Genomic DNA, 72,089 nt, shown 5'->3' on the forward strand with positions numbered 1-72,089 from the left:
TGACACTCTACAGGAGAGAGGATCCTGCACATAAGAGGTAACACTCTACAGGAGATAGGATCCTGCACATAAGAGCTGAAACGCTACAGGAGAGAGGACACTGCACATAAGAGCTGACACTCTACAGGAGAGAGGATCCTGCACAAAAGAGCTGACACTCTACAGGAGAGAGAGGACCCTGCACATAAGAGCTGACACTCTATAGGAGAGAGGACACTGCACATTAGAGCTGACACTCAACAGGAGAAAGGGCACAGCACATAAGAGCTGACACTCTACAGGAGAGAGGAGGCTGCACATAAGAGCTGACACTCTACAGGACACAGGATACTGCACATAAGATCTGACACACTACAGGAGAGAGGACACTGCACATAAGAGCTGACACTCTACAGGAGAGAGGACACTGCACTTAAGAGCTGACACTGTACAGGAGAGAGAGAACCCTGCACATAAGAGATGACACTCTACAGGAGAGAGGACACTGCACATAAGAGCTGACACTCTACAGGAGAGAGGATCCTGCACATAAGAGCTAACACTCTACAGGAGAGAGGATCCTGCACATGAGAGCTGACGCGCTACAGGAGAGAGGACACTGCACATAAGAGCTGACACTCTACAGGAGAGAGGATCCTGCACAAAAGAGCTGACACTCTACAGGAGAGAGAGGACCCTGCACATAAGAGCTGACACTCTACAGGAGAGAGGACACTGCACATTAGAGCTGACACTCTACAGGAGAAAGGGCACAGCACATAAGAGCTGACACTCTACAGGAGAAAGGACCCTGCACATAAGTGCTGACACTCTACAGGAGAGAGGACCCTGCACATAAGAGCTGACACTCTACATGAGAGAGGAAACAGCACATAAGAGCTGACACTCTACAGGAGAGAGGATCCTGCACGAAAGAGCTGACAATCTACAGGAGAGAGGACACTGCACATAAGAGCTGACACTCTACAGGAGAGAGAGGACACTGCACATAAGAACTAACACTCTACAGGAGAGAGGACACTGCACATAAGAGCTGACACTCCACAGGAGAGAGGATCCTGCACATAAGAGCTAATACTCTACAGGAGAGAGGATCCTGCACATAAGAGCTGACACTCTACAGGAGAGAGGACACTGCACATAAGAGCTGAAACTCTACAGGAGAGAGGATCCTGCACAAAAGAGCTGACACTCTACAGGAGAGAGAGGACCCTGCACATAAGAGCTGACACTCTACAGGAGAGAGGACACTGCACATTAGAGCTGACACTCTACAGGAGAAAGGGCACAGCACATAAGAGCTGACACTCTACAGGAGAAAGGACCCTGCACATAAGAGCTGACACTCTACAGGAGAGAGGACACTGCACATAAGAGCTGACACTCTACAGGAGAGAGAGGACCCTGCACATAAGAACTGACACTCTACAGGAGAGAGGACACTGCACATAAGAGCTGACACTCTACAGGAGAGAGGATCCTGCACATAAGAGCTAACACTCTACTGGAGAGAGGATCCTGCACATAAGAGCTGACACTCTACAGGAGAGAGGACACTGCACATTAGAGCTGACACTCTACAGGAGAAAGGGCACAGCACATAAGAGCTGACACTCTACAGGAGAAAGGACCCTGCACATAAGTGCTGACAATCTACAGGAGAGAGGACACTGCACATAAGAGCTGACACTCTACAGGAGATAGGATCCTACACATAAGAGCTGACACTCTACAGGAGAGAGGACACTGCACATAAGAGCTGACACTCTACAGGAGAGATGACACTGCACATAAGATCTGACACTCTAAAGGAGAGAGGACACTGCACACAAGAGCTGACACTCCACAGGAGAGAGGATCCTGCACAAAAGAGCTGACACTCTACAGGAGAGAGAGGACCCTGCACATAAGAGCTGACACTCTACAGGAGAGAGGACACTGCACATAGGAGCTGACACTCTACAGGAGAGAGGAGGCTGCACATAACAGCTTACACTCTACAGGAGAGAGGACCCTGCACATAAGAGCTGACACTCTACAGGAGAGAGGACACTGCACATAAGAGCTGAAACGCTAGAGGAGAGAGGACACATCACATAAGAGCTGACACTGTACAAGAGAGAGGACCCTGCACATAAGAGCTGACACTCTACAGGAGAAAGGACCCTGCACATAAGAGCTGACACTCTACAGTATAGAGGACCCTGCACATATGAGCTGACACTCTACAGGAGAGAGGACCCTGCACATAAGAGCTGACACTCTACAGGAGAGAGGACTCTGCACATAAGAGTTGACACTCTACAGGAAAGAGGACCCTGCACATAAGAGCTGACACAATACAGGAGAGATGACACTGCACATAAGAGCTGACACTCTATAGGAGAGAGGATCCTGCACTTAAGAGCTGACACTCTACAGGAGAGAGGATACAGAACATAAGAGCTGACACTCTACAGGAGAGAGGACCTTGCACATAAGAGCTGACACTCTACAGGAGAGAGGACCCTGCACATAATAGCTGACACTCTACAGGAGAGAGAGGACCCTGCACATAAGAGCTGACACTCTACAGGAGAGAGGGCACAGCACATAAGAGCTGACACTCTACAGGAGAATGGACCCTGCACATAAGAGCTGACACTCTACAGGAGAGAGGACCCTGCACATAAGAGCTGACACTCTACAGGAGAGAGGACCCTGCACATAAGAGCTGACACTCTACAGGAGAGAGGACACTTCACATAAGAGCTGACACTCTACAGGAGAGAGGATCCTGCACGTAAGAGCTGACACTCTACAGGAGAGAGGACCCTGCACATAAGAGCTGACACTCTACAGGAGAAAGGATACTGCACATAAGAGCTGACACTCTACAGGAGAGAGGATCCTGCACGTAAGAGCTGACACTCTACAGGAGAGAGGACACTGCACATAAGAGCTGACACTCTACAGGAGATAGGATCCTACACATAAGAGCTGACACTCTAGATTAGAGAGGACACTGCACATAAGAGCTGACACTCTACAGGAGAGAGGACACTGCACATAAGACCTGACACTCTACAGGAGAGAGGACACTGCACATAAGAGCTGACACTCTACAGGAGAGAGGACCCTGCACATAAGAACTGACACTCTACAGAAGAGAGGACATTGCACATAAGAGCTGACACTCTACAGGAGAGAGGATCCTGCACGTAAGAGCTGACACTCTACAGGAGAGAGGACACTGCACATAGAGCTGACACTCTACAGGAGATAGGATCCTACACATAAGAGCTGACACTCTACAGGAGAGAGGACACTGCACATAAGAACTGACACTCTACAGGATAGAGGACACTGCACAAAAGAGCTGAAACTCTACAGGAGAGAGGACACAGCACATAAGAGCTGACACTCTACAGGAGAGGGGATCCTGCACGTAAGACCTGACATTCTACAGGAGAGAGGACCCTGCACATAAGAGCTGACACTCTACAGGAGAGAGGACACAGCACATAAGAGCTGACACTCTACAGGAGAGAGGACCCTGCACATAAGAGCTGACACTCTACAGGAGAGAGGACACTGCACATAAGAGCTGACACTCTACAGGAGAGAGGACACTGCACATAAGATCTGACACTCTACAGGAGAGAGGACACTGCACATAAGAGCTGACACTCTACAGGAGAGAGAACCCTGCACATAAGAGCTGACACTCTACAGAAGAGAGGACACTGCAAACAAGAGCTGACACTCTACAGGAGAGAGGACCCTGCACATAAGAGCTGACACTCTACAGGAGAGAGGACACAGCACATAAGAGCTGACACTCTAGAGGAGAGAGGACACAGCACATAAGAGCTGACACTGTACAAGAGAGAGGACCTTGCACATAAGAGCTGACACTCTACAGGAGAAAGGACCCTGCACATAAGAGCTGACATTCTACAGTAGAGAGGACCCTGCACATAAGAGCTGACACTCTACAGGAGAGAGGACCCTGCACATAAGAGCTGACACTCTACAGGAGAGATGACACAGCACATAAGAGCTGACACTCTATAGGAGTGAGGACTCTGCACATAAGAGCTGACACTCTACAGGAGAGAGGACCCTGCACATAAGAGCTGACACAATACTGGAGAGATGACACTGCACATAAGAGATGACACTCTATAGGAGAGGGGACCCTGCACATAAGAGCTGACACTCTACAGGAGAGAGGATCCTGCACATAAGAGCTGACACTCTACAGGAGAGAGGACACTGCACATAAGAGCTGACACTCTACAGGAGATAGGATCCTACACATAAGAGCTGACACTCTACAGGAGAGAGGACACTGCACATAAGAGCTGACACTCTACAGGAGAGATGACACTGCACATAAGATCTGACACTCTACAGGAGAGAGGACACTGCACATAAGAGCTGACACTCTACTGGAGAGAGGATCCTGCACACAAGAGCTGACACTCCACAGGAGAGAGGATCCTGCACAAAAGAGCTGACACTCTACAGGATAGAGAGGACCCTGCACATAAGAGCTGACACTCTACAGGAGAGAGGACACTGCACATAGGAGCTGACACTCTACAGGAGAGAGGAGGCTGCACATAACAGCTTACACTCTACAGGAGAGAGAACCTTGCACATAAGAGCTGACACTCTACAGGAGAGAGGACACTGCACATAAGAGCTGACACTCTACTGTAGAGAGAGGACCCTGCACATAAGAGCTGACACTCTACAGGAGAGAGAGGACCCTGCACATAAGAGCTGACACTCTACAGGAGAGAGGAAACTGCACATAAGAGCTGACACTCTACAGGAGAGAGGATCCTGCACATAAGAGCTGACACTCTACAGGAGAGAGGATCCTGCACATAAGAGCTGACACTCTACAGGAGAGAGGACACTGCACATAAGAGCTGACACTCTACAGGAGAGAGGATCCTGCACAAAAGAGCTGACACTCTACAGGAGAGAGAGGACCCTGCACATAAGAGCTGACACTCTACAGGAGACAGGATACTGCACATAAGAGCTGACACTCTACAGGAGAGAGGATCATGCACAAAAGAGCTGACACTCTACAGGAGAGAGGACACAGCACATAAGAGCTGACACTCTACAGGAGAGAGGACCCTGCACATAAGAGCTGACACTCTACAGGATAGGGGACCCTGCACATAAGAGCTGACACTCTACAGGAGAGAGGACCCTGCACATAAGAGCTGACACTCTACACTAGAGAGAGAGGACCTTTCACTTAAGAGCTGACACTCTACAGGAGAGGGGACCCTGCACATAAGAGCTGACACTCTACAGGAGAGAGGACCCTGCACAAAAGAGCTGACACTCTACAGGAGAGAGGACCCTGCACATAAGAGCTGACACTCTACAGGAGAGAGGACCCTGCACATAAGAGCTGACATTCTACAGGAGAGGGGACCCTGCACATAAGAGCTGACACTCTACAGGAGAGAGGAGGCGGCACATAAGAGCTGGCACTCTACACGAGAGAGGACACTGCACATAAAAGCTGACAATCTACACGAGAGAGAGGACCCTGCAAAAAAGGCCTGACACTCTACTGGAGAAAGAGAACTCTGCAAAGAAGAGCTGACACTGTACAGGAGAGGGGACCCTGCACATAAGAGCTGACACTCTACAGGAGAGAGGACCCTGCACATAAGAGCCGACACTCTACAGGAGAGAGGACCTTGCACATAAGAGCTGACAATCTACAGGAGAGGAGACCCTGCACATAAGAGCTGACACTCTACAGGACAGAGGACCCTGCACAAAAGAGCTGACACTCTTCAGGAGAGAGGACCTTGCAGATAAGAGCTGACACTCTACAGGAGAGGGGACCCTGCACATAAGAGCTGACACTCTACAGGAGAGAGGACCCTGCACATTAGAGCTGACACTCTACAGGAGAGAGGAGGCTGCACATAAGAGCTGACACTCTACAGGAGAGAGGACACTGCACATAGGAGCTGACACTCTAGAGGAGATAGGAGGCTGCACATAACAGCTTAAACTCTACAGGAGAGAGGACCCTGCACTTAAGAGCTGACACTCTACAGGAGAGAGGAGGCTGCACATAAGAGCTGAAACTCTACAGGACACAGGATACTGCACATAAGATCTGACACACTACAGGAGAGAGGACACTGCACATAAGAGCTGACACTCTACAGGAGAGAGGACACTGCACATAAGAGCTGACACTCTACAGGAGAGAGAGAACCCTGCACATAAGAGCTGACACTCTACAGGAGAGAGGACACTGCACATAAGAGCTGACACTCTACAGGAGAGAGGATCCTGCACATAAGAGCTAACACTCTACAGTAGAGAGGATCCTGCACATAAGAGCTGACACGCCACAGGAGAGAGGACACTGCACATAAGAGCTGACACTCTACAGGAGAGAGGATCCTGCACAAAAGAGCTGACACTCTACAGGAGAGAGAGGACCCTGCACATAAGAGCTGACAGTCTACAGGAGAGAGGACACTGCACATTAGAGCTGACACTCTACAGGAGAAAGGGCACAGCACATAAGAGCTGACACTCTACAGGAGAAAGGACCCTGCACATAAGAGCTGACACTCTACAGGAGAGAGGACCCTGCACATAAGTGCTGACACTCTACAGGAGAGAGGACCCTGCACATAAGAGCTAACACTCTACAGGAGAGAGGAAACAGCACATAAGAGCTGACACTCTACAGGAGAGAGGATCCTGCACGAAAGAGCTGACACTCTACAGGAGAGAGGACACTGCACATAAGAGCTGACACTCTACAGGAGAGAGAGGACCCTGCACAAAAGAACTGACACTCTACAGGAGAGAGGACACTGCCCATAAGAGCTGACACTCTACAGGAGAGAGGATCCTGCACATAAGAGCTAACACTCTACAGGAGAGAGGATCCTGCACATAAGAGCTGACACTCTACAGGAGAGAGGACACTGCACATAAGAGCTGAAACTCTACAGGAGAGAGGATCCTGCACAAAAGAGCTGACACTCTACAGGAGAGAGAGGACCCTGCACATAAGAGCTGACACTCTACAGGAGAGAGGACACTGCACATTAGAGCTGACACTCTACAGGAGAAAGGGCACAGCACATAAGAGCTGACACTCTACAGGAGAAAGGACCCTGCACATAAGAGCTGACACTATACAGGAGAGAGGACCCTGCACATAAGTGCTGACACTCTACAGGAGAGAGGACCCTAAACATAAGAGCTGACACTCTACAGGAGAGAGGAAACAGCACATAAGAGCTGACACTCTACAGGAGAGAGGATCCTGCACGTAAGAGCTGACATTCTACAGGAGAGAGGACCCTGCACATAAGAGCTGACACTCTACAGGAGAGAGGACACTGCACATTAGAGCTGACACTCTACAAGAGAGAGGACACTGCACATAAGAGCTGACACTCTACAGGAGAAAGGACCCTGCACATAAGAGCTGACACTCTACAGGAGAGAGGACCCTGCAAAATAAGTGCTGACACTCTACAGGAGAGAGGACCCTGCACATAAGAGCTGACACTCTACAGGAGAGAGGAAACAGCACATAAGAGCTGACACTCTACAGGAGAGAGGATCCTGCACATAAGAGCTGACACTCTACAGGAGAGAGGACACTGCACAAAAGAGCTGACACTCTACAGGAGATAGGATCCTACACATAAGAGCTGACACTCTACAGGAGAGAGGACACTGCACATAAGAGCTGACACTCTACAGGAGAGATGACACTGCACATAAGATCTGACACTCTACAGGAGAGAGGACACTGCACATAAGAGCTGACACTCTACAGGAGAGAGGATCCTGCACACAAGAGCTGACACTCCAAAGGAGAGAGGATCCTGCTCAAAAGAGCTGACACTCTACAGGAGAGAGAGGACCCTGCACATAAGAGCTGACACTCTACAGGAGAGAGGACACTGCACATAGGAGCTGACTCTCTACAGGAGAGAAGAGGCTGCACATAACAGCTTACACTCTACAGGAGAGAGGACCCTGCACATAAGAGCTGACACTCTACAGGAGAGAGGACACTGCACATAAGAGCTGACACTCTACAGGAGAGAGAGGACCCTGCACGTAAGAGCTGACACTCTACAGGAGAGAGGAAACTGCTCATAAGAGCTGACTCTCTACAGGAGAGAGGATCCTGCACATAAGAGCTGACACTCTACAGGAGAGAGGATCCTTCACATAAGAGCTGACACTCTACTGGAGAGAAGACACTGCACATAAGAGCTGACACTCTACAGGAGAGAGGATCCTGCACAAAAGAGCTGAAACCTTCCAGGAGATAGGATACTGCACATAAGAGCTGACACCTTCCAGGAGATAGGATACTGCACATAAGATCTGACACTCTACAGGAGAAAGGACACTGCACATAAGAGCTGACACTCTACAGGAGAGAGGACACTGCACATAAGAGCTGACACTCTACAGGAGAGAGGATCCTGCACATAAGAGCTGACACTCTACAGGAGAGAGGATACTGCACATAAGATCTGACACTCTACAGGAGAGAGGACACTGCACATAAGAGCTGACACTCTACAAGAGAGAGGACACTGCACATAAGAGCTGACACTCTACAGGAGAGAGGATCCTGCACATAAGAGCTTACACTCAACAGGAGAGAGGATCCTGCACATAAGAGCTGACACTCTACAGGAGAGATTACAATGCACATACTAGCTGACACTCTACAGGAGAGAGGATCCTGCACAAAAGAACTGACACTCTACAGGAGATAGAGGACCCTGCACATAAGAGCTGACACTCTACAGGAGAGAGGACACAGCACATAAGAGCTGACACTCTAGAGGAGAGAGGACACAGCACATAAGAGCTGACACTCTACAGTAGAGATGACCCTGCACATAAAAGCTGACACTCTACAGGAGAGAGGATCCTGCAAAAAATATCTGACACTCTACAGGAGAGAGAGGACCCTGCACATAAGAGCTGACACTCTACAGGAGAGAGGACCCTGCACATAAGAGCTGAAACGCTAGAGGAGAGAGGACACAGCACATAAGAGCTGACACTGTACAAGAGAGAGGACCCTGCACATAAGAGCTGACACTCTACAGGAGAGAGGTCACAGCACATAAGAGCTGACACTCTACAGGAGAAAGGACCCTGCACATAAGAGCTGACATTCTACAGTAGAGAGGACCCTGCACATAAGAGCTGACACTCTACAGGAGAGAGGACACAGCACATAAGAGCTGACACTCTATAGGAGTGAGGACTCTGCACATAAGAGCTGACACTCTACAGGAGAGAGGACCCTGCACATAAGAGCTGACACAATACTGGAGAGATGACACTGCACATAAGAGCTGACACTCTATAGGAGAGGGGACCCTGCACATAAGAGCTGACACTCTACAGGAGAGAGGATCCTGCACATAAGAGCTGACACTCTACAGGAGAGAGGACAATGCACAAAAGAGCTGACACTCTACAGGAGATTGGATCCTACACATAAGAGCTGACACTCTACAGGAGAGAGGACACTGCACATAAGAGCTGACACTCTACAGGAGAGAGGACACTGCACATAAGAGCTGACACTCTACAGGAGAGAGGATCCTGCACACAAGAGCTGACACTCCACAGGAGAGAGGATCCTGCTCAAAAGAGCTGACACTCTACAGGAGAGAGAGGACCCTGCACATAAGAGCTGACACTCTTCATGAGAGAGGACACTGCACATAGGAGCTGACACTCTACAGGAGAGAGGAGGCTGCACATAACAGCTTACACTCTGCAGGAGAGAGGACCCTGCACATAAGAGCTGACACTCTGCAGGAGAGAGGACACTGCACATAAGAGCTGACACTCTAAAGGAGAGAGAGGACCCTGCACATAAGAGCTGACACTCTACAGGAGAGAGGAAACTGCTCATAAGAGCTGACACTCTACAGGAGAGAGGATCCTGCACATAACAGCTGACACTCTACAGGAGAGAGGACACTGCACATAAGAGCTGACACTCTACAGGAGAGAGGATCCTGCACAAAAGAGCTGACACTCTACAGGAGAGAGTGGACCCTGCACATAAGAGCTGACACTCTACAGGAGAGAGGCCACTGCACATAAGAGCTGACACTGTACAGGAGAGAGGATCCTGCACATAAGAGCTGACACTCTACAGGAGAGAGGACACTGCACATAAGAGCTGACACTCTACAGGAGAGAGGACACTGCACATTAGAGCTGACACTCTACAGGAGAAAGTGCACAGCACATAAGAGCTGACACTCTACAGGAGAGAGGACCCTGTACATAAGAGCTGACACTCTACAGGATAGAGGAAACAGCACATAAGAGCTGACACTCTACAGGAGAGAGGATCCTGCACGTAAGAGCTGACATTCTACAGGAGAGAGGACCCTGCACATAACAGCTGACACTCTACAGGAGAGAGGACCCTGCACATAAGAGCTGACACTCTAGAGGAGAGAGGACACTGCACATAAGAGCTGACACTCTACAGGAGAGAGGACACTGCACATAAGAGCTGACACTCTACAGGAGATAGGATCCTGCACATAAGAGCTGACACTCTACAGGAGAGAGGAAACTGCACATAATAGCTGACACTCTACAGTAGAGAGGATCCTGCACAAAAGAACTGACACTCTACAGGAGATAGAGGACCCTTCACATAAGAGCTGACACTCTACAGGAGAGAGGACACTGCAAATAAGAGCTGACACTCTACAGTAGAGAGAACCCTGCACATAAGAGCTGACACTCTACAGGAGAGAGGACCCTGCACATAAGAGCTGACACTCTACAGGAGAAAGGACTCTGCACATAAGAGCTGACACTCTACAGGAGAGATGACACTGCACATAAAAGCTGACACTCTATAGGAGAGAGGATCCTGCACTTAAGAGCTGACACTCTACAGGAGAGAGGACACAGAACATAAGAGCTGACACTCTACAGGAGAGAGGACCCTGCACATAAGAGCTGACACTCTACAGGAGAGACGATCCTGCACATAAGAGCTGACACTCTACAGGAGAGAGAGGACCCTGCACATATGAGCTGACACTCTACAGGAGAGAGGACACTGCACATAAGAGCAGACACTCTACAGGAGAGAGGACACAGCACATAAGAGCTGACACTACACAAGAGAGAGGACCCTGCACATAAGAGCTGACACTCTACAGGAGAGAGGGCACAGCACATAAGAGCTGACACTCTACAGGAGAATGGACCATGCACATAAGAGCTGACACTCTACAGGAGAGAGGACACAGCACATAAGAGCTGACACTCTACAGGAGAGAGAACCCTGCACATAAGAGCTGACACTCTACAGGAGAGAGGACACAGCACATAAGAGCTGACACTCTACAGGAGAAAGGACTCTGCACATAAGAGCTGACACTCTACAGGAGAGAGGACACTGCAAATAAGAGCTGACACTCTACAGTAGAGAGAACCCTGCACATAAGAGCTGACACTCTACAGGAGAGAGGACCCTGCACATAAGAGCTGACACTCTACAGGAGAAAGGACTCTGCACATAAGAGCTGACACAATACAGGAGAGATGACACTGCACATAAGAGCTGACACTCTATAGGAGAGAGGATCCTGCACTTAAGAGCTGACACTCTACAGGAGAGAGGACACAGAACATAAGAGCTGACACTCTACAGGAGAGAGGACCCTGCACATAAGAGCTGACACTCTACAGGAGAGACGATCCTGCACATAAGAGCTGACACTCTACAGGAGAGAGAGGACCCTGCACATATGAGCTGACACTCTACAGGAGAGAGGACACTGCACATAAGAGCAGACACTCTACAGGAGAGAGGACACAGCACATAAGAGCTGACACTACACAAGAGAGAGGACCCTGCACATAAGAGCTGACACTCTACAGGAGAGAGGGCACAGCACATAAGAGCTGACACTCTACAGGAGAATGGACCCTGCACATAAGAGCTGACACTCTACAGGAGAGAGGACCCTGCACATAAGAGCTGACACTCTACAGGAGAGAGGACCCTGCACATAAGAGCTGACACTCTACAGGAGAGAGGACACAGCACATAAGAGCTGACACTCTACAGGAGAGAGTACCCTGCACATAAGAGCTGACACTCTACAGAAGAGAGGACACTGCACATAAGAGATGACACTCTACAGGAGAGAGGACCCTGCACATAAGAGCTGACACTCTACAGGAGAGAGGGCACAGCACATAAGAGCTGACACTCTACTGGAGAATGGACCCTGCACATAAGAGCTGACACTCTACAGGAGAGAGGACCCTGCACATAAGAGCTGACACTCTACAGGAGAGAGGACCCTGCACATAAGAGCTGACACTCTACAGGAGAGAGGACACAGCACATAAGAGCTGACACTCTACAGGAGAGAGGACCCTGCACATAAGAGCTGACACTCTACAGAAGAGAGGACACTGCACATAAGAGCTGACACTCTACAGGAGAGAGGACCCTGCACATAAGAGCTGACACTCTACAGGTGAGAGGACACAGCACAAAAGAGCTGACACTCTACAGGAGAGAGGATCCTGCACGTAAGAGCTGACACTCTACAGGAGAGAGGACACTGCACATAAGAGCTGACACTCTACAGGAGATAGGATCCTACACATAAGAGCTGACACACTATAGGAGAGAGGACACTGCACATAAGAGCTGACACTCTACAGGAGAGAGGACCCTGCACATAAGAGCTGACACTCTACAGAAGAGAGGACACTGCACATAAGAGCTGACACTCTACAGGAGAGAGGACCCTGCACATAAGAGCTGACACTCTACAGGAGAGAGGATACTGCACATAAGATCTGACACTCTACAGGAGAGAGGACACTGCACATAAGAGCTGACACTCTACAAGAGAGAGGACACTGCACATAAGAGCTGACACTCTACAGGAGAGAGGATCCTGCACATAAGAGCTGACACTCTACAGGAGAGAGGACCCTGCACATAAGAGCTGACACTCTACAGAAGAGAGGACGCTGCACATAAGAGCTGACACTCTACAGGAGAGAGGACCCTGCACATAAGAGCTGACACTCTACAGGAGAGAGGACACAGCACATAAGAGCTGACACTCTACAGGAGAGACGATCCTGCACATAAGAGCTGACACTCTACAGGAGAGAGGACCCTGCACATAAGAGCTGACACTCTACAGGAGAGACGATCCTGCACATAAGAGCTGAAACTCTACAGGAGAGAGAGGACCCTGCACATATGAGCTGACACTCTACAGGAGAGAGGACACTGCACATAAGAGCAGACACTCTACAGGAGAGAGGACACAGCACATAAGAGCTGACACTACACAAGAGAGAGGACCCAGCACATAAGAGCTGACACTCTACAGGAGAGAGGGCACAGCACATAAGAGCTGACACTCTACAGGAGAATGGACCCTGCACATAAGAGCTGACACTCTACAGGAGAGAGGACCCTGCACATAAGAGCTGACACTCTACAGGAGAGAGGACACAGCACATAAGAGCTGACACTCTACAGGAGAGAGGACCCTGCACATAAGAGCTGACACTCTACAGAAGAGAGGACACTGCACATAAGAGCTGACACTCTACAGGAGAGAGGACCCTGCACATAAGAGCTGACACTCTACAGGAGAGATGTCACAGCACATAAGAGCTGACACTCTACAGGAGAATGGACCCTGCACATAAGAGCTGACACTCTACAGGAGAGAGGACCCTGCACATAAGAGCTGACACTCTACAGGAGAGAGGACCCTGCACATAAGAGCTGACACTCTACAGGAGAGAGGACACAGCACATAAGAGCTGACACTCTACAGGAGAGAGGACCCTGCACATAAGAGCTGACACTCTACAGAAGAGAGGACACTGCACATAAGAGCTGACATTCAACAGGAGAGAGGACCCTGCACATAAGAGCTGACACTCTACAGGAGAGAGGACACAGCACATAAGAGCTGACACTCTACAGGAGAGAGGACCCTGCACATAAGAGCTGACACTCTACAGGAGAGAGGACCCTGCACATAAGAGCTGACACTCTACAGGTGAGAGGACACAGCACAAAAGAGCTGACACTCTACAGGAGAGAGGATCCTGCACGTAAGAGCTGACACTCTACAGGAGAGAGGACACTGCACATAAGAGCTGACACTCTACAGGAGATAGGATCCTACACATAAGAGCTGACACACTACAGGAGAGAGGACACTGCACATAAGAGCTGACACTCTACAGGAGAGAGGACCCTGCACATAAGAGCTGACACTCTACAGAAGAGAGGACACTGCACATAAGAGCTGACACTCTACAGGAGAGAGGACCCTGCACATAAGAGCTGACACTCTACAGGAGAGAGGACACAGCACAAAAGATCTGACACTCTACAGGAGAGAGGACACTGCACATAAGAGCTGACACTCTACAGGAGAGAGGACCCTGCACATAAGAGCTGACGCTCTACAGAAGAGAGGACGCTGCACATAAGAGCTGACACTCTACAGGAGAGAGGACCCTGCACATAAGAGCTGACACTCTACAGGAGAGAGGACACAGCACATAAGAGCTGACACTGTACAGGAGAAAGGACCCTGCACATAAGAGCTGACATTCTACAGTAGAGAGGACCCTGCACATAAGAGCTGACACTCTACAGGAGAGAGGACCCTGCACATAACAGCTGACACTCTACAGGAGAAAGGACCCTGCACATAAGAGCTGACATTCTACAGTAGAGAGGACCCTGCACATAAGAGCTGACACTCTACAGGAGAGAGGACCCTGCACATAAGAGCTGACACTCTACAGGAGAGAGGACACAGCACATAAGAGCTGACACTCTATAGGAGTGAGGACACTGCACATAAGAGCTGACACTCTATAGGAGAGAGGACCCTGCACATAAGAGCTGACACAATACTGGAGAGATGACACTGCACATAAGAGCTGACACTCTACAGGAGACAGGATACTGCACATAAGAGCTGACACTCTACAGGAGAGAGGATCCTGCACAAAAGAGCTGACACTCTACAGGAGAGAGGACCCTGCACATAAGAGCTGACACTCTACAGGAGAGGGGACCCTGCACATAAGAGCTGACACTCTACAGGAGAGAGGACCCTGCACATAAGAGCTGACACTCTACAGGAGCGAGGACCTTGCACATAGGAGCTGACACTCTACAGGAGAGAGGAGGCTGCACATAACAGCTTACACTCTACAGGAGAGAGGACCCTGCACATAAGAGCTGACACTCTACAGGAGAGAGGACACTGCACATAAGAGCTGACACTCTACAGGAGAGAGAGGACCCTGCACATAAGAGCTGACACTCTACAGGAGAGAGGAAACTGCACATAAGAGCTGACACTCTACAGGAGAGAGGATCCTGCACATAAGAGCTGACACTCTACAGGAGAGAGGATCCTGCACATAAGAGCTGACACTCTACAGGAGAGAGACGACCCTGCACATAAGAGCTGACACTCTACAGAAGACAGGATACTGCACATAAGAGCTGACACTCTACAGGAGAGAGGATCCTGCACAAAAGAGCTGACACTCTACAGGAGAGAGGACACAGCACATAAGAGCTGACACTCTACAGGAGAGAGGACCCTGCACATAAGAGCTGACACTCTACACTAGAGAGAGAGGACCTTGCACATAAGAGCTGACACTCTACAGAAGAGGGGACCCTGCACATAAGAGCTGACACTCTACAGGAGAGAGGACCCTGCACAAAAGAGCTGACACTCTACAGGAGAGGGGACCCTGCACATAAGAGCTGACACTCTACAGGAGAGAGGACCCTGCACATAAGAGCTGACACTCTACACTAGAGAGAGAGGACCTTGCACATAAGAGCTGACACTCTACAGAAGAGGGGACCCTGCACATAAGAGCTGACACTCTACAGGAGAGAGGACCCTGCACAAAAGAGCTGACACTCTATAGGAGAGAGGACCCTGCACATAAGAGCTGACACTCTACAGGAGAGAGGACCCTGCATATAAGAGCTGACACTCTACAGGAGAGGAGACCCTGCATTTAAGAGCTGACACTCTACAGGAGAGAGGAGGTGGCACATAAGAGCTTGCACTCTACAGGAGAGAGGACACTGCACATAAAAGCTGACACTCTACAGGAGAGAGGGGACCCTGCAAAAAAGACCTGACACTCTACAGGAGAAAGAGGACTCTGCAAAGAAGAGCTGACACTGTACAGGAGAGGGGACCCTGCACATAAGAGCTGACACTCTACAGGAGAGAGGACCCTGCACATAAGAGCTGACACTCTACAGGAGAGTGGACCCTGCACGTAAGAGCTGACACTCTACAGGAGAGAGGATCCTGCACATAAGAGCTGACACTCTACAGGAGAGAGGATCCTGCACATAAGAGCTGACACTCTACAGGAGAGAGACGACCCTGCACATAAGAGCTGACACTCTACAGAAGACAGGATACTGCACATAAGAGCTGACACTCTACAGGAGAGAGGATCCTGCACAAAAGAGCTGACACTCTACAGGAGAGAGGACACAGCACATAATAGCTGACACTCTACAGGAGAGAGGACCCTGCACATAAGAGCTGACACTCTACAGGAGAGGGGACCCTGCACATAAGAGCTGACACTCTACAGGAGAGAGGACCCTGCACATAAGAGCTGACACTCTACACTAGAGAGAGAGGACCTTGCACATAAGAGCTGACACTCTACAGGAGAGAGGACCCTGCACAAAAGAGCTGACACTCTATAGGAGAGAGGACCCTGCACATAAGAGCTGACACTCTACAGGAGAGAGGACCCTGCATATAAGAGCTGACACTCTACAGGAGAGGGGACCCTGCATTTAAGAGCTGACACTCTACAGGAGAGAGGAGGCGGCACATAAGAGCTGGCACTCTACAGGAGAGAGGACACTGCACATAAAAGCTGACACTCTACAGGAGAGAGAGGACCCTGCAAAAAAGACCTGACACTCTACAGGAGAAAGAGGACTCTGCAAAGAAGAGCTGACACTGTACAGGAGAGGGGACCCTGCACATAAGAGCTGACACTCTACAGGAGAGAGGACCCTGCACATAAGAGCTGACACTCTACAGGAGAGTGAACCCTGCACGTAAGAGCTGACACTCTACAGGAGAGTGGACCCTGCACATAAGAGCTGACACTCTACAGGAGAGAGGACCATGCACGTAAGAGCTGACACTCTACAGGAGAGAGGACCCTGCACATAAGAGCTGACACTCTACAGGAGAGAGGACACAGCACATAAGAGCTGACACTCTACAGGAGAGAGGACCCTGCACATAAGAGCTGACACTCTACAGGAGAGCGGACCCTGCACATAAGAGCTGACACTCTACAGGAGAGAGGACCCTGCAAATAAGAGCTGACACTCTACAGGAGAGAGGACCCTGCAAATAAGAGCTGACACTCTACAGGAGAGAGGACCCTGCACATAAGAGCTGCCGTTACAATACAGAGGACTCTATGTGACACCCCAGAGTCCGGTTGTCACAGTGACATTGCCTCCCTCTAATGGGTAAAGTCAGGCCTGGAGGCAGGAGGGTGGCCCCCATGCCAGGTCACAGATTACATGACAATTCCAGCTGCAGGTCAGAAAGGGGAGTTGCCTTATAAATTCTGGCCAGCAGATGGGGTTAGTGAGTCAGCACGTATTTTGCTGAGAGAAGGCATAGGGGGTTGTCATGGAAACGAGAGCAGCTGAGCAGATAACAAGACAGTTAAGCCTGAGGTAAAAGATCTTTCTGGAAGATCCAGTCAGAGACGAGGAGCTGATCTGTGAGGAGGGGAAGGACAAGGAGCTGATACAAGAGGCTCCGGGGAAGCTAGAAAATGCTTATAGCAGACCCGAGAGCGAAGTGCTACTAGAGAGAAAGGGACGCCAGAGTCCTGGGTGGGCAGGAGCTGTAGGTCCTGTCCGCCAAATCTGGAAGTACAGGGGACTGCAAGTTCCTGACTGACATTAAACACCTGAGTGCACGGCAGCGGATCAGGAGCCCGGGGCTGATGGTGAAAAGGGCAGTACTCGGGGAATAGGATCACGCTGACTGCCGTACAGGTTAGAGAAGCCATCACGTAGTAGAGGGTCGCAGCTTACTTACAAACAGCAGAGACCCGCATACAAAGCGCAGAAGGAAGGTTCCAAACCCCCACCTGGCAGGGTGGATCCCCTGAATGCTTCCAGGTGAGCCGGATTACAATCCAACACCTGTATGTGGTCCTCCGGATTGCAACCGCTTGCAAGTAAAAGGTAAAGAAACTGCACCTCTCTGTGTCCTTCTCTTATTTCTCTGCACCCCAACGTTCACCGCCATCTGAACTATTAATCAACTCTTAACAGCCCTGAGACCATTGCTCCACCCATGGAGAGCCATTTCCACCTCAGCTGCGTCACACCAACAGTCTCAGGGGAACAACACCGCAGCGCTGGTCACCTCTGACCAGAACACCACGGGTGGCCTCACACTTAAATACCACACAACTTTCCCCTATTTTATTACTGGACGCCTCAGGGCCACGGACCAGGTCACCTCCGCCGTGACATTCCCCATTGAAGTCGACGAGCCCGGTACCGAGTACCCCGGCCCTGGGACTCTGCACATTAGCGTCGGCCTCACTGGTGGATTTCTAGTCTGTGTTGTAATATTTTATTTCCGTGGCACACAAATATAAAACGTATGACTTGGTCAAGTATCTAAATCTTTAGCAGTGACCCTAAAATCTTCCATCTAGAGTAGGGAGTCCCACAGGAGCTTCAGGTGTCTGTCAACCTTGAACTACTTTCCCAGTAGAGCCATCTTACAGCCATCATTACTGATAGAGTCATGGAGGTCAGATAAGGTATAGCTGTGGCTCGGATCCACCATGGAGGGTGATAAATACTCTTCGAAATGAAAAATGGCCATCAAATATGTTGAATTTGTTCCAAATTTTATGTGTTTTGCCATGTTTGTATAAGGTATTTTTCTTTTACCCCGACAGATAAGTTACGGCAGCATGACCTCTTTATTTAGCGCAAGCGATCAGTTCCCAACGTTCTACCAGGCGGCAGCCAATGAGTTATCTGAAATTGATGCTATTGTACAACTGGTAAAATATTTTCATTGGAAATGGGTTGGAATTCTTGTATCTGATGATGACACGGGACGAATCGCCGGTGAGACATTTAAAATGGAAATTTTACGATCCGGTGGTTGTGTGGCTTTCTTCATTGTCTTTAAGGAGAATCCCTCCGGCTCATTAAAATCTGCTACAGAAATGGTTGAGACAATCGATAAAAGCTCAGCGAACGTGACCATTGCGTTCTTAAGTATAAACTATGCAGACACATTTGTCCATAAATTTGCCCTTCCAAGGCTGAGACCTAAAATGTGGATTATGTCTTCCTTCTTCTCCCGGGTGTCAGAATTACAACGTCTTGGCATAAGGACAACATTTAATGGAAGTTTGTCGCTTGCTGGTCATCAAGGAGATATCCCGAGGTTCAGGGATTATTTGTACAGCGTAAAGCCCATAAAATTCCCAGATGATGACCTTCTGAGGAAAATCTGGGAAATGCTTATTATGTGCACCTACTCCAACACTACAAGTGACGTAATCCCCAAATGCATGGGCAATGAATCTCTGAATGAAGAGGTTTTATCGCGACTTGATGTTTTTGTGTTCCGGACATCTTACGTAGTTTATACTTCTATATTTATCATCGCAAATTCCCTGCAAAACATGTATGTCACCGGCAAATCCAGAAATCCAAAGACCTATTTCCAACATTGGCGGGTATGTTGACTCAGGGGTTTTATTGCATCGTTAGAGGGGTGTTCCCATCTGTAACATTAATGGTGTATAATATATGAGGGTGGTGGGGCAGGCATCTGTCTCAAGAATGAGACATCAATATGGCTGTTGTCAGTGGAGAGCTGGAAGCACAAGTGCCGCTGTCTTCATTTATTTCTGGAGGAGCTCCGATAATTATTGACAATGGCACTGCCACTTTCTCCGTAACTTTCAGAGCTCTCATAGAAATTAATGGTGAAATCTCTGAATTTTGGTCCACCTCCCCTGAAAAATCATCACATATCTTCACCCTGAAATTAAATTAGACTGCATAGCAGACCTCTTGCCTTCCTTTACGTTGCTGCTGCCTCCATTTCCTTGCTGTTTTGGCAACTTCTCTTCCATTCCACAATGACCACCACAATGGCATGGAGGGTTCTATGCAAAGAATACATCACGCTACCCCTGCTCTTTTTCTACTTGGTTGGCCCAGCACCGATAACGTCAGTAGGACAGGGGAGATGTGATTCAGACTGTCTGCATTGTTCCATATGCCATTGCAGCTGCCATTTTGGACAGTCGGGGGTTAAGAGCTAAGCATTATATTTTGTCTTTACTTTTATACAATCTAAATCTCAATAAACCAAGTTGCTGTAGTTTGGGTTGACGTTGCCTGATAGCACTCAAGTTTCTGAGAATGCTCAATCCTAACAGCCAGCACGCACACAGGTGAATCCTTTTTTGCTTTGATCCTTCCAGAGTCGCCTTGTGTGTTGTTGTGGCTCATCGGATAGAAAAACTGCATCTGACTACATACATTTTTGGGAGTGAGAGAAACTAATCTTTCCGTATTAACACATAAGCATGAAATGAATCAGTCTATTGTGGCAAACGCAAGAAAAATGCAAAATTATGACTAGTATTACTCTTATCTCCCAAGTTATTTATTAGTAACTAGATTATGGCCCGATGCTATCGCATCGGGAGGATGCGATAGCATCACACCTCTTGCCATGTTAACCCTCAACACACACACTCCTCAACACACACTCCTCTCACCTTTCACCATCTCCACTCACTCTTTCACTCCACATACGACCCCTTCTCTCACTCCGTCTCTCATACTCACGCCGTCATCGCCGCTGCTCCACGATCCCCGACATCTTCTTCCGCCGGCGCCATCCTGGATCCAGACGTTGTCCACGCCGGTGACATGTTCTTGCGGCGACGCCATCTTGAGTATCGTGAAATCCCGCGATAGTCAAGATAGCGTCGGCGAAATCTCGCGAGTTTTCGCCGACGCCATTTTGGATCCCGACGTCGTCCTCGCCGGCGACATGTTCTTGCGGCAACGCCATCTTGACTATCGCGGGATTTCACCGATCCAAAATGGCGTCGCCGCAAGAACATGTCGCCGGCGTGGACGACATCGGGATCCAAAATGGCGTCGGCGTAATCTCGCGAGATTTCGCCGACGCCATCTTTTTGGATCCCGAGTCGTCCACGCCAGCGACATGTTCTTGCGGCGACGCCATCTTGAATCTCGCGGGATTTCACGAAATCCAAGATGGCGTCGCCGCAAGAACATGTCGGCGGCCTGGAGAACGTCTGGATCCAGGATCGCGGCGGCGGAGGAAGATGTCGGGGCAGCGACGATGACGGTGTGAGTATGAGAAACGGAGTGAGAGAAAGGAACGTATGTGGAGTGAAAGAGTGAGTGGACGTGAGTGGAGGTGAAAGGTGAGAGGAGTGTGTGTTGAGGCGGTGTGGTGTGTTGAGGGTTAACATGTGCGTGTGTGTGGTGACGTCACCGGTTACAACTGGACGGAAGTTGTTACAACCGGAAGCTGCTTAGGGCATTTATTATTATAGATGATGAGGAAGAAGCCGTCTGTTGTTGGCGGTGATGGCGTGTAGAGGCTTCTTCAGCCAATGTAATAGATTTAGAGTTAGGGGATTCGTGTGTGAGACGACGGCGTTTATAAGCCTTAATCTTGTCAAGTCGATGCTGTTTTTCCTCAGGAGTCTCATTAGCACGGTGTTGTTTTTGTCGTAGTGCTAAAGCTGCTTTCCTTTCACTGGCATTGGCATACTGTGCATCGGTATTGAATGGTGGTATTGATAGGGCAGAAACAGATTGCTGATTAGTTATGTCAGTGAACGGCATATGGGATGAAGTGTAGCAGTAAATTGTTCCACATGCTGATGTGGAAGCATCCTGTTGTGAGTCTAATAATAATGATGAGGAAGAGGCCGTCTGTTGTCGGCGGTGACGGAGTGCAGAGGCTTCTTCAGCCAATCTTATGGATTTAGAGTTAGGGGATTCGTGTGTGAGGCGACGGCGTTTATAAGCCTTAATCTTCTCAAGGCGATGGTGTTTTTCCTCAGGAGTCTCATTAGCACGGCGTTGTTTTTGTCGTAGTGCTAAAGCTGCTTTCCTTTCACTGGCATTGGCATACTTTTTGTTATGACTCATGTTGGCACAGGTAAAGGAGTCTATTTGGCAGTTATCTGGCAGTGAATAAGGCGTCCTGGAGTATTGTAGAGTAAACAGATACTAATTGACCCTGTAATTGCCCAGCAGTAGTTATGAAGTGGTAGTGGCAAATTGGCCCTGTAGTTAGACACCGGCAGAGGAGCAAGGCAGCAGTAGTTATGGCGGTAGAGGCAAATTGGCCCTGTAATTAGACACCGGCAGAGGAGCAAGGCAGCAGTAGTTATGGCAGTAGAGGCAAATGGGCCCTGTAATTAGACACCGGCAGAGGAGCAAGGCAGCAGTAGTTATGGCGGTAGAGGCAAATTGGCCCTGTAATTAGACACAGGCAGTGAACAGTCAGAGGAGCAAGGCAGCAGTACTTATGGCGGTAGAGGCAAATTGGCCCTGTAATTAGACACCGGCAGAGGAGCAAGACAGCAGTAGTTATGGCGGTATAGGCAAATTGGAACTGTAATTAGACACCAGCAGAGGAGCAATGCAGCAGTAGTTATGGCGGTATAGGCAAATTGGCCCTGTAATTAGACACCGGCAGAGGAGCAAGGCAGCAGTAGTTATGGCGGTAGAGGCAAATTGGCCCTGTAATTAGACACCGGCAGAGGAGCAAGGCAGCAGTAGTTACGGCGGTAGAGGCAAATTGGCCCTGTAATTAGACACCGGCAGAGGAGCAAGGCAGCAGTAGTTATGGCGGTAGAGGCAAATTGGCCCTGTAATTAGACACAGGCAGTGAACAGTCAGAGGAGCAAGGCAGGAGTACTTATGGCGGTAGAGGCAAATTGGCCCTGTAATTAGACACCGGCAGAGGAGCAAGGTAGCAGTAGTTATGGCGGTATAGGCAAATTGGCCCTGTAATTAGACACCAGCAGAGGAGCAATGCAGCAGTAGTTATGGCGATAGAGGCAAATTAGCCCTGTAATTAGACACCGGCAGAGGAGCAAGGCAGCAGTAGTTATGGCGGTATAGGCAAATTGGCCCTGTAATTAGACACCAGCAGAGGAGCAATGCAGCAGTAGTTATGGCGGTAGAGGCAAATTGGCCCTGTAATTAGACACCGGCAGAGGAGCAAGGCAGCAGTAGCTATGGCGGTAGAGGCAAATTAGCCCTGTAATTAGACACCGGCAGAGGAGCAAGGCAGCAGTAGTTATGGCGGTAGAGGCAAATTAGCCCTGAAATTAGACACCGGCAGAGGAGCAATGCAGCAGTAGTTATGGCGGTATAGGCAAATTGGCCCTGTAATTAGACACCGGCAGAGGCGCAAGGCAGCAGTAGTTATGGTGGTATAGGCAAATTGGCCCTGTAATTAGACACCGGCAGAGGAGCAATGCAGCAGTAGTTATGGCGGTAGAGGCAAATTGGCCCTGTAATTAGACACCGGCAGAGGAGCAAGGCAGAAGTAGTTATGGCGGTAGAGGCAAATTGGCCCTGTAATTAGACACCAGCAGAGGAGCAAGGCAGCAGTAGTTATGGCGGTATAGGCAAATTGGCCCTGTAATTAGACACCGGCAGAGGAGCAAGGCAGCAGTAGTTATGGGGGTATAGGCAAATTGGCCCTGTAATTAGACACCGGCAGAGGAGCAAGGCAGCAGTAGTTATGGCGGTAGAGGCAAATTGGCCCTGTAATTAGACACCGGCAGAGGAGCAAGGCAGCAGTAGTTATGGCGGTATAGGCAAATTAGCCCTGTAATTAGACACCGGCAGAGGAGCAAGGCAGCAGTAGTTATGGCGGTAGAGGCAAATTAGCCTTGTAATTAGACACCGGCAGAGTAGCAAGGTAGCAATAGTTATGGCTAGAGTTGAGCGAAACGGGTCGAAAAAATTCAAAAGTCGCCGACTTTGGGCAAAGTCGGGTTTCATGAAACGAAACCCGACCCTAGGATGAGGTTGGCCACGAGGTCGGCGACTTACGCGCCAAAGTCGCGTTTCTAAAGTTTGTTTTGCGCTCTTTTTCAGCCAATCAGGATCCACGGACACTGTGGGCAACGTGATGACATAGGCACGGGTCACCACCATCTTTCAGAAGGGCATGCAAGTGATTGGCTTGCTTTGGTGGGCGTCACAGGGGGTATAAAAGGGCGTGCACGCCGACCGCCATCTTACTTCTGCCGATCTTAGCATAGGGAGAGGTTGCTGCTGATTCTGTAGGGAGAGCGTTAGGCAGGGAAGAAGACCAAAAAACTGCTTCTGCTGCTAGCGATTTGGCCTGCACAACACACCAGTCACTGTGTGTGCAGTGCAAGGGGAGGCTATATAGTGGTGTATCAGTGGTGTTGGTTGTTGGGCTGCCTTCTAAGGCTTCCTGACAGGCTGGCATTGCTGTTTACCCACTGCTCCGCAAACTGCTTTTTTAAAAGCAATCCAATCTCCCTTATCCTCTAGACACTTTGGTCACAGCTGTGCCATCGAGCTTGTCACATAGCGCTCAGATATTCATTGGGCCTCACACAATCCAAAAGTGTCCAGTGTCCAAAAGTGTGTGCAGAGATTCAAACTCTCACTTATCCTCTAGTCACTTAGGTCACAGCTGTGCCATCGAGCCTGTCACATAGCGCTCAGATATTCATTGGGCCTCACACAATCCAAAAGTGTCCAGTGTCCAAAAGTGTGTGCAGAGATTCAAACTCTCACTTATCCTCTAGTCACTTAGGTCACAGCTGTGCCATCGAGCCTGTCACATAGCGCTCAGATATTCATTGGGCCTCACACAATCCAAAAGTGTCCAGTGTCCAAAAGTGTGTGCAGAGATTCAAACTCTCACTTATCCTCTAGTCACTTAGGTCACAGCTGTGCCATCGAGCCTGTCACATAGCGCTCAGATATTCATTGGGCCTCACACAATCCAAAAGTGTCCAGTGTCCAAAAGTGTGTGCAGAAATTCAAAATCTCCCCTGTCCTATAGACACCTTGTTTTACATACTATATAGTTTGTTGGATTTTGTCTACATTTCTACCAAAAATGAGGAAGGCTGGTGGAAGAGGCCGTGGAATTGGGCGGGGGTTGGCAGCTGGTAATGATGGTGTTGGTGGTGGATCTGATGGTAGTGGCAAGAGCAAAATAGGACCGAATGCAGGAGGTGTTGAGCCTGCGTCATCGTCTGGCTACATAAGGCCTCGAACGCTTAGTTTTCTAGGAGTTGGCAAACCGCTTTTAAAGCCAGAGCATCAGGAAAAAGTTTTGTCTTACATTGCTAACTCAGCCTCCAGCTCTATCGCCTCCTCTTCTTCAGTTGTAAAAAGTAAAAGCACTGAGTCGTCATTGGAGGCTCATGTTCATGAACCACACCTTTCCTTGTGTCCTTCACCCCAACCAAGATTGAAGGATAACGCAGGCCATACTACTGATTACTCCATGGAGCTGTTTTCACATACCATGCCTGGATTATCAAGTGAAATGGTGAATTACCCAGGCCAAGTTGAATCTGACATGGAGTGCACTGATGCACAGCCGCTGATGGATGATTCTGCTGGTACATTCACTCAGAGCACTACATTGTCCTCGCAGTGTACAGAGCCAGATTCTGACCCTGATGAGACTCAGGTGCCCCTTCCCGCACACTATACCACCATACACGGTGACACAGAGGAAGGTGCACATGACATAGAAGAGGAGGTGATGGATGACCCAGTTGTTGACCCAGATTGGCATCCATTGGGGGAAGAGGGTGCTGCTTCCAATAGCTCAGATGAGGAGCATCCACAGCAGACATCGACATCGCAACAGCTGTTATCTGGCAGGCCCGGAGCACTCCAAAGACAGGTTCCAAACATCAAAAGAGTTGCTGGACAGCTTGTCCAGAGTGTCAAAAGATCACAGCGTGCTAGGCCGCAAAATGTCTGCCAAAGTAGGAAGAGTGCAGTGTGGCACTTTTTTGAACAAAATCCTCATGATCAGGCCAAGGTTATCTGTAAGAAGTGCGCAAAGACCTTTAGCCGAGGGAAAAATCTGAAAAATTTGAATACCAGTTGCATGCGGAGACATTTAACCAGCATGCACTTGCAAGCGTGGACACAACACCAAACCTCAAGTGCCACATGTGCAACTGATCACAACGAAGGTAGTCAGCAGCGCTACATTGTTTCCCCCACTGTAAGCCCACCGGTTAGCACAGCAGCAAATGTTGAGGTGTCGTTGCAAGGCCACAGCAGTCAGGGAATCCCATTGTTATATCAACGAAAGACTGATTCTAGGCCATCAGAAAGAACACCAACTCCATCACCATCATCAACCCTCTCTCAGTCCGCCCTGTCCACCGCTACTTCCACCATATGCAGCTCTCAAGTCCAGCTCACCCTCCCAGACACTATGAGTAGGTCAAGAAAGTACTCAGTCTCTCATCCACGTACACTGGGTTTGAACGCCCACATTGCCAAACTAATCTCGTTTGAGATGATGCCCTTTCGGTTGGTGGAAAGCACAGCTTTCCGCGAACTCATGGCCTATGCAGTACCACGCTATGACCTACCCAGTCGCCACTTCTTCTCTCGCAAAGCCATCCCAGCCCTCCACCATCATGTGAAAGACCGCATTGTCCATGCACTCAAGCAGTCAGTGAGCGGAAAGGTGCACCTCACAACTGATGCATGGTCCAGTCGGCATGGCCAGGGCCGTTACGTGTCCATCACTGCGCACTGGGTTAATGTGGTGGATGCAGGGTCCACAGGGGACAGCGGTGGTGGGACAGTGCTGCCTAGCCCACGGTATAGGAAACAGTTGGCTGTAGGCATTCCACCCTCCTCCTCCTCCTCCTCCAGAAGCGAAAGCTCGTCCACAGAGCGCAGTCGTACGAGCACTCCATCTGCAGCTGCCACTGTTGCACACAATGTGTCCCTCTATCGAGCAGCTAGTGGAAAGCGTCAGCAGGCTGTGTTGCAGATGATGTGCTTGGGCGACAGACATACCGCCGAGGTGCTGGCCGAGTACTTGAAGCGACAAACTGAGTCATGGCTGGGCAGTGTACATCTTGAGGCAGGCAAGGTAGTTAGTGATAACGGCCGTAATTTTGTGGCAGCCATAGCCCTTTCAAAACTCAGCCACATTCCTTGCTTGGCTCACACCTTGAACCTGGTGGTGCAGTGCTTCCTCAAAAATTATCTGGAGTTAACAGCCCTGCTCCAGAAGGTGCGAAGACTGTGCGCGCACATCCGCCGGTCGCCTGTACACTCCGTTCGTATGCAGAAGCTGCAGCGATTGCTCCACCTTCCCAACCACCGCCTCATTATCGACATTGCAACAAGGTGGAACTCCACCCTGCACATGGTGGAGCGGCTGTGCGAGCAGAGGCAGGCCATAATGCATTTGTGGGAGGATACACGGCCAGGCACTTTGAGAGCAGACATGGAGTTGACAGGTATGCAGTGGTCGAAGCTGAAAGACCTCTGTAAAGTCCTTCAGTGTTTTGAGGAATGCACACGGCTGGTAAGCGCAGACGACGCCATCCTAAGCATGAGCATCCCACTTATGCGTCTGCTCATGCAAACTTTGATGCACCTTAAGGAGCAGGCGTCTGCAGCCAATGTTGATGAGGAGGAAGAGGAGGAGGGAATCCTTGATGACATTCAGCCATTGTCTGCTCAGGGACCTCTCCTGGACGAGGTGGAGGAAGAAGAGGAGGAGGAGGATGATGATGGGGATGATTACTTAGGGGAGGAGGATGCATCTCGTGGGGCAAGTGAAAATGTTGGCGTGGCAAGGTCTGGTACAGGGTTTGTGCGTGACTGGAGGGATGTGGATTTGCCAGAAAGTGCTCCACCAACCAGCACTCGCAGTGCATCATTGACACCGGGAACATTGGCCCACATGTCAGATTATGCCTTGCGGATCCTAAAAAGGGACCCCTGCATTGCCAAAATGATGAACGATGACGACTACTGGTTGGCCAGCATCCTGGATCCACGCTATAAAGGCAAATTACAAAACATCATGCCACAGGAGAACCTTGAAATAATATTGGCTAATAAACAAGCAACTCTGGTAAATCGGTTGCTTGAGGCATTCCCAGCACACATCAGCGATGATGGTTCTCACACGAGCCGTACGGGCCGGGGGCAGCTTGGCAGAGGTGTTCGTGGTGCACACAGCAGAAGTGGCGTTGGAGACAGGGGTTTCATGACAATGTTGTGGACTGATTTTTCAAATACCGCTCACACAACTGGTAATACTGCATCGATGGAAAGTGACAGGAGACAGCAGTTGTCAACCATGGTTACAAACTACTTTTCCTCCCATATCGATGTTCTCCCACACAGGTCATTCCCCTTTGACTATTGGGCCGCTAAACTGGACACCTGGCCTGAATTGGCACAATATGCCTTACAGGAGCTCGTTTGCCCAGCTGCAAGTGTGCTATCGGAAAGAGTCTTCAGTGCAGCTGGATCAATCCTGACAGAAAAAAGGACCCGTTTGTCAACCCAAAATGTGGATGATCTAACCTTCATTAAAATGAACCACGCATGGGTTTCCAAGGATTTTGTCCCACCTTCCCCTGATGACAAATAGGGTGACAGAAAAATGGCTTGCTTTGGTCCACCTCTTCCTGGGACTTGACCTATTTCGCCTTTTGCATCAGCTGAATGTCCAACATCAACATATGCCACTTTCTAAAACTCCCTAACTGTGCTGCCTCCCCCCCATGGCCGGGGTCACCACCTAGCGCAAGACACCGTGCGAGTGCCGTTGCCCTGGACAGGTGGGTAGGCCGACTCTTGGGCGCGAGCACTGGCACAGGGTCCCTCATAGTGCAATCAAGTGTCTCTGACGGTGGTGGTGCACACCCGCCGTCAGACACACCGCTGTACTATGAGGGGCCCAGTGCCAGTACCGACGCCCACGAGTGGGCCCCCCTTGCTTGGGCAGGGCCCCAGCATTTGCAATCTTTACTTCTCCCTGCTCCTCCGCTGTGTAATCTGGGCCGTCAAATCCATACTGTGCCTGACACCGTCTGAGCCTGCCTCCTGAGACATATATTTTGAATGTGTACGCTATCCATACATGTTATCCGGGGATACGGTACCCTTTCTAACCTTTGTGCAATCATGTGCAATCCATACTGGGCCTGACACCGTCTGAGCCTGCCTCCTGAGACATATATTTTGAATGTGTACGCTATCCAAACATGTTATCCGGGGATACGGTACCCTTTCTAACCTTTGTGCAATCACATGCAATCCATACTGGGCCTAACACCGTCTGAGCCTGCCTCCTGAGACATATATTTTGAATGTGTACGCTATCCATACATGTTATCCGGGGATACGGTACCCTTTCTAACCTTTGTGCAATCACGTGCAATCCATACTGGGCCTGACACCGACTGAGCCTGCCTCCTGAGACATATATTTTGAATGTGTACGCTATCCATACATGTTATCCGGGGATACGGTACCCTTTCTAACCTTTGTGCAATCACGTGCAATCCATACTGGGCCTGACACCGTCTGAGCCTGCCTCCTGAGACATATATTTTGAATGTGTACACTATCCATACATGTTATCCGGGGATACGGTACCCTTTCTAACCTTTGTGCAATCACGTGCAATCCATACTGGGCCTAACACCGTCTGAGCCTGCCTCCTGAGACATATATTTTGAATGTGTACGCTATCCATACATGTTATCCGGGGATACGGTACCCTTTCTAACCTTTGTGCAATCACGTGCAATCCATACTGGGCCTAACACCGTCTGAGCCTGCCTCCTGAGACATATATTTTGAATGTGTACGCTATCCATACATGTTATCCGGGGATACGGTACCCTTTCTAACCTTTGTGCAATCACGTGCAATCCATACTGGGCCTGACACCGTCTGAGCCTGCCTCCTGAGACATATATTTTGAATGTGTACGCTATCCATACATGTTATCCGTGGATACGGTACCCTTTCTAACCTTTGTGCAATCACATGCAATCCATACTGGGCCTAACACCGTTTGAGCCTGCCTCCTGAGACATATATTTTGAATGTGTACGCTATCCATACATGTTATCCGGGGATACGGTACCCTTTCTAACCTTTGTGCAATCACGTGCAATCCATACTGGGCCAGACACCGTCTGAGCCTGCCTCCTGAGACATATATTTTGAATGTGTACGCTATCCATACATGTTATCCGGGGATACGGTACCCTTTCTAACCTTTGTGCAATCACGTGCAATCCATACTGGGCCTGACACCGTCTGAGCCTGCCTCCTGAGACATATATTTTGAATGTGTACGCTATCCATACATGTTATCCGGGGATACGGTACCCTTTCTAACCTTTGTGCAATCACGTGCAATCCATACTGGGCCTGACACCGTCTGAGCCTGCCTCCTGAGACATATATTTTGAATGTGTACACTATCCATACATGTTATCTGGGGATACGGTACCCTTTCTCACCTTTGTGCAATCACGTGCAATCCATACTGGGCCTAACACCATCTGAGAATGATAGATGGGGCCCACCATACACTGGAACATTCCAAAGGTGGACATCAGACACTGGAGCAGCATTTACAGGGCCCATTATACACTAGAGCATTAGAAATGGGGCCCATTATGTTTGGAGCATTATTTGGGCCCATAAGACAGTGGAGCTTCATCCATGGGGACCAACATATACTGTAGCATTATGTGGAGCTCATCATATACTGTTTCAAACATTATATGGGACCAATGATTCTGTATGGAGAAATAGATGGGCCTCGTCATGAGATGTAAAAAGTGAAGTATTTTTCATTGTACTATACCGCTATTTCTCTGCCGTATCGGAGCATGATGAGTTGTGGTATGTGTTAAAGGGGCGCTCTTTCGCCCAGGGCACATGAAAACCTGCAGCCAGCCCTCCCCCCCCACAACTTTAGCCAAATAACCCCCATTTTTCAGTGCGTAACTTGTATTATGAAGTTAATTAAGGTTGACAAGCTTAAGTAAGAAGAATTGATGCTTTTGGCATTCAAATGGGCACTGTGGGTGTGTTTCCTGTCCTCCTCTCACTGCCGACTTTTATTCCCCATCGACTTACATTGGGTTTCGTGTTTCGGGACGACCCCGACTTTTCCAAAAGCCGGGTCTAGCAAGATCGTCCGATTATAGGGAAAAGTCGGGGTCACGAAACGAAACGCGACCCTAAAAAACCAAAAGTCGCTCAACTCTAGTTATGGCAGTATAGGCAAATTGGCCCTGTAATTAGACACCGGCAGAGGAGCAAGGCAGCAGTAGTTATGGCGGTATAGGCAAATTAGCCCTGTAATTAGACACCGGCAGATGATTGGAATACAATTGACAATACACATGATTGGGATACAAGACTAGAAGGATACAACTTATTTGCAAGAAACAGACTTGATAAACGAGGAGGAGGTGTCGCATTGTATGTTAGAAACGTGTATATCTGCACAGAGATTGAAGCTTCAGAGACTGGGAGTTCTGTGGAAACTGTTTGGGTAAGAATACAAGGACAGAACAATGGAAAGGACACCATTGTAGGCATTTACTACAGGCCACCTGTGCAAGCTGAAGATATGGATGAACTCTTTATGCATCAAATGGCCAAGTTCTCCAAAAAATATGACATAGTTGTCATGGGAGATTTCAACTATCCAGACATTTGTTGGGAATCTCTCTCAGGCAAAACTAACAGGTCAAGGAAATTCTTATCCTCTCTTGCTGACAACTTTATCTTCCAAAAGGTAAAGGAGAAAACAAGGGGAACTGCTACCTTGGATCTAATCCTTATAAACAGGGAGGAAATGGTTGAGGAGGTAAAAGTGGCTGGGACCCTAGGAGGTAGCGACCATGCTATTTTAGAATTTTGGATAACTAGAGGCGTAAGACCTGTGAAGACTCAGACGTCAAGGTTAGATTTCAGAAAGGCAGATTTTAAGGGATTCAGAAAGAGAATTGGAGGGATCCAATGGCTGGATATCCTTAAAGACAAAAATGTCCAGGAAGGATGGGAAATCTTGAAAAATGAAATTCTCAAAGCACAGTTGTTAACAATTCCGAAAAGAGGGAAGAATAGGAAGCATTTAAGGAAACCAGGATGGATGAACACAGAACTTAAGCACATGCTAAAAAGGAAGAAAAAAATGTTTATAAAATGGAAAGAGGGAGGCATATCTAAAGAAGAATATAATGCTGTCTGCAGAACCTGCAGGGCACAAATCAGAATATCTAAAGCTGAAAATGAATTGAGGCTTGCAAGAGATGTCAAAAGCAATAATAAAGGATTTTGGGGATATGTCAAAAGTAAAAGAAAAGTCAAAGATGCTATAGGATTTTTACAGGATGAAAATGATGAAATGGTAAGACAGGATGTTGAGAAGGCTGAACTTTTAAATTCCTATTTTGCATCTGTTTTCTCTCAGAAAGGAAATGTAACATCAACTGTTATTCACTGTCCTATTAAGGGAATAGAAGAATCCAGGATATCTATAAACAGAAAGATAGTGAGGAAACACTTAGCTAACCTAAATGAATTCAAGTCTCCAGGTCCAGATGAATTACACCCCAGAGTACTGAAGGAGATAGCAGAAGAAATTTTTGAACCCCTCTCCATAATCTTTGAAAATTCTTGGAGAACAGGAGAAGTGCCAGAAGACTGGAGAAGAGCAAATGTTGTTCCTATCTTCAAAAAGGGGAAGAAGGTGGACCCAGGCAACTATAGGCCGGTGAGTCTGACTTCTATACCAGGAAAGATCTTTGAACAAATTATTAAACAACATGTATGTCAATACCTGGATAAGAATGAAGTGATTAAACAGAGTCAGCATGGGTTTGTAACTAATAAGTCATGTCAGACTAATTTAATTTCCTTCTATGACGGTATTACTGATTGGGTGGATCAAGGAAATGCTGTAGATAGAGTATATCTTGACTTCAGCAAAGCATTTGACAAAGTCTCTCATACAATCCTTATTGAAAAAATGACTAAGTATGGAATGGACAAGGCAACTGTTAGGTGGATTCATAACTGGCTTAGTGATCGGACCCAAAGAGTGGTCGTAAATGGCTGCACATCCAGTTGGAAGAATGTCTCAAGTGGGGTACCACAGGGCTCTGTCCTGGGCCCTGTATTGTTCAACATCTTTATCAACGATTTAGATGAAGGAATTGAGGGTAAACTGATAAAATTTGCTGATGACACAAAGCTAGGAGGGATAGCTAATACTAGAGAAGAGAGAGAGAGGATTCAAAAAGATTTAAATAAACTGGAGAAGTGGGCAGCAACTAACAGAATGGTTTTTAACAGGGAGAAATGCAAAGTACTACATCTGGGCAATAAAAATGAAAAAAGCATATATAGAATGGGAGGAATAGGGCTAAGTGACAGCACATGTGAAAAAGACTTGGGTATACTAATAGATCACAGACTGAATATGAGTCAACAGTGTGATGCAGCAGCAAAAAAGGCAAATGCAATTCTAGGATGTATTAACAGAAGCATACAGTCTAGATCACGTGAGGAGCAAGGCAGCAGTAGTTATGGCGGTAGAGGCAAATTGGCCCTGTAATTAGACACCGGCAGAGGAGCAATGCAGCAGTAGTTATGGCGGTAGAGGCAAATTGGCCCTGTAATTAGACACCGGCAGAGGAGCAAGGCAGCAGTAGTTATGGCGGTGGAGGCAAATTAGCCCTGTAATTAGACACCGGCAGAGGAGCAAGGCAGCAGTAGTTATGGCGGTAGAGGCAAATTAGCCCTGTAATTAGACACCGGCAGAGGAGCAAGGCAGCAGTAGTTATGGCGGTAGAGGCAAATTAGCCCTGTAATTAGACACCGGCAGAGGAGCAATGCAGCAGTAGTTATGGCGGTATAGGCAATTTGGCCCTGTAATTAGACACCGGCAGAGGAGCAAGGCAGCAGTAGTTATGGCGGTATAGGCAAATTGGCCCTGTAATTAGACACCGGCAGAGGAGCAATGCAGCAGTAGTTATGGCGGTAGAGGCAAATTGGCCCTGTAATTAGACACCGGCAGAGGAGCAAGGCAGCAGTAGTTATGGCGGTATAGGCAAATTAGCCCTGTAATTAGACACCGGCAGATGATTGGAATACAATTGACAATACACATGATTGGAATACAAGACTAGAAGGATACAACTTATTTGCAAGAAACAGACTTGATAAACGAGGAGGAGGTGTCACATTGTATGTTAGAAACGCGTATATCTGCACAGAGATTGAAGCTTCAGAGACTGGGAGTTCTGTGGAAACTGTTTGGGTAAGAATACAAGGACAGAACAATGGAAAGGACACCATTGTAGGCATTTACTACAGGCCACCTGTGCAAGCTGAAGATATGGATGAACTCTTTATGCATCAAATGGCCAAGTTCTCCAAAAAATATGACATAGTTGTCATGGGAGATTTCAACTATCCAGACATTTGTTGGGAATCTCTCTCAGGCAAAACTAACAGGTCAAGGAAATTCTTATCCTCTCTTGCTGACAACTTTATCTTCCAAAAGGTAAAGGAGAAAACAAGGGGAACTGCTACCTTGGATCTAATCCTTATAAACAGGGAGGAAATGGTTGAGGAGGTAAAAGTGGCTGGGACCCTAGGAGGTAGCGACCATGCTATTTTAGAATTTTGGATAACTAGTGGCGGAAGACCTGTGAAGACTCAGACGTCAAGGTTAGATTTCAGAAAGGCAGATTTTAAGGGATTCAGAAAGAGAATTGGAGGGATCCAATGGCTGGATATCCTTAAAGACAAAAATGTCCAGGAAGGATGGGAAATCTTGAAAAATGAAATTCTCAAAGCACAGTTGTTAACAATTCCGAAAAGAGGGAAGAATAGGAAGCATTTAAGGAAACCAGGATGGATGAACACAGAACTTAAGCACATGCTAAAAAGGAAGAAAAAAATGTTTATAAAATGGAAAGAGGGAGGCATATCTAAAGAAGAATATAATGCTGTCTGCAGAACCTGCAGGGCACAAATCAGAATATCTAAAGCTGAAAATGAATTGAGGCTTGCAAGAGATGTCAAAAGCAATAATAAAGGATTTTGGGGATATGTCAAAAGTAAAAGAAAAGTCAAAGATGCTATAGGATTTTTACAGGATGAAAATGATGAAATGGTAAGACAGGATGTTGAGAAGGCTGAACTTTTAAATTCCTATTTTGCATCTGTTTTCTCTCAGAAAGGAAATGTAACATCAACTGTTATTCACTGTCCTATTAAGGGAATAGAAGAATCCAGGATATCTATAAACAGAAAGATAGTGAGGAAACACTTAGCTAACCTAAATGAATTCAAGTCTCCAGGTCCAGATGAATTACACCCCAGAGTACTGAAGGAGATAGCAGAAGAAATTTTTGAACCCCTCTCCATAATCTTTGAAAATTCTTGGAGAACAGGAGAAGTGCCAGAAGACTGGAGAAGAGCAAATGTTGTTCCTATCTTCAAAAAGGGGAAGAAGGTGGACCCAGGCAACTATAGGCCGGTGAGTCTGACTTCTATACCAGGAAAGATCTTTGAACAAATTATTAAACAACATGTATGTCAATACCTGGATAAGAATGAAGTGATTAAACAGAGTCAGCATGGGTTTGTAACTAATAAGTCATGTCAGACTAATTTAATTTCCTTCTATGACGGTATTACTGATTGGGTGGATCAAGGAAATGCTGTAGATAGAGTATATCTTGACTTCAGCAAAGCATTTTACAAAGTCTCTCATACAATCCTTATTGAAAAAATGACTAAGTATGGAATGGACAAGGCAACTGTTAGGTGGATTCATAACTGGCTTAGTGATCGGACCCAAAGAGTGGTCGTAAATGGCTGCACATCCAGTTGGAAGAATGTCTCAAGTGGGGTACCACAGGGCTCTGTCCTGGGCCCTGTATTGTTCAACATCTTTATCAACGATTTAGATGAAGGAATTGAGGGTAAACTGATAAAATTTGCTGATGACACAAAGCTAGGAGGGATAGCTAATACTAGAGAAGAGAGAGAGAGGATTCAAAAAGATTTAAATAAACTGGAGAAGTGGGCAGCAACTAACAGAATGGTTTTTAACAGGGAGAAATGCAAAGTACTACATCTGGGCAATAAAAATGAAAAAAGCATATATAGAATGGGAGGAATAGGGCTAAGTGACAGCACATGTGAAAAAGACTTGGGTATACTAATAGATCACAGACTGAATATGAGTCAACAGTGTGATGCAGCAGCAAAAAAGGCAAATGCAATTCTAGGATGTATTAACAGAAGCATACAGTCTAGATCACGTGAGGAGCAAGGCAGCAGTAGTTATGGCGGTAGAGGCAAATTGGCCCTGTAATTAGACACCGGCAGAGGAGCAATGCAGCAGTAGTTATGGCGGTAGAGGCAAATTGGCCCTGTAATTAGACACCGGCAGAGGAGCAAGGCAGCAGTAGTTATGGCGGTAGAGGCAAATTAGCCCTGTAATTAGACACCGGCAGAGGAGCAAGGCAGCAGTAGTTATGGCGGTAGAGGCAAATTAGCCCTGTAATTAGACACCGGCAGAGGAGCAAGGCAGCAGTAGTTATGGCGGTAGAGGCAAATTAGCCCTGTAATTAGACACCGGCAGAGGAGCAATGCAGCAGTAGTTATGGCGGTATAGGCAATTTGGCCCTGTAATTAGACACCGGCAGAGGAGCAAGGCAGCAGTAGTTATGGCGGTATAGGCAAATTGGCCCTGTAATTAGACACCGGCAGAGGAGCAATGCAGCAGTAGTTATGGCGGTAGAGGCAAATTGGCCCTGTAATTAGACACCGGCAGAGGAGCAAGGCAGCAGTAGTTATGGCGGTAGAGGCAAATTAGCCCTGTAATTAGACACCGGCAGAGGAGCAAGGCAGCAGTAGTTATGGCGGTAGAGGCAAATTAGCCCTGTAATTAGACACCAGCAGAGGAGCAATGCAGCAGTAGTTATGGCGGTATAGGCAAATTGGCACTGTAATTAGACACCGGCAGAGGCGCAAGGCAGCAGTAGTTATGGCGGTATAGGCAAATTGACCCTGTAATTAGACACCGGCAGAGGAGCAATGCAGCAGTAGTTATGGCGGTATAGGCAAATGGGCCCTGTAATTAGACACCGGCAGAGGAGCAAGGCAGCAGTAGTTATGGCGGTAGAGGCAAATTGGCCCTGTAATTAGACACCGGCAGAGGAGCAAGGCAGCAGTAGTTATGGCGGTATAGGCAAATTGGCCCTGTAATTAGACACCGGCAGAGGAGCAAGGCAGCAGTAGTTATGGCGGTAGAGGCAAATTGGCCCTGTAATTAGACACCGGCAGAGGAGCAATGCAGCAGTAGTTATGGCGGTATAGGCAAATTGGCCCTGTAATTAGACACCGGCAGAGGAGCAATGCAGCAGTAGTTATGGCGGTAGAGGCAAATTAGCCCTGTAATTAGACACCGGCAGAGTAGCAAGGTAGCAATAGTTATGGCAGTATAGGCAAATTGGCCCTGTAATTAGACACCGGCAGTAAACAGGCATAGGACCAAGGCAGCAGTAGTTATGGTGGTACAGGCAATGCCAAGCGTCCGCACAGCAAGTCGGCGTGAGGTAAATGACACAATTTCACGAATGCAAGATGGCGTCGGCGAAATCTCGCTAGATTTCGCCGACGTCGTTAAGGCTGTGTGCACACGCTGCGGATTAGGTCCGGATTCATCCGCGCGGATTTTGTAAAATCCGCAGGTGAAAGCGCAGGTCAAAAGACCTGCGGTTTTACCTGCGGATTGCTCTGCGGTTTTGCCCTGCGGTTTTTCATCTCCTCAATAGAGGAGATGGCAAACCGCAGGAGAATCCGCAGAAAGAATTGACATGTCAATTCTTTCTGCGGATTGAAAACCGCAGATAATCCGCGCGGAAAATTCCGCACCGTCTGCACTGCGGTTTTTGATTCCCATAGGGAATCATGGTACTGTACACCGCAGAAAAAACTGCTGCGGGTCCGCAGCGGCCAAAACCGCTGCGGAACCGCAGCAAAATCCGCAGCGTGTGCACACAGCCTCACACCTCTTGCCATGTTAACCCTCAACACATCACACCGCCTCAACACACACTCCTCTCACCTTTCACCTCCACTCATGTCCACTCACTCTTTCACTCCACATACGTTCCTTTCTCTCACTCCGTTTCTCATACTCACACCGTCATCGTCGCTACCCCGACATTTTCCTCCGCCACCGCGATCCAGGATCCAGACGTTCTCCAGGCCGCCGACATGTTCTTGCGGGACGCCATCTTGGATTTCGTGAAGTCCCACGATATTCAAGATGGCGTCGCCGCAACAACATGTCGCTGGCATGGGCGACATAGGGATCCAAAGTGGCGTTGGCGTAATCTCGCGAGATTTCGCCGACGCCATCTTTTTGGATCCCGATGTCGGCAGCCTGGAGAACGTCTGGATCCTGGATCGCGGCGGCGGAGGAAGATGTCGGGGCAGCGACGATGACGGTGTGAGTATGAGAAACGGAGTGAGAGAAAGGAACGTATGTGGAGTGAAAGAGTGAGTGGACATGAGTGGAGGTGAAAGGTGAGAGGAGTGTGTGTTGAGGCGGTGTGGTGTGTTGAGGGTTAACGTGCGTGTGTGTGTGGTGACGTCACCGGTTACAACTGGACGGAAGTTGTTACAACCGGAAGCTGGTTAGGGCATTTATTATTATAGATGACCCTGGTCTACGTGACTGATGGGTGAGCGTGCACTGTGACATGCTCTGCTCGGTATCTTCTGGTAGCAGTTCTTCCTCCTTCTGATGTACTATGATGCACTGCACAAATGTTCATGCAATACAGAATGGTGTCCATATAACCGCACCATTATGTTGACAAAAAACATTTCCAGAATTCCAGAATTACAAAACAATGTTGTATAGTGCCTACGTAAAGACAAACAGCTACATGCATGCCTGCAGTTGCATGCTAATTTTGGCACCCTCTTCCAAACAAATTTTTGCCATACCAGGGTACACCACACTTGTTCGACACCGACAATGCTAGCCTTGATCATATGTTACATATTTAAATATTGTAAGGAGTTGCTTCACTTAGATGTTGCACAGGTAGACTCAGGAACGCCTCTTCAGGTAAATTACATGGCTCCCCAAACCATCATTGATTGTGGAAACTTCACACTAGACGTCAAGCATCTTGGATTGTGGCCTCTCCACTCTTCCTCCAGACACTGGGACCTTGATTTCTAAGGTCTAGTGTGAAGTCTCCACCATCAGTGATGGTTTGGGGAGCCATGTCATCTGTTGGTGTAGGTCCACTGTGTTTTATCAAGATCAAAGTCAGCGCAGCCGTCTACCAGGACATTTTAGAGCTCTTCATGCTTCCCTCTGCCGACAAGCTTTATGGAGAGGGAAATGTCATTCTCCAGCAGGACTTTAGCCTGCCTACACTGCCAAAAGTACCAATACCTGGTGTACAAACAACAGTATCACTGTGCCTGATTGGCAGCAAACTCGCCTGACCTTAACCCCATAGAGAATCTATGGAGTATTGTCAAGAGGAAGATGAGAGACACCAGACCCAACAATGGAGATGAGCTGAAAGCTGCTATCAAAGCGACCTGGGCTTCCATAACCCCTCAGCAGTGCCACAGGCTGATCGACTCCATGCCACGCCGCATTGATGCAGTAATTGATGCAAAAGGAGCCCTGACCAAGTATTGAGTGCATTTACTGATCATACATTTCAGTAGGCCAACATTTCAGATTTTACAATCATTTTTCAATCTGGTGTTATAAAGTATTCTAATTTACTGAGATAATGACTTTTGGGTTTTCATTGGCTGTAAGCCATAATCATCAACATTAACAGAAATAAACCCGTGGCATAGATCACTCTGTGTGTAATGACTCTATAGAATATAGGAGAGTCACTTTTTGTATTGAAGAACTGAAATCAATTCACTTTTTGATGATATTCTAATTTAGTGAGATGCACCTGTAGGTCTGGCATCTGGAAAACCTGGGTGGATGTGAGGTCCCTCTGGACTAGTAAGGTCTATAGCAATCTCTAAGTTTAGGACAGTCAGAGGTCCTGCTGTTGTTTCATGCCCAGGGGCCCAAATAGATATGCATATACTAGGTCGGTATAGGACTATTATTTGTAGGGAGTAAAATATATTATTACATCTTGTATTCATCTGTGATGATTTTTTTGAACTTTCTTCTCTTTCCGTACCTTCACCAGCTGAACTCCTTCCTACGGAGAATACTTTTTACCACTTCCTCTGGAGACACAATCTACTTCAAACCCAACAAACAAGTCCCAACACGTTTGGATTTCCTAAAATATTTCTTCATATCTATAGTAAAAAAAACTAAGGTGAAGGTCGGAGGTTACGACGAATCATCTATGTTAGGGTACTCATTCAAAAGCCTTGAAAAGTCGGATGTCTGGGCTCCATATTTCCAACAGGTGCGATTATAATAAAAGCTTCATATGTTCATTATTACAATATCTATTACATGTCAGTTCTCAAATTGGGACCAGATAAAGAAGAAAATGCTAAAGAATTCACAACTTATAGACTTTATGTAGTTTTTTATGTAGATTTATGTTGCTTTGGTCTTTACTCATTGGACTGTGATTTGCGACTTAATGAGACTTTATGTAAAGTGGCCGAAGAAAATGCCGGTTAAGGGCAGCATTGTTAATTATCTTATGGGGTGTGGTGTAATGACCACTGTGTCCACAAGGGGACGCTGTGTGGATGTCCCAAGAGAACGGATGAGTGGCAGAATCCTGAAGGATAGTTATGCATCTCAAAGTGGGTGGCTTTGAGATGGAGACTTGAGGATGTGTGATCAGCAATATCATTGCTGAGGTGTTGGTTCTAAGTATAAGGGAGAAGTTTTCAGGTAACTAGAGAGATGGGCGGGTTCTGGTTACCTACAAACCCACCCAGGGGTGTGTCTGAAAACGCCTGTATTAAAAGGCTATGTGAGTGTGTGAAGGACCTGTGATGAGGTCATAGTCACGTGACCCGGTGGGCATGGCTATAGACCATATAATGTGGCTAGGGTAGGTCACATGTAGGTGAATGCTGGGACCTGATTGGTCCAGTTTGGAAGGTCCCGTGAGGAGAAGGATCTCCTCACTAACAGCCTGTGGAGCAGCTGTGTGTGTAATGGCAGCCAGTGTCTGAGAGTCCCTAAGGAGTGAGTGGATGTCTGCAGCCTGGAGAAACAGCCATTTGGGAACCCTGACGTGGGTGAGATAAGGATGAGGCTGAATAGCCCGTATAATGGACGCTATGCTGTAATGCTGTTTATATGGCTGTGGTTTATGATGACAAATAAACCTCATGGACTGTTATGGCTTATGAAAACCCGAGCTGGATCTGATTGTGTGGCTGCCAAGCGAGTGTCCCCCAACCTTGAATGACAGGGCTACCTCACAGGGGGTAACCATAACACACGGCCCTGTGTAAGTATCTGTGCATCTTCATATCCAATTACTTGATCATTCTCATGGTTTATCAGCCTCCCGAGCTTACCTGGCTAGTAGTGATTAGGGATGAGCGACTCTGCCTTTTTTAGGGTCGAGTCGGGTTTCATAAATGGTTTCGAATGAAATGAGCAGACTATAGGGAAAAGTCGGAGGTCCGACTGAAACACGAAACCCAATGGAATTCAATGGGGAAGCAAAGTCGGCAGCGAGTGGAGGACAGGAAACACACCTACACAGGGGAGGACCTACCGCCCATGCAGACGGTTCATTGAACTGCGGCCCTGGGGGAGTGGGGGGCCCCTCCAGCCTCCTGCACCACATGGCTAATTATTCAGTTTTCAAATTAGCCATGTGGAGCGCAGGAGGAGAGCAGAGCTGACGTGGTGATGTCATCATCATGTGATCAGGGGGTGGAGCTGATCACAGGCCTTCACCAATGATCAGCTATGCCCCCTGATCACATGACGATGACATCACCACAGGTCCTTTAGCAATAGCTGAGCTCACACAGGAGCTGCATCTTCCAGCAGGAGCACGGCCAGGTAAGAATTTTTTATTCTTTTAATTTAATTATTATGTTTCCCCACAGGATGGAGACACATGGACCATGTGTCTCCATCCTGCCAGGGCAGATGGGAGACAGGGGGGAGGTAAGATGGAGATGGGCAGGATTGGAGATGGGGGCAGGATTGGCGACATTGGGGTCAGGATGGAGATGGGGCAGGATGGAGATGAGGCAGGATTGGAGATGAGGCAGGATTGGAGACGGGCAGGATGGAGACGGGGCAGGATTGGAGGCGGGGCAGGATTGGAGACATTGGGGGGCAGGATGGAGATGGGCGCAGGATGGAGACATTGGGGCAGGATGTAGACATTGGGGCAAGGATTGGAGACATTGGGGGCAGGATGGAGATGGGGAAGGATGGAGACATTGGGGGAAGGATTGGAGACATTGGGGGCAGGATTGGAGACATTGGGGGCAAGATGGAGATGGGGCAGGATTGGAGACGGGACAGGATGGAGACAGGGCAGGATTGGAGACGGGGGCAGGATGGAGATAGGGGCAGGATGGAGAAATTGGGGCAGGATGGAGACGTTGGAGGCAGGATTGGAGACATTGGGGGCAAGATGGAGAAGTGGCAGGATTGGAGATGGGACAGGATGGAGATGGGGCAGGATTAGAGATGGGGCAGGATGGAGATGGGGCAGGATGGAGATGGGGCAGGATGGAGATGGGGCAGGATGTAGACATTGGGGGCAGGATGGAGACATTGGGGGCAAGATGGAGATGGGGCAGGATTGGAGACAGGGCAGGATTGGAGACGGGGGCAGGATTGGAGACAGGGCAGGATTGGAGATGGGGGCAGGATTGGAGATGGGCAGGATGGAGATGGGGCTGGATGGAGACCGGGGCACGATTGGAGACACTGAGGGAAAGATGGAGACAGGGCAGGATTGCAGACATTGGAGGCAGGATGGAGACATAGGGGGCAGGATGGAGACATTGAGGGCAAGATTGGGGGCAGGGTGGAGACGGGGCAGGATTGGATACAGGGGGCAGGATTGGAGATACAGGGGGCAGGATGGCAGACACTGGGGGCAGGATGGCAGACACAAGGGGCATGATTGGAGACCCGGGGGCAGGACTGGAGACATGGGGCAGGACTGGAGACATGGGGGACAGGATTGCAGGTACAGGGGGCATGATTGGAGACAAAGGGGGCAGGATGAAAGACATGGGGGCAGGATTGCAGGTACAGGGGGCATGATTGCAGACACAGGGGGGCATGATTGGAGACAAAGGGGGCAGGTTGAAAGACACAAGGGGCATGATTGGAAACAGGGCAAAATGGAGATATGGGGCAGGATTGGAGACACAGGGGCAGGATTGGAGACAGATGGGGCAGGATTGTAGACAGATGTGGCAGGATCATGGGGCAGGATGGATATGATGGAGACAGATGGGGAGATCATATGGGGCACAATGGATACTCATGAGGGTGGGATGGGAGAACATATGGCTGAAGCCAGGAATGAGACACACGGGGGCCAGGATGGGGGCTATTATTACCATAGGGGCTAATTAAAGAATATTATTACTGCAGTGATGTATTTATTTTATTTTTTGAGTATACTGTTTTAAATGGGGGGGCAGTCCTGTTACTGTGTAGAGTAGTGTTGAGCATTCCGATACCGCAAGTATCGGGTATCGGCCGATACTTGCTGTATCGGAATTCCGATACCGACTTCCGATATTTTTTCAATATCGGAATTCGGCATCGGAATCGGAAGTTCAGTTGATTGACGGCCTGACGTCATCATGATGCGCGGTGTGTGCGCATCATGATGCGCCGTCATTTCGGGCCTTCCGGGGGTCTCTGCCGGCCTGCCGGGGGGGCTGTGCCGGCCTGCCGGGGGGCTGTGTGGACTGCCCGGGGTCTGTACCGGCCTGCCGGGGGGCTGTGCCGGCCTGCCGGTGGTCTGTGCACCCTGTGGGGGTCTGTACCGGCCTGCCGGGGGGCTGTGCCGGCCTGCCGGGGGGCTGTGCTGATGTCCGGGGGTCTGTGCAAGCATCGTCCGATGGGACTACAAGTCCCATCGGGCGATGCCTGCTACCATGACAGTGATTGACACATTAGCCAATGATGGGACAGTAGTAGTCCCATCATCCGGCTAATGTGTTAAATGTTAAAAAAAAAAAAAAAATACTACATACATACTACATGCATGCTACATACATACTACATGCATGCTACATACATACTACATATATACTACATACATACTACATACATGCTACATACATACTGCATGCTACATACATACTACATACATACTACATGCATGCTACATACATACTACATATATACTACATACATGCTACATACATACTGCATGCTACATACATACTACATACATACTACATGCATGCTACATACATACTACATACATACTACATACATGCTACATACATACTGCATGCTACATACATACTACATACATACTACATACATACTACATGCATGCTACATACATACTACATATATACTACATGCATGCTACATACATACTACATGCTACATACATACTACATATATACTACATACATACTACATACATGCTACATACATACTGCATGCTACATACATACTACATACATACTACATACATACTACATACATACTACATGCATGCTACATACATACTACATGCATGCTACATACATACCACATATATACTACATACATACAATACATTCATACAATACATACATAGACATACAGTACATATAACATAGAGTAACATACTTACCAATACTTGTCACATTGTTCCCCGAAGCCATTGTCTTTTCCGGGATAAATATTAACATAACAAACCACAAAAATACTCACCCACGATCCGAAGCAGTCCACGAGTGTGTCCCACGACGATCTTGGGTAGAGAACTGCAGCATCAGATGATGCTGCCGTTCTCTACGGGCTGCAGGAATCCAATGACGGAAGGTAGGTATCCTTCCGCACTGTATTCCTCCGCCACTTAAAAAAAAAAAAGTCCCTAGTCTCACTTTATGCCATTGCTGTGTGGGAAATTCCCACACAGCAATGGCATAAAGTGAGACTAGGGACTTTTTTTTTTTTAAGTGGCGGAGGAATACAGTGCGGAAGGATACCTACCTTCCGTCATTGGATTCCTGCAGCCCGTAGAGAACGGCAGCATCATCTGATGCTGCCGTTCTCTACCCAAGATCGTCGTGGGACACACTCGTGGACTGCTTCGGATCGTGGGTGAGTATTTTTGTGGTTTGTTATGTTAATATTTATCCCGGAAAAGACAATGGCTTCGGGGAACAATGTGACAAGTATTGGTAAGTATGTTACTCTATGTTATATGTACTGTATGTCTATGTATGTATTGTATGAATGTATTGTATGTATGTAGTATATATGTGGTATGCATGTAGTATGTATGTAGTATGTATGTAGCATGCATGTAGTATGTATGTAGCATGCATGTAGTATGTATGTAGTATGTATGTAGTATATATGTAGTATGTAGTATGAATGTAGTATATATGTAGTATGTATGTAGCATGTAGTATGTAGCATGCATGTAGTATATATGCAGTATGTATGTAGCATGTAGTATGTATGTAGCATGCATGTAGTATATATGTAGTATGTATGTAGCATGTAGTATGTATGTAGCATGCATGTAGTATATATGTAGTATGTAGCATGTAGTATGTATTTAGCATGCATGTAGTATGTAGCATGTAGTATGTATGTAGCATGCATGTAGTATATATGTAGTATGTATGTAGCATGCATGTAGTATATATGTAGTATGTAGCATGTAGTATGTATGTAGCATGCATGTAGTATGTAGCATGTAGTATGTATGTAGCATGCATGTAGTATATGTGTTATGTATGTAGCATGTAGCATGCATGTAGCATGCATGTAGTATGTATGTAGTATATATGTGGTATGTATGTAGCATGCAGTATGTATGTAGCATGCATGTAGTATATATGTAGTATGTATGTTGCATGTAGTATTTATGTAGTATGAATGTAGCATGTATGTAGTATGTAGTATGAATGTAGCATGTATGTAGTATGCATGTTGTATGTATGTAGCATGTAATTTTTTTTTTTTTTTTTACATTTAACACATTAGCCGGATGATGGGACTACTACTGTCCCATCATTGGCTAATGTGTCAATCACTGTCATGGTAGCAGGCATCGCCCGATGGGACTTGTAGTCCCATCGGACGATGCCTGCACAGACCCCCGGAGCCTGCACAGACCACCGGCAGGCCGGCACAGCCCACCGGCAGGCCGGCACAGCCCCCCGGCAGGCCGGCACAGCCCCCCGGCAGGCCGGCACAGCCCCCCGGAGCCTGCACAGCCCCCCGGCAGGCCGGCACAGCCCCCCGGAGCCTGCACAGACCACCGGCAGGCCGGCACAGACCACCGGAGCCTGCACAGACCCCCTGGCAGGCCGGCACAGCCCCCCGAAAGGCCCGTACAGACCCCAGAGAGGCTGTACAAGGGCAGGAAAGGGTTTTTCTTATTCCGATACCGGAAGTCCCATAGACTTGAATGGGACTTCCGGTATCGGAATCGGCGATACCGATACTTTTTTTAAAGATCGGCCGATACCATCCGATACGATACTTTGAAGTATCGGACGGTATCGCTCAACTCTAGTGTAGAGTGATACTATGTTGACTTTTTTTCTTCATGTGGTGTAGTGTAGAAGTTAGGAAAAGATAAGTAATGTGTTCTGCAAGTGGAGCTCTAGATAACTGTGTTATTTCCTGCAGAGACGAGCCCTGGCTGGAAGAAGTGATGGCAATCTGTGCTGGATGAAAGATGAAAATCAAGGATGAAGGACTTTACCTAAAGACGTCACTGGTGAGTTAGTGTGTTACCTATAAACTGACACTATTCACTGTATACTACATACAGAGATCCTGTGTATAATGTCACCAGTGATCACTGTTGTTGTGAGTTCATTTCCCCCTTCGCTGCTGAGGTCTGGTGAACTCCCTCTTCTGGTAAAGGAAGGTAGTGAGCCTGATTATCAAGCACCTGAGCCTAATGATGATGACTGGCCAAGGTACAGGCCAAGGTACAGGCCATTTATGATTGGGTTCAGCCCACTTCTTTGAAGGCCCTCCAGAAGTTTTTGGGTTTTGCTAATTTTTATCGGAAATTTATAGCAACATTTTCTAGTATTGCCAAGCCATTGACTGATCTGACTAAGAAGGGTGCTGATGTGTTGAATTGGTCTCCGGAGGCTGTTTCTTCCTTTCAGGAGCTGAAGCGAAGATTCACCTCTGCCCCGGTTTTGCGGCAACCTGATGTCTCACTCCCGTTCCAGGTAGAGGTGGGTGCTTCTGAGATTGGTGTAGGAGCTGTTCTGTCCCAAAAGGATCCTGTAACATCTAAAATGAATCCCTGTGCTTTCTTTTCCCGAAAGTTCTCTCCATCTGAACGTAACTATGATGTGGGGAATCGGGAACTGTTGGCCATGAAATGGGCATTTGAGGAGTGGAGACATTGGTTGGAGGGAGCTAAACATCAAGTCGTGGTCCTCACTGACCACAAGAATTTGATTTACCTAGAGTCGGCTAAACGCTTGAACCCTAGACAGGCTAGTTGGGCCTTGCTTTTTACACGTTTTGATTTTGTGGTCTCTTTTCTTCCTGGAACTAAGAATGTCAAGGCAGACGCCCTCTCTAGGAGCTTCTTTGCTGATTCTCCTGTGGTGACCATGCCTGCTACCATCTTAGGCGAAGGGGTAGTTCTTTCTGCCATCTCGCCCGATTTGAGACGTGCTGTGGAAGAGTTCCAGGAGGACAAACCTGAGCATTGTCCCAGTGGAAAGTTGTATGTTCCTGACCAGTGGAAGAAGAGAGTGATGTCTGAAGTTCATTGCTCTGCATTGGCTGGTCATCCAGGTATTTTTGGTACTAGAGATCTGGTGAGTCGGTCTTTCTGGTGGCCCTCCTTGTCTCATGATGTTAGGAATTTTGTGCAGTCCTGTGGGACTTGCTCCCGGTCTAAATCTTGTTTTCGCTCTAGTGGGTTGTTGATGCCTTTGCTGGTCCCCAGGAGGCCATGGACCCATATTTCAATGGATTTCATCTCTGATATGCCGGTCTCTCAAAGAATGACTGTTATTTGGGTGATTTGTGATAGGTTCTCTAAGATGGTTCATCTTGTACCACTCCCTAAGTTGCCGTCTTCCTCTGAGTTGGTGCCCCTGTTTTTGCAACAGGTGGTTCGCTTGCATGGGATTCCTGAGAACATTGTATCTGACAGAGGAGTTCAGTTTGTGTCTAGATTTTGGAGGACTTTCTGTTCCAAGCTGGGAATTCAGTTGTCCTTCTCCTCTGCTTTTCACCCTCAGACCAATGGGCAGACAGAGAGAACAAACCAGACCTTGGAGTCGTATTTATTTCCGCTGATCAGGATGATTGGGTTTCATTTTTGCCCTTGGCTGAATTTGCTTTAAATAATAGAGCTAGTTCTGCCACTTTGATGTCACCTTTTTTTGTAACTTTGGGTTTCATCCTCGATTTTCTTCAGGGCAGGTGGAGCCTTCTGCCTGCCCAGGTGTTGACACTGTGGTGGAGAGAATGCACCAGATCTGGGACCAAGTGGTGGATAAGTTATCTCTCTCCCAGGAAAAGGCCCAGTGGTTTTCCAACCGACATAGGACCATTGGTCCCCAGTTTAAGGTTTGTGATTTGGTGTGGTTATCATCAAAAAATATTGCTATGAAGGTGGCTTCTCCTAAGTTTAAGCCTAGATTTATTGGACCTTACAAGATTTTGGAGATTATTAATCCGGTCTCTTTTCGTTTGGCTCTTCCATAGGTTCTTGTTGAAGAGGTTTGTTGAACCAGTTGTTCCTGGGGTGGCACCTCCGGACCCTGTATTGGTTGAAGGTAACATGGAATATGAGGTAGAGAAAATACTGGATTCCCATCTGGCTAGACGGAGACTCCAGTATTTGGTTAAGTGGAAGGGTTATGGTCAGGAGGATAATTCCTTTGTCTCTGCCTCTGATATTCATGCCAAAAGATTGGTGCGTGACTTTCATCGGGCTCACCCTGATCGCCCTGGTGGCGTGGTTGAGGGTTCGGTGACCCCTCCTCAAGGGGGAGGTACTGTTGTGAGTTCATTTTCCCCTTCGCTGCTGAGGTCTGGTGAACTCCCTCTTCTGGTAAAGGAAGGTAGTGAGCCTGATTATCAAGCACCTGAGCCTAATGATGATGACTGGCTGAGTGGAGTTACAGACTGGATATAAGGCCGGCGACTCCCTTCTGTCTTGCGGGTGATTTCTCTGAGGTGTTGTTGGAGACCAGTCTGGATTCCTGCTCCTCAAAAGCTAAGTTTTCTGCTCTGCTTTTTGCATTTGTGTTTTGATTTTGTTTTGCTTTGCTTTTCTGGATTTCTGCCATTCCCTGCTGGGGTGAGCTGAATTCCTATTAGCTCTGTCTTCAGAAAATACCTGAGTACTGATATAGTATTTTTGAAGCCTAGCGTCTTCAGGGCCTTTTTCCATATCAGTCTGTTGGCTTTTGTCTTTGATAGGGTTTTGGTAGATTGCAGACAGCAACCTTCCTTTCCTGTCCTATTTACTTAGCTTGGGCCCCATCGTTTGCTCAGCCTATCTTTCTATCTGTGTAAGTGTTTTTTCATCTTGCTTCACCGTCATTATATGTTGGGGGCTGCCTATTACTTTGGGGTCTGCTCTGGGGCAGTTTAGATTTCCCATTCTGTCTTTAGGCTATTTAGCTCTCTGGCTGTGATCGAGGGGTCTAGGGCACCGTAGGAACCCCCCACGGCTACTGCTAGTTGTGTTGATAGGTTCAGGGGTCTGCAATCTGATAGCGGCCAACTTCTCTGGTTTTCTGGACGTAGCGACTATTTTTGTGTTTGCCTCCTACGGTGACTCTTTCATAACACACTGTATTACCTGTACGTTATATACAGAGCTCCTGTGTATAATGTAATTAATCACTGTATTACCAGTACACAGAGACTGAATAGTAAGTACAGATCCCCTGTGTATAATGGCACTTATTGCGATAGTATTGTTTTTTTTATTACTGATCAGTATTGTAGTATTCAGTCACTATGTGGTGGTAATATGTGGTCTGGACATGGTGCGGTGGTATTTGTTCCTTGTATGTGATATTATTCGGTCACTGTAGTAGTAATATATATTTGTAGATTGTGAGCCCTCGCGGGCAGGGTCCTCTCTCCTCCTGTACCAGTTATGACTTGTATTGTTTAAGATTATTGTACTTTTATTATGTATACCCCTCCTTACATGTAAAGCGACATGGAATAAATGGCGCTATAACAATAAATAATAATAATAATAATAATATATAGACTGGTCCTGGTGTGGCGGTATTTGTTCCTGGTATGTGATATTAGTTATAGGTCACTATGTGGTGGTAATTGTTATGATTGAGTCACCGTAGGAGGCAAACACAAAAATAATAGCTACGTCCAGAGAACCAGAGAAGTTGGCAACTATCAGATTGCAGACCCCTGAACCTATCAACACAACTAGCAGTAGCCGTGGGGGGTTCCTACGGTGCCCTAGACCCCTCAATCACAGCCGGAGAACTGAATAGCCTAAAGGCAGAAAAGGAAATCTAAACTGCCCCAGAGCAGACCCCAAAGCAAAGTCAGCCCCCAACATATAATGACGGTGAAGCAAGATGAAAAGACAATACACAGACAGAAAGATAGGCTGAGCAAATGATGGGGCCCAATCTAACTAAATAGGAAAGGAAAGGAAGGTTGCTGTCTGCAATCTGAAAAAACCCTGAAAATGAAAAAATGCCAACTGACTGATATGAAAAAGACCCTGAAGACGCTAGGCTTCAAAAAATACTATATCAGTACTCAGGACTTTTCTGAAGACGGAGCAAAAAGGGATTCAGCTCACCCCAGCAGGGAGTGGCAGAAATCCTGAGAAAACAGGGCAAAACAAAAGCAAAACACAAATGCAAAAACAAAGCAGAAACTTAGCTTTAGAAGAGCAGGACTTCAGACTGGTCTCTAAGAATCCCTCTGAAAAATCACCAGCTAGGTAAAAGGGCGTTGGCTGCCTTATATCCAGTCAGTGACTCCACTCAGCCAGTCCTCATCATTAGGCTCAGGTGTTTGATAATCAGGCTCACTCCCTTCCTTAGCAAGAAGAGGGAGTTCACCAGACTTCATTGACAAAGGGGAAAATGAACTCACAACAGGTAATATTGTGTCTGGTCATGGAGCAGTGGTATTTGTCTGTTATATGTGATATTAATGGTCATTTTAAAAATTGAAAAGTTAATACAAATGTAACTAAATTGTATTGCATATTTTAACAAATATTTAATACGTTACAATAGAGTAGAGCTCAGCCAAAAGTGTCTACAGTGTTGTGATGGCGGCTTAAAAAATATTTTGGTGAAAAAAAAAATCTGCCGGCTGTGTGATCTGGTGATGGGAACTGTTAATGTGTGATTGGTGAGAAGTGAAGTTTTCCAAGAGAGGGCAGTGAGACTGTGGACAGTTTGAAGGGTGGAGGCAGGGCCGGGGTGGAGCCTGGGCGAAGTCTTAAGGGGGCCCTGAAAATGTTCCCAGTATGGGGCCCCGAAATTCCTAGTGGCAGCAGTGCCCCTACCCATATGCTGCAGCAGTTCAGGAATGAGCAGAGTGCGGACACTGGATAGTGTGGAATGGATGCATCCTCTTGGTCTGGCCTGCCCTGCCTGCTTCAGGTAAAAGTACTACCAGAGCTGAGGAGGCCTGAGGGACTGGGACCGAGGTGCAGGCATGATTTTGGGGGGCTCCTGGGGTGGGGGACAACTGAACATGGCAGCCATGATTTTGGGGGGCCTCCGTCCTGGGGAGAACTGAAGCATGATGGCCTGGCTGCTCTTGAATGGGGGGGCCCTGGCCTGGGGAGAAGGGAAACATGGCCTTGGCTGCTCATGAATGGGGGGGCCCTGGGGAGAAGCATGGCTGCTCATGAATGGGGGGGCCCCTGGGGAGAAGCATGACTGCTCATGAATGGGGGGGCCCTGGGGGAGATGATTGGCTGGGACGGCTCATGGGGAGGGAGAAGAAACATGAATTGGGTGGCCCACATAGGGGGAGAAGCAGCATAAACTGGGGGGGCCACATGGGGAGAAGCAGCATAAACTGGGGGGCCACATAGGGCAAGAAGCACTATGTCAAAAGTAGACCGCATATGGGGGAGAGCATTATGAAACAAAGGGAAACGGGGGTGCCTATATATATTACCTATCTATATGTTTACTAGTGTTGAGCGATACCTTCCGATATCGGGAAATATCGGATCGGATTGGATCAGACCGATACCTCAAAAATATCGGGTATCGCCGATTCCGATACCGGAAACCCATGCAAGTCAATGGGGCACAAATATCGGAATGAAAATAAACCCTTTCTTTCCTTGCACATCCAGTTCGGGAGGGGGGAAGAGTGTGGGCGGTGCGTGGGCGGAGACTGTGCGTGTCTGTGTGCGGACGGGGTCTGTACGGGCCTCTCGGGGGTCTGTGTGGGCCTGCCGAGGGTCTGTGCGGGCCTGCCGGGGGTCTGTGCGGGCCTGCCGGGAGTCTGTGCGGGCCTGCCGGGGGTCTGTGCGGGCTGCCGGGGGTCTGTACGGGCCTGCCGGGGGTCTGTGTGGGCTGCCGGGCGTCTGTGCAGGCCTGCCGGGGGTCTGTGCGGGCTGCAGGGGGTCTGTGCGGGCCTGCCGGGGGTCTGTGCGGGCTGCCGGGAGTCTGTGTGGGCCTGCCGGGGGTTGTGTGTGTGTGCAGGCATCGTCCGATGGGACTACTAGTCCCATCGGGCTATGCCTGCTACAATGACAGTGATTGACACATTAGCCAATGATGGGACAGTAGTAGTCCCGTCATTGGGACTACTACTGTCCCAATGTGCTAATGTGTTAGCAAATGTGTTGAATGTAAAAAAAAACAAAAAAAAAACATACATACTACATGCATACTACATACATACTACATATATACAACATTCATACAACATACATACTGCATACAAACTTCATATATACTACATTCATACAGCATACATACATACTACATAATACATACATACTACATATATACTACATTCATACAACATACATACATACATACATACAATACATTCCGGTATTCGATATTGTAAAAATATCGGAACTCCGATACAGCGAATATCGGCCGATACCCGATATTTGCAGTATCGGAATGCTCAACACTAATGTTTACATAACTTTGTTGCCCTATGAAGGTTGGGGGGGCCCCGAAAAATTTCTTGCACATGGGTCCACTACAGTCTGTGTCCGCCCCTGCACCTACAGTGCCCATTTCAATGCCAACGACATCAATTCTTATTACTTAAGCTTGTCAACCTTAATTTACGTAATAACAATAGTTACGCATTGAAAACTGGGGGTTATTTGGCTAAAGTTGTGGGGGGGTAGGGCTGGCTCCTGGTTTTTGTGGGCCCCGGGTGAAAGAGTGTCAGTGGGCCTCGTTAACCCTCCATCAGGAACAATGGATCTGACAGGCGCAGCTCTTTTACTTTCATTTCTCCCTTCTCACCAGATTTTCAGGAAACCCCCTCCCTCTAGATAGTCTCCTGGCTCTAGCTGCTGTGTGAAACCTGATACCACAGTTGGTCTGCAGAGCTTCAGGAACGAAGATATAGCTGTGCTGGCTTCTCAGGCTCATTGGTCCCGAACACATCACACTTTATAAGGTTGGTATGTATTTAGCTTGTTTTATGAATGGATAGAGAAAGGTTTGTGGATAATTCATATAAATAAGGCAGATTTTCTTACAAATGAAAGTGTACTTCTCAGGAGTTTTGAAATTTGTGTATATCAAAGTTATTACTTTTATGTTGAGTAAATGGGTTTGTTTTGCACCTGATAATGTGTAGTCTCTTTTATTACATCCCTATGAAGGTCTCTGATCACTTTTAGATCACTGAAATTGAGAAAATTAGATATTCTAGGCATTTTTCTAGCCTGCGCTTGACAGGGACATTGTTCCATTACGAGTTAGTGCAAATATTGTTCCTGACGGAGGGTTAACACATACCACAATTCATGATGCTCCGATACGGCAGAGAAATATTGGTATAGTGCAATGACAAATACTTCACTTCTTACATTACATGACTGATATCTATTTTAAATTCTTCAATAGCTCAAAAAACGGACAGTATATTCCTCCATACAGTATTATGGCCACCACATGATGCGCAATACAGAATAATGAGCCCCATATATTGCTCCATACAGAATGGGCTCCATATAATGCTCCATACAGAATAGGCCCCATATGTGCTCCATATAATGCTCCATACCCTATATGATGGCTCATAAATAATAAACCCAATATGATGCTCCAGTATATGATGGGCCCCATGGATGATGCTCCATTGTATGATGGGCCTATATAATGCTCCATATATAATGGGCCCCATATGATGCTCTAGTATATGATGGGCCCCATATGATGCTCTAGTATATGATGGGCCCCATATGATGCTCCAGTATATGATGGGCCCCATATTATGCTCCAGTATATGATGGGCCCCATGGATGATGCTCCAGTGTATGATGGGCCACATGAATGATGCTCCATTCTATGATGTGCCTATATAATGCTCCATACATAATGGGCCCCATATGATGCTCTAGTATATGATGGGCCTCATAAGATGCTCTAGTATATGATGGGCCCCATGGATAATGCTCCAGTGTATGAAGGGCCTATACACTATGTGCAGAATTATAAGGCAAATGAGTCTTTTCATCACATCATCCTTTTTATACATGTTGTCCTACTCCAAACTGTATAGGCTTGAAAGCCAACTATTTAAATCAGGTGATTTGCATCTCTGTAATGAGGAGGGGTGTGGTCTAATGACATCAACACCCTATATAAGGTGTGCTTAATTATTAGGTCTCTTCCTTTTTTTTGGCATAACCAGGTTCCCCGCATCATGTTCCCACATGCTTAAGGAATCCATTAGCCCTCTGTGTCTGTACTGTTACACACTTAACATTATGGCTGGTCCATACAATCAGTGCAATTGTTACCACCCACCTTTCGTGTCTCCCTTTTTTTCCCTCATAGATTGTAAGCTTGCGAGCAGGGCCCTCATTCCTCTTGGTATTTGTTATGATCTATGTGATTATTGTTATGCTGTAATGTCTACTGTCTATACAAGTCCCCTCTGAAATGTAAAGTGCTGCGAAATATGTCGGCGCTATAGAAATAAAATGTATTATTATTATTAAAATGGTCAGAAGAGAGATTTGACGTACTCTGAAAAGTCAAAAATTGTGAGATGTCTTGGAGAGGGATGCAGCAGTCTTGAAATTGCCAAACTTTTCAAGCGTGATCACTGAACAAGCGGTTCATGGCAAATAGCCAACAGGGTCGCAAGAAGCGTGTTGATAAAAAAGGCTGAAAATAACTGCCCATGAATTGAGGAAAATCAAGCGTGAAGCTGCCAAGATGCCATTTGACATCAGTTTTGCAATCTTTCAGAGCTGCAACGTTACTGGAGTATCAAAAAGCACAAGGTGTGCCATACTCAGGGACATGGCCAAGGTAAGGAAGGCTGGAAATGACCACCTTTGAACAAGAGACATAAGATAAAACGTCAAGACTGGGCCAAGAAATATGTTAAGACAGATTTTTGTAAGGTTTTATGGACAGATGAAGTGAGAGCGACTCTTGATGGGACAAATAGATGGGCCTGAGGCTGGATCAGTAAAGGCCAGAGAGCTCCACTCTGACTCAGACGCCATCAAGGTGGAGGTGGGGTGGTATCATCAAAGATGAACTTGTGGGACCTTTATGGGTTGAGGATGGAGTGAAGCTGAACTCCTAGACCTAGTGCCAGTTTCTGGAAGACACCTTCTTCAAGCAGTGGTACAGGAAGAAGTCGGTATCATTCAAGAAGAACATGATTTTCATGCAGGACAATGCTTCATCACATGCATCCAAATACTCCACAGCGTGGCTGCCCAGTAAAGGTCTAAAAGAAGAAAAAGAATGACATGGCCCCCTTGTTCACCTGATCTGAACCCCATAGAGAACCTGTGGTCCCTCAATATATGTGAGATCTACAGGGAGTGAAAACATTACACCTCTCGTAATAGTGTCAGGGAGGCTGTGGTGGCTGCTGTACGCAATGTTGATCATAAAAAGATCAATCAACTGACAGACTGTATGGATGGATGGCTTTTGAGTGTCATCGTAAAGAAAGGTGGCTAACTGGCTATGTTGGTCCCTTTTTGGGGGGGTTTGGAATGTCAGAAATGTTTATTTCTACATTTTGTGTTGTTATATTGGTTTACCTGGTGAAAATAAACAAGTGAGATGGGTATATATTTGGTTTTTATTAAGTTGCCTAATAATTCTGCAGAGTAATAGTTATCTCCACGAAGAGATATCCTCCTAAGATAGCCAAATTGAAAAAAAACCCACTCCAATTTCTACAAATATTAAGCTTTGATATTTATGAGTCTTTTCGGTTGATTGAGAACATGTTCACTAATAAGAAGAATCTTCTCAAATACAACTTGCCTAATAATAATTATACAAACAGAGTATAATGCTCCATATATAATGGGCTCCATTTATAATGCTCCAGTATATAATGGGCCCCGTATATGATGCTCCAGTGTATGATGGGCCCCATATATAATTCTCCAGTGTATAATGCTCCCCAATCCCCATATATTGCTCCAAACATGATAAAAAATGAAATAGCTCTCCTCGCTGGGCATTGCTCCACTCTAGACTCCTCAGCGTCGCCATATTCAAGCTCTCTGCACTTGGACTGTTCAGGCAGAGGGCATACAGACATGACGTATTTGCACTCTCTGACCTGAAAATCACTGTCCGAAAACGCGGAAGAGGTCACAGCGGTGGAGAAGGGAGAGGTAAGTATTACAAGTGCTGGTGCCCTGAGCAAGCAGGGGGGCCCACTTGTGGGCGACGGCAGTGGCACAGGGCCCCTCATAGTACGACGGTGTCTGTGATGGCGAGTGGGCCCCCCACCGTCAGAGACTTTTGCGTACTGTGAGGGACCCTGTGCCAGTGCCGTTGCCCATGAATGGGCCCCCCCACCTACTCAGGGCCCCGGCACTTGCCCGGGTGCGCCAGGTGCTGACGCCGGCCCTGGGGGGTACAGCCCAGTTAGGGAGGTGTTAAAAATGGCATATGTTGAGGTGTAGGCTGGACGTTCAGCAGCTGTAAATGGAGGAATTGCAGAAGTCTGAGGAAGAGAAGGACAAAGCAAGCTATTTTGCTGGCAACCTATGTGTCATCAGGGGAAGGTGGGACAAAATCCTTTGAAACCCAGGCATGGCTTATATTAATGAAGGTGAAATCACCAACATTTTGGGTCGACAGCCGGGTCCTTCTTTCTGTCAGGATTGATCCAGCAGCACTGAAAACTCAATCTGATAGCACACTACCAGCAGGGCAAGCAAGCTCCTGTAAGGCATATTGTGCCAATTCAGGCTAGGTGTCCAGTTTAGAGGCCCAGTAGTCAAAGGGGAATGAACTGTGAGGGAGAACATCGATAGGGGAGGAGAGGTAATTTTGAACCATAGTTGACTGCTGTCTCCTGTCTGTTGCAATCGATTCTGTATTAACAGTCGTGTGAGTGGTCCTCGAGAAATCAGTCCACAACATGGTCATGAAACCCCTGTCTCCAACGCCTGTTCAGCTGTGTGCACCACGAACACCTATTCCATTTGGCCCAGTACGGCTTGTGGTAGAACCTGCACCGCTGCTGTGTGCTGGGAATGCCTCTAACAAACGGTTTACCAGAGTTGCTTGTTTGTTCGCCAATATTAGCTCTAGGTTCTCCTGTGGCATGATGTTATGTAATTTGCCTTTATAGTGTGGATCGAGGATGCTGGCCAACCAGTAGTTGTTATCCTTCATAATTTTGGCAATGCAGGGGTCCCTTTTTAGGATTCGCAATACATAATCACACATGTGTGCCAATGTTCCAGGTGTCAATGATTCACTGACAGTGGTGGGTAGAGGAGCACTTTCTGCCAAATCCACATCCCTCCAGTCATGCACAAACCCTGTACCTGACCCTTGCAAGCCAACATTTTCTCTTGCCCCCCGAAAAGCATCCTCCTCCTCAAAATAATCATTCCCCTCATCCTCCTCCTCTTCTTCCTCCACCTCGTCCAGAGCAGTTCCCTGGGCAGACAATGGCTGACTGTCATCAAGGCTTCCCTCCTCCTCCACCTCTTCCTCCTCCGCTACAGATGCCTGATCCTTAATGTGCGTCAAAGTTTGCATGAGCAGACGCATAAGTGGGATGCTCATGCTTATGATGGCGTCATCTGCGCTTACCAGCCATGTGCATTCCTTAAAACATTGAAGGACTTTACAGAGGTCTTTCAGCTTTGACCACTGCACACCCGACAACTCCATGTCTGCCCTCAAACTGCCTGCCCGTGTATCCTCCCACAAATGAATTACAGCCTGCCTCTGTTCGCACAGCCTTTCAACCATGTGCATGGTGGAGTTCCACCTTGTTGCAACGTCTATGATTAGGCAATGCTTGGGGAGGTGGAGCGATTGCTGCAGCCTCTGCATATGAATTGAGTCTATGGGCGAGCGACGGATGTGCAAGCACAGTCTTCTCACCTTATGGAGCAGGGATGTTAACTCCGGATAATTATTTAGGAAGCACTGCACCACCAGGTTCAAGGTGTGAGCCAGGCAAGGTATGTGTCTGAGTTTTGCAAGGGCTATGGCTGCCACAAAATTACGGCCATTATCACTGACTACCTTGCTTGGCTAAAGATGTAGACTGCCCAGCCATGACTCAGTTTCTCGATGCAAGTAGTCGGCCAGTACCTCCGTGGTGTGTCTGTTGTCGCCCAAACACATCATCTTAAAAACAGCCTGCTGATGCTTACCACTAGCTGTTCGATAGTGGGACACCTCGTGTGCAACACTGGCAGCTGCGGATGGAGTGCTCGTGTGACTGCGCTCTGTCGACGAGCTTTCGCTTCTGGAGGAGGAGGAGGGTCGAACGCCTACATCCAACTGTTTCCTATACCGTGGGCTAGGCAGCACTGTCCCACTGTCGCTGTCCCCTGTGGATCCTGCATCCACCACATTAACCCAGTGTGCAGTGATGGACACGTAATGGCCCTGGCCAGGCCTACTGGACCATGCATCTGTTGTGATGTGCACCTTTCCACTCACTGATTGTTTGAGTGCATGGACAATGAGGTCTTTCACATGCAGGTGGAGGGCAGGGGTGGCTTTTCATGAAAAGAAGTGCCGACTGGGTAGGTCATAGCGTGGGACAGCGTAGGTCATGAGCTCTCGGAACGCTTCGCTTTCAACCAAACGGAAGGGCATCATCTCTAATGAGATCAGTTTGGCAATGTAGGCATTCAAAGCCAGTGTATGTGGATAATAGGATGAGTACTTTCTTGTCCTACTCAGAGTGTCTGGTAAGGTGAGCTGGACTTGAGAGCTGCATATGGGGGAACTAGCGGTGGACCTGACGGACTGAGAGGGGGTTGGTGAAGGTGATGGTGGTGGTGTTGATGGCCTAGATTCAGTCTTTTGTTGCAAAAACATTGTGATTCCCTGACTGCTTTGGCCTTGCGACGACACTTCAACATTTCTTGCTGGTGGTGTGCTTACCGGTGGGCTTACAGTGGGTGAACCGATGGAGTATTGCTGGCTTCCTTCAGTCGGAGCATGTGCACAGGTGCTACCTGAGATTTTGTAGTCCATCCACACTTGCAAGTGCATGGTGGTTAAATGTCTAATCATGCAACTGGTATTCAAATTTCGTAGATTTTTCCCTCGGCTAAAGGTCCTTCCGCACTTCTTACAGATAACCTTTGCCTCATCAATAGGATTTTGGGCAAAAAAGTGCCACACTTCACTCTTCCTACTATGGTATAAATTTTCAGGGCTTGCATGCTGTGCTAATTTCACTGTCTGGCCAAGCTGTCTTGCAACTCTTTTTGTTTTTTTTTAACCACGTTTTTGGACAGCTACAGGCCTGCCAGATAACCGCTGCTGCGATGACGATGCCTGCTACGGATCCTTCTCCTCTTCTGAGCTATTGCCAGCGGCACCCTCTTCCCCCAATGGATGCCAATCCGGGTCAACAACTGGGCCATCCATCACCTCCTCTTCAATTTCATCTGCACTGTAACGGGGTCTTCCTATCTCGGGTACCTCTTTCAGTACCACCCCGTGTTTCCGGAGGTCCACTCTGCTTTGGCTGGAGTCTGAATGAAGGATGCTGGCTGGAATGCCTTGGTTACATGGGCGCATATAAAAGATCACTGCTTCTCCACGTATTTCCAGTCTGACAACACTTTACTCACAGGTCACAGAATATATCACACAGATACAGAGGGCACGCCAATAGAAAAGCGGCAGGCCAGACATACATTACAATAGCTGCAGGTGGCTGGAGCCTGCCGATATTTACTGTGGGACAGTGTCCTGTCCTCCCCCTCTCTCTATGAGGCGCCAGTCACTATATGTGGTCACTGTGCAGTGTCCTGTCCTCCCCCCTCTCTCTATGAGGCACCAGTCACTATATGTGGTCACTGTGCAGTGTCCACATATAGTGACTGGTGCCTCATAGAGAGAGGGGGAGGACAGGACACTGCACAGTGACCACATATAGTGACTGGTGCCTCATAGAGAGAGGGGGAGGACAGGACACTGCACAGTGACCACATATAGTGACTGGTGCCTCATAGAGAGAGGCGGGGAGGACAGGACACTGCACAGTGACCACATATAGTGACTGGTGTCTCATAGAGAGAGGGGGAGGACAGGACACTGCACAGTGACCACATATAGTGACTGGTGCCTCATAGAGAGAGGCGGGGAGGACAGGACACTGCACAGTGACCACATATAGTGACTGGTGTCTCATAGAGAGAGGGGGAGGAGATCTATTTCCAAAACGCGCATCGGGGCGCATTCTAGGACACTACATAGCGCATTTAGGCTTACAGGTATTGCACTATAGCACTTTGAGCACATGTTTTACTTGTACACACACATATGAATGTTTTTTATTGTGCTATCTTATGTTCATTTACCTGGTTCATTAATCAAGCCTCATGTTATGGATGGGTATTCCTTTTTCCATATATATATTGCTAATGTAGTTTTGTATTTACTATTTTATGCACCTTAGGTTGTGTCAATATTGCAATAAAGGCATTTTATTATTGAATATTGTGCTCCTGTAACTTTTTATTTTATTTACACAGCAACATATATATTTTAATATATTTTAATATATATATATATATATATATATATATATATATATATATATATATATATACAAAAAAATATTTTTTAACTATTTTTAATTATTTGTCTCTCCCTGCGGGATTTCATTCCACCCATCTGTGAGTCAATTTTGTTTCTTTATACATTACAATAGCCGCAGGTGGCCGGAGCCTGGCGATATTTACTGTGGGAATTACAAAGGTGAGAGGGGAGCGGCTGGGCGCAACCTGTGGGCTGATGCATTAGGGACATGCATCTCCCATGGAACCTATTATACATACATATAACTGCACAACATATTCTGGGTGCTGAGTGGTTCCGTAACACGTAACATGCACCTTCCTCTGTGTCACCGTGTAAGGTGGTATAGTATGTGGGAAGGGGCACCTGAGTTTCATCAGGGTCAGATTCTGGCTCAGTACACTGCAAGGGTAATGTAGTGCTCTGCGTCAATGTACCAGCAGAATCATCTAGCTGTGGCTGTGCATCAGTGCACTACATGTCAGATTCCAGGGGAAGAGTCTTGAGGAGATCATTTGCATATTCCCAGTGCCTTCTGGGATAAGTGAAGAGTCTCCGCGAGCTCAACGATCACTGGGTTTTGGCGGTTGCAGCTGAAAAGAGGAAATCGGAAAACCAGGGGAAGAGTCTTGAGGAGATCATTTGCATATTCCCAGTGCCTTCTGGGATAAGTGAAGAGTCTCCGCGAGCTCAACGATCACTGGGTTTTGGCGGTTGCAGCTGAAAAGAGGAAATCGGAAAACCAGGGGAAGAGTCTTGAGGAGATCATTTGCATATTCCCAGTGCCTTCTGGGATAAGTGAAGAGTCTCCGCGAGCTCAACGATCACTGGGTTTTGGCGGTTGCAGCTGAAAAGAGGAAATCGGAAAACCAGGGGAAGAGTCTTGAGGAGATCATTTGCATATTCCCAGTGCCTTCTGGGATAAGTGAAGAGTCTCCGCGAGCTCAACGATCACTGGGTTTTGGCGGTTGCAGCTGAAAAGAGGAAATCGGAAAACCAGGGGAAGAGTCTTGAGGAGATCATTTGCATATTCCCAGTGCCTTCTGGGATAAGTGAAGAGTCTCCGCGAGCTCAACGATCACTGGGTTTTGGCGGTTGCAGCTGAAAAGAGGAAATCGGAAAACCAGGGGAAGAGTCTTGAGGAGATCATTTGCATATTCCCAGTGCCTTCTGGGATAAGTGAAGAGTCTCCGCGAGCTCAACGATCACTGGGTTTTGGCGGTTGCAGCTGAAAAGAGGAAATCGGAAAAACCGCGCGCCTATCGGCGCGCGAAATTTGGCTCATCTTTCATCGTTGTTAAGAAATCTCAAGATGGAAGAGGCCAGGAGCCATTTGGTGAGCTGCATTTCTTGCTACATGTTCACAGATTTACCAGTGGAAAAGCCAAACTTCACATGCCACAAATGCAAGCTTGTGTCCCTGTTGGAGGAAAAGTTGCAAAATCTCGAAGAGAGGTTAGCTACGTTGAAGATCATTAAGGAAGGTGAAGAGTTCTTGGACAGAGCAGAATTATCTCTTCATGTTACAGAAAGAGAAGAAATTCGAAGTACACCTGAAGAAACAGAGGAATGGAGACATGTGACCCAGAGAAGCAGGAGGATCAGGAGGCAGTCAGCACCCATACTGCTCAGAAACCAGTACCAGGCTCTCACGCAGGAAAACGATGAAGAAATACATCAGGATAAGACTTTGCCAACAAACAGCAACCTTGTACGCCTTCAGAGTCCTCCTGGATGGAGAAAGAAAAATGTTGTGAAGAAGAAACGGAGAGTGGTGGTCATGGGGGATTCCCTGCTGAGAGGAACAGAGGCCGCTATCTGCAGACCGGATATAACTACAAGAGAAATGTGCTGTCTTCCAGGTGCAAAAATTAAAGATGTGTCTGACAGGATATCAGGACTCTTCAGACCTACAGATGACTACCCATTCCTGCTACTACATGTGGGGACAAATGACACCGCAAGAAACGACCTGGAAATCATCTGCAGAGACTTTGAAGACTTAGGCAAGAAAGTGAAAGAACTGGGAGCGCAGGTGGTCTTCTCTTCCATCCTCCCAGTGGATGGCCATGGAACAAGGAGGTGGAATAAGATTCTGCAGGTGAACAACTGGCTACGTCGATGGTGCCGTCAGCAAGGATTTGGATTTCTGGATCACGGAGTGAACTACTTATACGATGGACTACTTGCTAGAGATGGGGTGCACCTTACGAAGACTGGAAAGCATGTATTTGGAAGTCGCCTTGCTACACTTGTAAGGAGAGCTTTAAACTAGAACAACATGGGAAGGGAAGCAAAAGACCAGAAAAAGCCATACACCTGACAAATGCTATTGAGAACTCTGCTATTAGAAGTGGAAAGGAAGAACAAAGACGAAAGAATCTAATTAATAAAAATATTGGAGAAAGAGAAACCAATCACAAACTAAAATGTTTCTATACTAATGCACAAAGCATGGGCAACAAACAAGGAGAATTGGAACTACTAACACAGGAACAGAAATATGATGTAATTGGAATCACTGAAACTTGGTGGGACAATACACATGATTGGAATACAAGACTAGAAGGATACAACTTATTTGCAAGAAACAGACTTGATAAACGAGGAGGGGGTGTCGCATTGTATGTTCGAAATGCGTATATCTGCACAGAGATTGAAGCTTCAGAGACTGGGAGTTCTGTGGAAACTGTTTGGGTAAGAATACAAGGACAGAACAATGGAAAGGACACCATTGTAGGCATTTACTACAGGCCGCCTGTGCAAGCCGAATATATAGATGAACTCTTTATGCATCAGATGGCCAAGTTCTCCAAAAAATATGACATAGTTGTCATGGGAGATTTCAACTATCCAGACATTTGTTGGGAATCTCTCTCAGGCAAAACTAACAGGTCAAGGAAATTCTTATCCTCTCTTGCTGACAACTTTATCTTCCAAAAGGTAAGGGAGAAAACAAGGGGAACTGCTACCTTGGATCTAATCCTTATAAACAGGGAGGAAATGGTTGAGGAGGTAAAAGTGGCTGGGACCCTAGGAGGTAGCGACCATGCTATTTTAGAATTTTGGATTACTAGAGGTGGAAGACCTGTGAAGACTCAGACGTCAAGGTTAGATTTCAGAAAGGCAGATTTTAAGGGATTCAGAAAGAGAATTGGAGGGATCCAATGGCTGGATATCCTTAAAGACAAAAATGTCCAGGAAGGATGGGAAATCTTGAAAAATGAAATTCTCAAAGCACAGTTGTTAACAATTCCGAAAAGAGGGAAGAATAGGAAGCATTTAAGGAAACCAGGATGGATGAACACAGAACTTAAGCACATGCTAAAAAGGAAGAAAAAAATGTTTATAAAATGGAAAGAGGGAGGCATATCTAAAGAAGAATATAATGCTGTCTGCAGAACCTGCAGGGCACAAATCAGATTAGCTAAAGCTGAAAATGAACTGAGGCTTGCAAGAGATGTCAAAAGCAATAATAAAGGATTTTGGGGATATGTCAAAAGTAAAAGAAAAGTCAAAGATGCTATAGGATTTTTACAGGATGAAAATGATGAAATGGTAAGACAGGATGTTGAGAAGGCTGAACTTTTAAATTCCTATTTTGCATCTGTTTTCTCTCAGAAAGGAAATGCAACATCAACTGTTATTCACTGTCCTATTAAGGGAATAGAAGAATCCAGGATATCTATAAACAGAAAGATAGTGAGGAAACACTTAGCTAACCTAAATGAATTCAAGTCTCCAGGTCCAGATGAATTACACCCCAGAGTACTGAAGGAGATAGCAGAAGAAATTTTTGAACCCCTCTCCATAATCTTTGAAAATTCTTGGAGAACAGGAGAAGTGCCAGAAGACTGGAGAAGAGCAAATGTTGTTCCTATCTTCAAAAAGGGGAAGAAGGTGGACCCAGGCAACTATAGGCCGGTGAGTCTGACTTCTATACCAGGAAAGATCTTTGAACAAATTATTAAACAACATGTATGTCAATACCTGGATAAGAATGAAGTGATTAAACAGAGTCAGCATGGGTTTCTAACTAATAAGTCATGTCAGACTAACTTAATTTCCTTCTATGACGGTATCACTGATTGGGTGGATCAAGGAAATGCTGTAGATATAGTATATCTTGACTTCAGCAAAGCATTTGACAAAGTCTCTCATACAATCCTTATTGAAAAAATGACTAAGTATGGAATGGACAAGGCAACTGTTAGGTGGATTCATAACTGGCTTAGTGATCGGACCCAAAGAGTGGTCGTAAATGGCTGTACATCCAGTTGGAGGAATGTCTCAAGTGGGGTACCACAGGGCTCTGTCCTGGGCCCTGTATTGTTCAACATCTTTATCAACGATTTAGATGAAGGAATTGAGGGTAAACTGATTAAATTTGCTGATGACACAAAGCTAGGAGGGATAGCTAATACTAGAGAAGAGAGAGAGAGGATTCAAAAAGATTTAAATAAACTGGAGAAGTGGGCAGCAACTAACAGAATGGTTTTTAACAGGGAGAAATGCAAAGTACTACATCTGGGCAATAAAAATGAAAAAAGCATATATAGAATGGGAGGAATAGGGCTAAGTGACAGCACATGTGAAAAAGACTTGGGTATACTAATAGATCACAGACTGAATATGAGTCAACAGTGTGATGCAGCAGCAAAAAAGGCAAATGCAATTCTAGGATGTATTAACAGAAGCATACAGTCTAGATCACGTGAAGTCATTATTTCCCTCTACTCCTCTTTGGTCAGACCTCATCTGGAATATTGTGTCCAGTTTTGGGCACCACATTTTAAAAAAGACATCAACAAACTGGAGCAAGTTCAGAAAAGAGCGACCAGAATGGTGACCGGTCTGCAAACCCTGTCTTATGAGGAAAGGTTGCAGGATTTGGGAATGTTTAGTTTGCAAAAGAGAAGACTGAGAGGAGACTTAATAGCTGTCTACAAATATCTAAAGGGCTGTCACATTGTAGAAGGATCAACTTTATTCTCATTTGCACAAGGAAAGACTAGAAGCAATGGGATGAAACTGAATGGGAAGAGACACAGATTAGATATTAGAAAAAACTTTTTGACAGTTAGAGTGATCAATGAGTGGAACAGGCTGCCACGAGAAGTGGTGAGTTCTCCTTCAATGGAAGTCTTCAAACAGAGGCTGGACAGACATCTGACTGGGATGATTTAGCGAATCCTGCTTTGAGCAGGGGGTTGGACCAGATGGCCCAGGAGGTCCCTTCCAACTCTACGATTCTATGATTCTTGGACTGGGCAATTCAGGATTTGACTTGATAATCCAGGCATGGTATATGAAAAGAGCTCCTGTTATGAGATCATTTTCTGCTCCACCAGTTGAGAGTTCTCCTTCCGTTCTCCCTCTGGTGGTGACAGTTTTCTGAGACTTAGCTTGTTGTTTTTTTCCTCCTCGGTGACCCATTCATAACAGAATCACCAGTCATACTGCAGATTCTAGGGGACTCAAAAGCAGGAAAGAATTGTTAAGGAAAAAGAAAAAAAAAGTGTCAGAATTTTTTTTTTATATATTTTTTCCTCTTTTTCTCTGGGGCCGTAGGAGGATTTTTTTTCTCTCCTAATGGAGATTAAGCAACTGTCTGATCGTGTGGAGCAACTTGCTGCTGAAGTACCGGGAATTTCCACCTACCTTATTCAGTCACTTGCTGCTGAACCCAAGATTCCTACTCCTGATGTGTTTTCTGGGGATCGGTCTAAATTTCTGAATTTTAAGAATAATTGTAAATTATTTCTTGCTTTGAAGCCTAACTCATCGGGGAGCTCTGTGCAGCAGGTTAAAATTGTCATCTCCTTGCTGTGCAGCGATCCCCAGGAGTGGGCTTTTTCTCTGACACCTGAAAATTCTATTCTGACTAATGTGGATGCATTTTTTCAGGCCTTGGGGTTGTTGTATGATGAACCTAATGCCGTTGATCAAGCTGAGAGAACCCTGTTGGCATTAGACCAGGGTCAGGATCCTGCAGAGTTGTACTGTCAAAAATTCCGAAAGTGGGCGGTCCTTACTACATGGAATGATGGTGCCTTGGCAGCTCTCTTTCGGAAAGGTTTGTCAGTGACTGGAAAAGATGTTATGGTGGGATTTCCTGGTCCCTCTGGTCTGGATGGCTCTATGTCATTAGCCATTCAAGTTGATCGGCGTTTACGTGAACATAAAGCTACACGGGAGGTGCTGCCACCTTTTGAACAAATGTCTGAACCTATGCAAGGTGATGGGGTTTTGTCTAGGGTGCAATGTCCGGACTTTAGAAGGCGTAATAAGCTGTGTTTTTTCTGTGGACACGCCTCTCATACTATTTCTGTCTGCCCTAAACGAGAGAAATGTTTTGCACACATATTTGCTGTGGGCAGTATACAATCTAAGTTCCTTTTGGCAATTACTCTGATCTGCTCCTTGTCCACATTTTCCACTAAGGCTTTTGTGGATTCAGGAGCAGCTCTGCATCTGATGGATTTGGACTTTGCTAAATGTTGTGGTTTGTCCATGACGCCTCTGCAGATGCCTATTCCTTTGAGGGGTATTGATGCCACTCCATTGGCGGAGAATAAACCTCAGTTTTGGACCCAGGTGATAATGCGAGTTGCCCCAGACTACCAAGAAAATTGAAAATTTTTGGTGCTGCATAATTTGCATGATACTATTGTTCTGGGGTTCCCTTGGTTGCAAACTCATAACCCAGTTTTGGATTGGAAATCTGGGTCTCTGGTGAGTTGGGGCTGTCAATGTGTTCTTAGGGACGCTCCTGTTTTCTCCACCTCTCCTCAGTCTCATGATATTCCTGATTATCTGGCTGATTTCTCTGATGTATTTAGTGAGAGTAAGTCTGCGTCTTTGCTCCTCATAGGAGTTATGACTGTGCAATTGAGTTGATGCCTGGGTGTACATTTCCCAAGGGTCGTCTTTTCAACTTATCTGTACCCGAACATGATGCTATGCGATCCTATATTAAGGAGTCGTTGGAGAAGGGTCATATTAGACCATCCTCATCACCTTTAGGTGCTGGTTTATTTTTTGTGGCCAAGAAAGATGGTTCATTAAGACCGTGTATTGATTATCGTTCCCTTAACAAGATGACAGTTAAAAATCAGTACCCGTTACCTCTGATGTCTGATTTGTTCTCCAGAGTTAAAAGTGCCTGCTGGTTTACTAAGCTTGACCTCAGGGGGGCATATAATCTTATTTGCATCAAGCACGGGGATGAATGGAAGACGGCGTTTAATACTCCGGAGGGACATTTTGAGTACCTGATGATGCCTTTTGGGCTCTCTAATGTCCCTTCTATCTTCCAGTACTTTATGAAGGATATTTTCCGAGACTATGTGAATAAGTTTTTGATCATCTATCTGGATGATATTTTGATCTTTTCTAGTGATTGGGATTCCCATGTGGAACATGTCCGGACTGTGTTCCGGATTTTGAGGGAGAATTCCCTGTTTGTTAAGGGATCGAAGTGCCTCTTTGGTGTACAGAGGATTTCATTTTGGGGATTTATCTTGTCTTCATCGACTATTGAAATGGACCCGGCCAAGTTACAGGCCATTTAAGATTGGGTTCAGCCTACTTCTTTGAAAGCTCTCCAGAAGTTTTGGGGTTTTTCTAATTTCTATCGTAAATGTATAGGTAATTTTTCTAGTATTGTCAAACCAGTGACTGATCTGACCAAGAAGGGAGCTGATGTGCTGAATTGGTCTCCTGGAGCTGTCTCAGCATTTCAGGAGCTTAAGTGGAGATTTACTTCAGCTCCAGTTTTACGGCAACCTGATGTCTCACTTCTATTTCAAGTGGAGGTAGCCACTTCTGAGATTGGTGCCGGAGCTGTTTTGTCCCAAAAAGACCCTGTGACTTCTAAGATGAATCCCTATGCCTTCTTTTCTTGAAAGTTCTCCCCATCTGAACGCAACTATGACGTGGGGAATCGGGAATTGTTGGCCATGAAATGGGCATTTGAGGAGTGGAGACATTGGCTGGAGGGAGCTAGACATCAATTTGTGGTCCTCACCGATCACAAGAATCTGATTTATCTGGAGTCGGCCAAACGCTTGAATCCTAGACAGGCTAGATGGGCCTTGTTTTTCACGCGTTTTAATTTTGTGGTCTCTTTTCTTCCGGGCACTAAGAATGTTAAGGCAGACACCCTTTCTAGGAGTTTCTTTGCTGATTCTCTTAGTGTGACCGAGCCTACTACCATCATAGGTGAGGGGGTAGTTCTTTCTGCCATTTCGCCCGATTTCAGACGCGCCCTGGAGGAATTTCAGGAGGATAAACCTGAGCGTTGCCCTATGGGAAGATTGTATGTTCCTGACCTGTGGAGAAAGAGAGTGATGTCTGAAGTCCATTGCTCTGCATTGGCTGGTCAACCGGGTATTTTTGGTACCAGAGATTTGGTGAGTCGGTCGTTTTGGTGGCCCGCCTTATCTCGTGATGTCAGGAATTTTGTACAGTCCTGTGGGACTTGTTCTCGGTCTAAACCCTGTTCTCGTTCTAGTGGGTTGCTGATGCCCCTGCCGGTGCCCAAGAGGCCATGGACCCATATCTCAATGGATTATATTTCTGATCTTCCTGTCTCTCAGAGAATGACTGTTATCTGGGTGATTTGTGATAGATTTTCGAAGATGGTCCATCTTGTACCACTCCCAAAGTTGCCATCTTCCGCTGAGTTGGTACCCTTGTTTTTACAACAGGTGATTCGGTTACATGGGATTCCTGAGAACATTGTGTCCGATAGAGGGGTCCAGTTTGATTCCAGATTCTGGAAAGCCTTTTGATCCAATCTGGGAATTCAGTTATCCTTCTCCTCCGCGTTTCATCCCCAGACCAATGGGCAGACTGAGAGAACAAACCAGCCCCTGGAGTCTTCTTTAAGATGTTTTATATATGCTGATCAAGATGATTGGGTCTCATTTTTGCCCTTGGCCGAATTTGCGCTGAACAATAGAGCTAGTTCTGCCACCTTGATGTCGCCCTTTTTCTGTAATTTTGGGTTTCATCCTCGATTCTCTTCAGGGCAAGTGGAATCTTCGTCTTGCCCAGGTGTGGACACTGTGGTTGTGAGAATGCAGCAGATATGGGACCAAGTGGTGGATAAGTTGTCACTAGAGTTGAGCGAAAAGAGTCGAAAAAATTCAAAAGTCGCCGACTTTTGGCAAAGTCGGGTTTCATGAAACGAAACCCGACCCTAGGATGAGGTCGGCCACGAGGTCGGCGACTTACGCGCCAAAGTCGCGTTTCAAAAGTTTGTTTTGCGCTCTTTTTCAGCCAATCAGGATCCACGGACACTGTGGGCAACGTGATGACATAGGCAGGGGTCACCACCATCTTTCAGAAGGGCATGCAAGTGATTGGCTTGCTTTGGTGGGCGTCACAGGGGGTATAAAAGGGCGTGCACGCCGACCTCCATCTTACTTCTGCCGATCTTAGTATAGGGAGAGGTTGCTGCTGATTCTGTAGGGAGAGCGTTAGGCAGGGAAGAAGACAAAAAAACTGCTTCTGCTGCTAGCGATTTGGCCTGCACAACACACCAGTCACTGTGTGTGCAGTGCAAGGGGAGGCTATATAGTGGTGTATCAGTGGTGTTGGTTGTTGGGCTGCCTTCTAAGGCTTCCTGACATTCCTGCATTGCTGTTTACCCACTGCTCCGCAAACTGCTTTTTTAAAAGCAATCCCAATTTTTTTTTTTTGTCCTGCTGAGAAGACAAAAAAACTGCTTCTGCTGCTAGCAATTTGGCCTGCACAACACACCAGTCACTGTGTGTGCAGTGCAAGGGGAGGCTATATAGTGGTGTATCAGTGGTGTTGGTTGTTGGGCTGCCTTCTAAGGCTTCCTGACATTCCTGCATTGCTGTTTACCCACTGCTCCGCAAACTGCTTTTTTAAAAGCAATCCAATCTCCCTTATCCTCTAGTCACTTTTGTCACAGCTGTGCCATCGAGCCTGTCACATAGCGCTCAGATATTCATTGAGCCTCACACAATCCAAAAGTGTCCAGTGTCCAAAAGTGTGTGCAGAGATTCAAAATCTCCCTTATCCTCTAGTCACTTTGGTCACAGCTGTGCCATCGAGCCTGTCACATAGCGCTCAGATATCAGTGGGCCTCACACAATCCAAAAGTGTCCATCCAGTGTCCAAAAGTGTGTGCAGAGATTAAAAATCTCCCTTATCCTCTAGTCACTTTGGTCACAGCTGTGCCATCGAGCCTGTCACATAGCATTCAGATATCAGTGGGCCTCACACAATCCAAAAGTGTCCAGTGTCCAAAAGTGTGTGCAGAGATTCAAAATCTCCCTTATCCTCTAGTCACTTTGGTCACAGCTGTGCCATCGAGCCTGTC

This window comes from Dendrobates tinctorius, unplaced genomic scaffold (assembly GCF_039654945.1).
Source record: "Dendrobates tinctorius isolate UK_male_01 unplaced genomic scaffold, ASM3965494v1 ptg000332l, whole genome shotgun sequence".
NCBI classification, from domain to species: Eukaryota; Metazoa; Chordata; class Amphibia; order Anura; family Dendrobatidae; genus Dendrobates; species Dendrobates tinctorius.